The sequence below is a fragment of the Pecten maximus genome, chromosome 12 (genome assembly GCF_902652985.1).
Source record: "Pecten maximus chromosome 12, xPecMax1.1, whole genome shotgun sequence".
Lineage (NCBI taxonomy): Eukaryota > Metazoa > Mollusca > Bivalvia > Pectinida > Pectinidae > Pecten > Pecten maximus.
Genome location: NC_047026.1, coordinates 35,594,940 through 35,647,586, shown reverse-complemented (window position 1 = coordinate 35,647,586; position 52,647 = coordinate 35,594,940). Strand labels below are relative to the sequence as shown.

Sequence of the window (52,647 nt, the reverse complement as noted above, 5' to 3'; positions counted from 1 at the left end):
ATGATATCTTATACAATAGATGATATATCTTAGGGCCTATATACTTTTCTTTATAGTATAGTCTTTCATGAGATATCTTATATATATTATATAAGATATCTTATATAAGCTATATTATAAAGAAAATTAAATAAGGGTAGTATGAAAGATGGCCTGAGTGTGTAGCAGCGACCGTGTGTGTAGAGAAGAATTTTTTCTAAATATGTGTTTTCTAATGAACTAAGGTGGAACATTTTTGGTTGGTGAGTGCACATCACATATACCTTTCAAATTGTGTGAAATTTAAACAACGGAACTCGCTATATTTTAGTATATTTGGACACAATATATCTGCGTTACATGTACTCAGGTATACATGTGTAAGACATTGTGCTATATAGAGATTGACACCTGATAAACTTGTATGGCCACTGTGCAAACCCCTCGCTCCACAGCTCAGAGTGACATTATAACTGCTGAACAAGCAGTCATTTATTCCTCGCCAGTTAGTGTTGAAAACATTCTAAAACGTAAGACGCTCTGCAGTCCCGTCTCACCTCTTGATCTGTACGACAGAAAGCGTCCCGCCATGAATTCGCCAACGTCATCTGATCTTTCACAGTACTTGAGTGCCCCACCTTTTACCTCAACAACTGAGATTTCTAGTACTCCCCCATTTAGTACTATTACATCCAATATATCTGGTGAGAACGACGAGTCTATCGCCACTAAGATTGAAAGTAAACTTAGTTCGGACACTTTCCTTAAAAATCTTGCTGACAAAATGGCGCCAATTATTGCTTCCACGGTTTCAGATATGATTGACAATATGCTTACTGAAAAACTGGTACCATTAGTGAAACGCACTGTTGACAGTACTCTCCGAGACTCTAATTTAATCAAGGAAACAGTTGATCAGCATGTCAAAATGGCCGTACATCCACTTGTTGGTGTTATAAAACAACAGGAAACTGATATAAAGACCCTGCATATTCGTCTACAGGAAGCTGAAGCCTCCCTTGAGGAGCAGCAACAGTACTCCAGACGTACAGCCCTGAAATTCCATAATGTCCCTGTTCCTGATGGAAACGTGTCAAACCTAGATACTCACCAAATAGTTACTCAGATTGCCAGTGAAATCGGGGTGGATCTGCCGCGGGACGCCCTATCTCGCACCCACGTCCTCGGTGGGGTTAAACAGGGTAAAACCACCGTCATTGCTCGATTTGTTCGATACACGGATCGTCAACGCGTTTACAGCAACAAAAAGTCACTGAAAAATCACAGAGACAAAATATTCGTGACGGAAAGCCTGACAAAATTCCGTCAAAGTCTTGTCAGTCGCCTAAATAAATTGAGAAAAGACCGCCATATTTTTTCATTGTGGACAGCAGATGGACGTATTTTTTATAAACAGCAAAAGGACTCCCCAAAAGTCCTGGTACACTCTGCCGAAATGGTCCTTGAATTAGAAAAAAAATACTACCCGTCATGAACACAAAACAGACTTTTCCGACAAGTACATCTTATTGTCTATCAACCTCATAATCTGTGTTTAAGTTTTGCTTTATTTTTGCTATATTTCTATGTTATATTGCCAAAAAAAAAAAAAAAAAAAATAATAATAATAATAATAATTCTCAGTACACACACGTGTACATAGACCAGTTTGCTTGAAATTCGTTGAAAACACGAAAATTTACGCACGTACACGTATATCTGTGTATTTCCCACATCAAAGGTTGCTTGGTTTAATGTTCTATGCTGTTGTGTACCTCAAGTTTTCTTTATTTGGATGTACACAAATTGTGCAATATTATTTTTTGTTAGACTGATTGTCAATATCTTCAGCAAAATCAGTTTAATATAAGACACGTATATGTACGTGTACGACCGCCTGTTTAACGGTTGTTGTATACTTATAGGTATATGCTTAAATTACGGTACTAAAAAAAAAAAAAAAAAAAATGTCGTGTTGGAAATAGAAATGGGTTAATTTTCTACTTGTTTATGATTGAAAGACTAAATACTCGGACGTCATTGAAAGTTTGTATACCATGTTTCTTTTTATTGTCTATATTTCATACGCGTGTTTTCATTCTCTGAATTAGAGAAAAAATATTACCCGTCATAAGTTAGCTCGAACGTCGTTGAAGACACACAAATGTACACAAATGCACGTATGCGTGTTGTTTTCCTCTGTCAATGACGAATACACCATAGCTGTGCCTCAAATATATTTTTGTTTATGCACAAATTCAAAATAAGCTAGGTCTATTGACTAGCACTATGCTTGGACTACTTTTAGTTCGCATTAAGTTATAACACAAACCTGGTATATGTCTATTAATTACAGTACCACTTCTGATGATTATTATAACAAACCTGATATGTCTGATGCTAAACTGCTTATATTACCAGTTTGTTGGGTATAGTAACATACCTGTTGTCAAACTATTTATAGTACCAGTTTCTGATGAGTATAAAACAAACCTGATATATGTATGATGTTATACTTTTTACAGTACTATGCTGATGGCTATAAAAACAAACCTGAGATGTCATACTATTTATAGTATCATTTTGATGAGTATAAAAAGTAACCTGATAGATGTATGCTGTTATACTTTTATAGTACTATGCTGATGAGTATAAAACAAACCTGATATATGTATGCTGTTATACTTTTTATAGTACTATGCTGATGGGTATAAAACCAAACCTGATATATGTGATGTTATACTATTTATAGTACTATGCTGATGGATATAAAAACAAACCTGATATATGTATGCTGTTATACTTTTTATAGTACTATGCTGATGGCTATAAAAACAAACCTGAGATATGTGATGTTATAGTATTTATATTACCAGTTTGATGAGTATAATCTGGTACATACCTGGTGCTGATGCTATAATATTAGATAATTTATGATTAGTATAAAAACAAATCTGGTATATATCTAACGTTTTATGTATAGTATCTGCATGTCTGATGGTTGTAACACAATTTTCGAATACTTTTTGATGTTATTCGAATGCATTCACTTTTTAGTATACATATGTTTAACTTCCATTACAACTTGTAACATATGCCTTCTGTTATATATTTATATATCTTTTCTACACCACACAAACCCATTACCTCCTATGAAATCTATGTGCTTTCTTTACATTTTCCTTTTGTACCTTCATTTATGTCTTTTTTCAAGTCTTTCCTTTCCTCCTTTTCCCTATGTTACTCTTATGGTTGGGTATGTTGGCTATAGTCTCTCGCAGTATAAAACGTTGGTGGGTGCAACTGATGACTACTCCTGTCGATACTTAATTTTCGATGATTATGGGTAATGATTTAGTACAATATAGAGTAGCTATTGGTTGTTTCTACCAGCGTACACATGGTATATTAACTACACTACATTTTGTCATATTTAATTCTATAGGTAAAATTCTAAAAAGATGCAGGTCTAGGTTGATGCATAGCATTACTACATTATTATTAGCCATTCAAACTACTTTGTCTGCCATTACTAATAATTCCTGTTTTCTACTTTTATTACAACTCCTCATCCTATCCTGTAACGACGTTCATCCTAACCCTGGTCCGAATAAAATAAATGACATTTCTGTATTTCATTTAAACATTCGTAGTCTGAAAAACAAAATATCGTTTCTGGAAAATGTAGCGTCAGATTACGATGTAGTTTGTGTCACTGAGACTCACCTTGATACTTCAACTGTAGATGCTGATATACTCCTGAGTGGCTATGATTTATACCGAAAAGACCGTGAAACACCGGGAGGGGGCGTAGCTGTTTACACGTCCAGTCTCTTGTGCACTCGTCGTAGAGTTGATCTAGAATTCCAGGACGGGGAGTTGATTTGGACAGAACTCCAGTTTCCAGAGCAAAAATACCTTCTATGTACAGTGTATAGACCTCCACAATGTGCTCTTACTTTTTGGAATTATTTCCGACACTCTATTGAAATTGCTCTTAATGAAACTTCACGGGTAGTAATTGTTGGTGACATAAACGTAGATCTTTTAACTGTTAGTAGAAATCATGCAATTGTTGATATTCTCGACTCCTTTCACCTTTCGAATATTATAGATAGACCGACACGTGTAGGTCGCACTAGCTCGACCTTACTTGACCCCATTATACTGTCCGACACGTGTAACTTTACTTATGCAGATATTATTGACGTTGAAAGTGACATTTCGGACCATAAGGCGACAACTGCTGAATTGACTGTTAGAACGAATTTCAGAAGGACGTTTGACAGGGAGATTAGATGCTATAATAATGCAAATTATGATTTATTCAATAGTATATTAGACGAGACGGACTGGGTTGACTTTTTTGCGAATGCTAATTCACCAGATGATATGTGTAATCTTTTTACGACTAGATACCTCGACATAGCCAGAGAATGTATACCGACCCGGACTGTGACGATCAGATCAAATGACAAACCTTGGTTTGACTCAACTTTACGTAAGGAAATTAGGAAAAGAAATAGACTGTTGAAATTATATAAATCAGACCGTTCAGACAGAAACTTATCTAACTTCCGGAAGCAACGTAATCATGTAAATAACCTGAAGAAACGAACAAAAGAACTTTTTTATGCTGATATAAATGGTATCTTAGATAGATATTCAAGTTCAAATCCTAGAAAGTTTTGGAAAATTATTCGTAAATTAATAAAAACACCTCATGATTCGAACATTATCCCACCTATTAGAGATATATACGGTAACATTGAAATGTCTGATGATAATAAAGCTAATATTTTAAATGATTACTTTGTTTCAATTTCTACTATTGACGACAATAATTTTGATGTACCGACAGTTGAATTACGGACTGGCTCCACTATTTCTGACATACAATTTGAAACGAGTGACATAACTGACATACTGAAATCATTAAATATAAATAAAGCTGTTGGGAATGATACAATCAGTCACAATATGTTAAAAAATACAGCAAATTCAGTAGCTTTACCATTGAGTATTATTTTTAGAGCTTCTCTGGAAACTGGAGTTTTTCCTAAATTGTGGAAACATGCATTAGTTACACCTTTATTTAAATCTGGGGACAAACATATTTTTTCGAATTACAGGCCAATTTCACTACTCAGTACGGTTGGGAAGGTTTTTGAAAGGTTAATTGTTAAATATTTAAATAATTACTTGCTAGATCATTCATTAATATATAAGTTTCAGTCTGGTTTTCAACCTGGCCATTCGACAGTTCATCAACTTATTGAAATTTATCACACTTTGTGTGAAAATCTAGAAAAAAGACATCCTACATGTTTAGTTTTCTGTGATATATCGAAAGCTTTTGATCGTGTGTGGCACAAGGGACTGGGGGTGAAACTAGCAAACTATGGTATTAGCGGCAAACTTTTAAATTGGCTTTTAAATTATATAAGTGAAAGGAAACAACAAGTTTGTGTGGGTGACTCTAAATCACTTGTTAAAACTACTAACGCTGGCGTTCCACAAGGTTCTGTACTTGGTCCCTTGTTATTTATTTTATACATTAATGACATTTCCGATAATCTACAAAGTCTTTCAAAGTTGTTTGCAGACGATACGTCATTATTATATTCAAATCCATCCCCTCAAAATGTTGAATCTGTAATCAACAACGATTTAGAGCACATTCAAAATTGGGCAAATAAATGGTGAGTAAAGTTTAATCCTTCCAAAACAGAGGCACTGCTTATCCATAATTCTGAGCTAGATTATGTAATTGATATTAAATTTGATAATGTTAGTGTGAACTTCGTAGAAAATCATAGGCACTTGGGAGTTATATTGGACGGAAATTGTAAATGGACCAGTCATATTGATGGTATTTGTAAAAAGGTATCGAAACAGATAAGTGTTTTGCGTAAACTTAAATATATATTAAATCGCCACACTTTATATAGAATATATACTTCGTATATTATACCATTATTAGAATATTGTTGTGAGGTATGGGATGGGTGTAGTCTCGGTGACTCAGATAAACTAGAAAAACTTCAACTAGAAGCTGCACGTGTGATTACGGGATTACCATCTTACACTAGTATACAGTCATTATATTCTGAAAGTGGTTTAGAACCTCTTGCTATTAGACGCTCTAGGCGAAAATTGCAGCTTTTTTATAAAATTAAACATAAATTATCTCCAAATTACCTAACATCACTTCTTCCACCATTAGTATCAGAAAATTCTCAATATAACCTTAGAAATGCCAATAATTACTCGTTACCAAATTACCGTTTACATCTTACTAATTCATCTTTCTTTCCCTCTACTATCCAACTATGGAATCATTTAGATAACGAAATCCGACAAAGTGTTACGTACTCGGCCTTTAAACATTCTCTTCAAAATTTTACAGACACAAAAGTTCCCTTCTACTATCAAATTGGTGACAGAAAACATAACATTATGCATGCAAGATTAAGAAACAGATCTAGTACTCTTAACAACGATTTATTTCATGCAAATTTGATTAATTTTAAACACTGCCAATGTGGACACCCTGTTGAAGATGCATATCATTTCTTTTTTGAATGTAATAATTACTCTGTTCAGCGTTTGCAACTGTTTCGTGATCTAAATTATTTCATCCCACTAGACCTGCAACTTCTGCTATTCGGAAAAAATGAACTTTCTCATCAAGAAAATGTAACTATATGCCAATCAACCCAACTATTTATTAAAAATACAAATAGATTTTAAAAATATCTTAATTAGAAATTAATGTACATTGTATTTTTGTCTTTGCGGACTCGGGTGACATTCGGGTGTGTGTGAAATGTTATAAATGAAGGACCAGAAAAGAAAAGGAGGAAGACACCACTGGCATGGATTATCATAGACATTAGACAAGTTTGAACGAAAGGAAAGTCGAATTGTGTACCAAAGTGATTGTTGCCCGAGTCCGCTTAGGTCTACCACAAAACTATTTGTCTTTTTGAAGTATTTAGATATACATGTATATCCCATATATATAAGATTATTTGTATCAATATCTTATAAAATCTCTTTCTGTCTCTCTCTTCCTTCCCCCCTCCAACTCCCCCTCTCTTCCCCTTTCTCTCCGTCTCCCTCCCCTTCTGTCTCTCTCTCTCTTTCTCTCTATTTCTTATAAAATTAGATTGTAAATATGTAAATAAAACTACCATCATGTGAATTTTTTCTCAATGTAAAATTGTATCGGGAGAGGGCTTAATATAAGTTGGAAAACTTGTGCCCAATCCCTTTGTAACACATTGTAAATGACAAATAAAATATGTTTAAATCAAAAATATATTTTATAAGATATCTTACATAATATAAGATATCTTATATATTATTGTTGATCCAGTATTTTACCAAATTATATAAGATATTTTATATATTAGACGTCGTGGCCCTGTGGCTTATCTGAAGGATGAACAGTTATTTCAGAAGTTGAGACACATGCAATAGCAAGTTCCATATATTTTGTTTTAAAGTTTTCTACATGACAGTTAATAGAAGGTACGTAGTTAATAAAGTGTTGCCAGGTAACTGTCGTTATTAAATCGTTTAATGTTAAATTGTCGGCCTTATTGTAATTCCAAACGAATCTTTCATCGTATGTCTTGCAACTACAGTATATGAAACGATGAATTCATCAAGTGTAGCTTCGTGATGGCTGATTGTAGTATCTACCTCAAACGGGGTCTTCCCCGAACACCAACTCTAGTTAGGGTGGGGTGTTTACATAGGGGTTAAGGTGTGTTGATAGGGAGTTATAGTCTGTTACAGAAATGTTCTCTGTGTTAGAACACGGGTAAATCAGAACAAAGGTAAATCAACTCACCTGTTAGGTGATCAGAAAATCATTTTGCTATTAGCTGCTAATCAAATATTTTTATTTTTTTTTGTATAGAGGATCCAAACTGTTTCAGAAATAGTGTATAAAACTGAAGCACGCATGGGAAAATCATCATATTTTGCTTTGATATTTGAATTATCAACATCTTGGCATACATATGTACTTACTGAATCTTGAATTGTAAAACAATTGTATCTTTGGATACTTTTGAATCATATATTCTGTAAAAATGTGCCATATTGATTTAATTTGTGCTTGTTTTCATATTTAGTGTAAATATTTAAAAAATACTATAATGCGATTATTTAATTTACATTCTTTTAAATCATTTCAGCCCAGTATCATTTTTCATTGATGGTGTAAATATATATCTGATTATCAACATTTAACCCACTTAAAGAATCTTAAATTAATACTTTTTCACCGTATAGCTGTATAAGTGGTTATATCTTTTCAAATTACAAATTGATAAAATTATATTCCTGATTCAAATGCAGTCTTATTATCACCAAAAATGATTCAAACTGATATAATTTTGTTATCCGTGCTGAAATGCATAAGTTCATTTTTTTTTCACCAGCAGTTTTACATTATAACAACCAGCATAAAACTATGCCGTTTATCTTTTTTAAAGATATTTCTTGTTTATATTTGTTAATATATAGAGAATACATGGTCAGTGTCTTCAAATATAAGCCGTATTTTGGCGAGGGTAAAGAAAGACAAAAGTGGCGAGCCTTGGCGAGCCACTTTTGTCTTTCTGTCCCGAGCCAAAAAATTTTCTATTTATCCTGCAACAGTCATAAAAATAATCATCAAAAAATCAAACACTCCCCTATCCAAACACTAAATATTGACAGTAATACATATACTGGAGTTTCAAATCCACATTAAAGTTGCCAAGAATAACACCAGAATAACAATCACATACATGATCCAAATTGATCATTCAAAATTTTGGTAAAAATAATTGCTAGAGTTTGGAGACCTGTAAGAAATTCTTATCACCATTCGTCTGTTGTGACATATTACTTTCATACATAAATTTATACATTCGAGTGTATAGTTGGTTCAAACTCTCATTGAGTAGGGCTAGTGTCGGAGAAGTAAACCCATGTGCATTGCTATCTTACGCATCAATAAAAAATAACCGGGAATAATTTAATTAAAGAAACACATCTTTAATCCAGTTATCGAGGTGTATCTCAGTTAAACACATGTTATCAAACTCACTTATAACCGTATCAAGAAAGGTAAATTTATTCTTTACGCTTAAAAGGCTTAAATCAAAGGCTTACATCAAAGTATGTATAACATTGTTAGGGCCGGTGTTTATTTCAATGTCTCTACATTCTTTATTTATTTGAAAAAAAAATATAGTGAAACCAATTCTTTTATATGGATGTGAAATATTGGATTTTACAAACAATCAAATCATAGAGAGTGTTTACTTAACATTTTATAAACTACTATCAGGTTTGTAAACAAAATACACCCAACTACATGGTTTATGGTGAACTGGGAACAAATCCACTTCTAATTGAGATCAAAACAAAGATGGTTATTTATTTTATCAAATATTATTCTGTCAAAAGAATGTGAACTTAATGTTGTAATGTATCATATGTTTTATCATGTATTCATAAGTCCCATACTTTAGCTGTATACAAACTATTTTCAACGAATGTGATTTAATGTATATATATGGAATTTTCAGTTTCAAGGTCATTTGAAGCCAAAATAGGTAACAGTTGAAGCACGCATTGTACGGTCACTTTTTACAACAATAGGAAGTTTTTAACTCTTCGATGTCAGTTTGTTATAGAATATACAAAAAATATTTGGATATACTTAATGACAACGAAAGAATGTTGCTCTGTAAATTTAGAGTAAGTAACCATAACTTCATTGTAGAAAAATCAAAATAGAATTTGTCCACACTGTGATACCAACGACATCGGTGATGAATTTGTACAAAGAGGAGGAATAAATCAATTTGAAAGTTTACTGAAAAGATAATGAACAGGAGCGAAAAGTCGGTACTATATAAACCTGATTCAAGTACCAAATAAAGGAGACATTGAAACATGTCAAATAAAACTAGTCAACACAGAAATGACAACTTGTAAATGAGCGGGTAGATACTGCCGTGGAACCTACCGATGGATGTCATATACTTCCAAGAAATTGCCCATTGTCGCATATACATGTAAATTACAAGAGACACATTAAATTAAGTAATGGCCATCAATCTGAGTATTATCGGCACCGAGAAAATTACGGATAGATGATATAGGTGTTATAAATATGTAACCTAAATAGAGGAGTCAGGGATAGAATTGATGTAGATGTGAGAGAGGAGAGATAGAAGTCAGAGAAAATAATACAGTGTACCAACAAATCATATAGCGTATAAGTAGTCTACATACACCACTGTCATGTCAAATGTATTTGTATCCCTCCTCATGTTACACATATCTTATGTGTCTGAGTGTTGAATAAAATCTTGAAATCTTGAATAACCAAATAACCGACCGAAAACAAATAACAATAGATATTTCCAAGAGTATGACATTAAATGAGAAAGACAAAAATATTTTTCCTCATAACATTTAACAAACTTGAAAGATGTTTTCATTCATAACTACATGGTACTATAACACACTATTCAAACCAAGAGATATATATTTGACAGACGCCATATTTTATTTTATCTAAGCACATACTTGATCAACAGACACTATCATTCATATCTGAGTGGTTAAGGTGTCCCGACACTTTAACACTAGCCCTCCACCTCTGGGTTGCGAGTTCGAAACCTACGTGGGGCAGTTGCCAGGTACTGACCGTAGGCCGGTGGTTTTTCTCCGGGTACCCCGCTTTCCTCCACCTCCAAAACCTGGTCCTTAAATGACACTGGCTGTGAGGACATTTAAACAGTAACAAACCAAACCAAATCATTCATATCTTCCTGATTCGAGTGAGCGATAAATAAATAAATAATAAATTAATTAACAAACAAATAATTAATTATTAAATAAATAAATAAATAAGCGAATTGATCCAAGAGTGATCTTGGCACCCACCATTAAATCATCTGTATTGATTCGATGTGAGAATGATGCCTCTCTGCTAATGATTTGGATAACAAGGAAAACCTTCATATAAAAAATCTAAGAGAGATTTACGAAGAACTGTGGATATTAGAAACAGCAATACTAAATTTTACCTTTCATCCATTTTGTTTAACACAACTAGGGACCGTGAGAAATCTTCATATGAAGTTTGAAAAATCTTCCCGACACTGATATCTTCCCAATATATATTGTTTTCAAAGAGTTTTATTAAAACGTTCGTTAAGGTTATGCATTTATTCTGTGAAATTCAGTAAGTCCAATGGAATTCAGAAACATTGTGTCTTTTTAAGTGGAGGACATTAAGCATTTAGGTGACTACATATTTTAACCCACATTTTTACAGACATAATAAGAGATATCCGGATTCGACGATTAGATGCAGCATCATGAACTCAGGCGTCCACAGCATGATACAAGTAGTCCTGGATTGTCTGATGTCCGACGCTTGTTGATATACCTAGTGGTTCCATTGTCACCACACTAGTTCTGTGGTTGTTGATATACCTAGTGGTTCCGTTGTCACCACACTAGTTCTGTGGTTGTTGATATACCTAGTGGTTCCGTTGTCACCACACTAGTTCTCGTTTTGAGAATGTGAATTAACCCAGATTTGACCTGGATCGGTATAATGGCGGATGTCGTCAATGAAGCAGAAGACGCTTACCCTTCCGATACACTGGGTCTCATTCTTCTACATCTTTTTCAATGATCTCCACGCTTATTTTGTTCATACCACGTGTTATCGATTTCGAGTAAGAATTAATACTGCTTTTATTTATTCATCTATTTATTTGTGATAGTTCTGACTACAGTACGACATTTGTGGTCACCTCTTAAACAAACCACATTATAAAAGTGTATATATATACGAAACTCTACAATCATTTATTTCTTCCTCGACTTTTAAGAGTAACATTGCAGCCCGTACCTTAAGGTTTTATTCAATATTGTAAGTTCTATCAGTGTTGAGTACAGACTAGCCCGAGTTTTCTCTGGCCCTGTCACCATGTCTGGTGTAGCCCGAGTTTTCTCTGGCCCTGTCACCATGTCTGGTGTATCCCGAGTTTTCTCTGGCCCTGTCACCATGTTTGGTGTAGCCCGAGTTTTCTCTGGCCCTGTCGCCATGTCTGGTGTATCCCGAGTTTTCTCTGGCCCTGTCACCATGTCTGGTGTAGCCCGAGTTTTCTCTGGCCCTGTCACCATGTCTGGTGTAGCCCGAGTTTCATCTGGCCCTGTCACCATGTCTGGTGTAGCCCGAGTTTTCTCTGGCCCTGTCACCATGTCTGGTGTATCCCGAGTTTTCTCTGGCCCTGTCACCATGTCTGGTGTAGCCCGAGTTTTCTCTGGCCCTGTCACCATGTCTGGTGTAGCCCGAGTTTTCTCTGGCCCTGTCACCATGTCTGGTGTAGCCCGAGTTTTCTCTGGCCCTGTCACCATGTCTGGTGTAAGGACCAGAGGAAACTCGGGCTAAGTACAGACCTGTCCTAGAGTATGTTACGGCCACGTAAGGCGATCAGTAAACATTCTGTCTCAAGTCTCAGACCATCATGTCATGAGATAAGATGGTATGTGCTCAGTTTCTTTACTTCAGCATGACAATGTCCTTACATTATACGGTACACAGATATCAAAACAAACAACACAGAATGTACTTAGTAAGATTTTATTACAATGAAATCGCACACAAACTGCAATCGACTTGTTATAAAATACAAAATATTAACACGCATGTTCAGTTTAGAACAAAACAACGAGATAACAAACCATAAATGATTAAATGTCCCGACGTCCATCAATACTTTACATGTTGTTTTCTGATACCAGGGAAGTTCCAAATCCAGAATACCTAAAAAGGAAAAAAAAAAAAAAACTTGAAGGAAGAACTTACAAACTTTCGTTAATCGTCATCATATTGATATCTCTACAAACACGTGGTTATGTCCTTACCGGTATTAATGTATAATGAACGTCTCCTCGGAATCAACACTTCAAGCGCTTTACACTGACCAGTCCATTAAAGACTAAACAGCTGTATGATGTCCCTAACACTACTGACCAGTCCAAGAAAGACTAAACAGCTGTATGATGTCTCTAACATCACTGACGAGTATTAGAAAGACTAAACAACTGTATGATGTCCCTAAAGCCCCAGTCACACCGGACCTACGACCAGGTTACGACCTAGTTGCGACCGAAGAAAATCGGAATCGCAGGGAAATCGTAGCATGAGCGTACGACTAGTCGCAGTGGTCGTGGGTGATCGCACGCGCAAAATCAGTCGCAGCAAGGTCGATGGTCATGTTCAAAACTTCTGACCTGCGATTCTAAATCGCAAGTGGTCGCAGAACGGTCGTACCACCAGTCGCACATGAACGTAGGACCAGTCGTGCATGATCGCGGGCCAAGTAGTCGCAAATTGGTCGTGCTACTGGTCGTGCCACTCTACGATTGGTGGTACCACCGATCGTACGACCTCACAATTGGTCGTACAATCAGTCACGACCTGTCCCGAGTGTTTGCACGACCTTACGATCGGTCGCACCACCAGTCTTTACCTCGCAAACCACTTTCCTGGGTACAGGTAACAAAATGGCGGATATACAAGCAATTTTGTTACTGCAGCATCAGGAACAACAACTGAAGGCATATTATTGATTATTATATTATTATATTATATTATTGATGTATTCGTCTGTACTGCGAGGTCACAACTGATGCTAAAATGGTACAAGCCTGATCGACTGTCTGCGATTTGCTACGACTGATCGTGTGAGCAGTCGCAGGTTGCCACGACTGATCGTGCGATTGGTCACTGATCGCACCACTCATCGCACGATTGCCTACGATTGCCTTCGATTGCCTACGATTGATCTTGCGATCAATCTTCTCCAATCGTAAGTCATTGCGCGACCAAGCGCACCACCAATCGTACGATGATCTACCACCAGTCGTAGGACCAATCGCAGTATGCGATCGCGAATAGACATCGCAACAAACATTGCCGATCGGTCGTAACTCGGCCAAATCGCCCCCAATCGCACGATTCAGAAATCGTACGATCTGGTGTGACTATAGCTTAACATCACTGACCAGTCCAAAAATGACTAAACAGTTGTATGATGTCTCTAACATCACTGACCAGTCCAAGAAAGACTAAACAGCTGTATGATGTCCCTAACATCATTGACCAGTCCAAGAAAGACTAAACAGCTGTACGATGTCCCTAAACTCCCTCACCAGTCCAAGAAAGACTAAATAGCTGTATGATGTCCCTAACATCACTGACGAGTGCTAGAAAGACGAAACAGCTGTAAGATGTCATAACATCACTGACAGTACTAGAAGGCCGAAACAGCCGTTTGATGTCTCTAAAATCACTGACGAGTATTAGAAAGACTAAACAACTGTATGAGGTCCCTAACGTCACTGACGAGTACTAGAAGGTCGAAACAGCTGTATTAGGTCCCTAACATCACTGACGAGTACTAGAAGGCCGAAAAAGCTGTATGAGGTCCCTAACATCAATGATGAGTACTAGAAGGCCGAAACAGCTGTATGATGTCATAACATCACTGACGAGTACTAGAAGGCCGAAACAGCTGTATGATGTCCCTAACATCAATGATGAGTACTAGAAGGCCGAAACAGCTGTATGATGTCCATAACATCAATGATGAGTCCTAGAAGGCCGAAACAGCTGTATGATGTCCCTAACATCAATGATGAGTACTAGAAGGCCGAAACAGCTGTATGATGTCCATAACATCAATGATGAGTCCTAGAAGGACGAAACAGCAGTATGATGTCCTTAACATCAATGATGAGTACTAGAAGGCCGAAACAGCTGTATGATGTTCTTAACATCACTGACGGCAGAGACGTATATATGTCTCTGCTGACGAGTACTAGAAGGCCGAAACAGCTGTATGATGGCCCTAACATTAGTCATTACTGACCAGTCCTAGAAGAACAAAACAACTGCATGGTGTCCCCAACATCACTGACAAATGTTGAGAATACACATATATAATTTATTTTCATACCGATTGGTTTGCTTTGTAGCTTGTTCTTTACCTACAGTCTATTTAGGTGAGACGGTAGTGTAATGAAGCGCCATACCTGCCACGAGAGACTGGAATCCGGCGTTGTAGTCACACGCAACCTCATTTTGAATGTAGTCGCTGCGCTTGTCTATGAATTCTCCATTCTGATCTGGACCACCCACAAGAGCTCCGTACAGGATTTGAGGACTGGGACCGACTCGGTACTGGTTACTGTCATTGCATACAGCTGGCAGGTCATCGCAGGAACTATCGATATGAATTACACAAGCAAGACATTTTGATATTGGTCCTCAACGTCGAATAAGATTCGCCTAATAAACTTATTTATACACGTTTTCATTTCAGTTTTCCTAAATGATTGCATACTCCTTTCAACAGTTCAACTTACCTGGACCTGTGGTGTGGCTGCGTTGGAAAGTTATCCCCCAAACCGATAACATAACTGCGGTTGATCTCGTTCTCTCCGAACATGTAATGAAGCTGGCTCCGTGCGTAGTCCCTGTATGACGTCACTAGAGCGGGGCTGTCGGCTATCCCAGTCTGGGCTGCCATTAACGCGATGAAACCCGAGTTGGCTGTAATATAATGAGACATAAAATCAAGTATATATTTGTATAAGTGGTGTTATTTTTCTTCTTTTATATAATTTGTCTTCATAACGTTGACATTTGGTTTTATTTTCAAGTAATAACATACCCTATCCTGGCTTGCAATATTGCATGAACATACCTGAGTATCTTAGGGTGCCCCACACATCTCGCCATGCCAGGCCCTTCGGAGTTCGGGTGACGTCACCACCGGGCATGTAGGATTGTAGGAACGATGCTACAAGATCCTGGTAACTAGTTTTTCCCTGTAGCCTCAAACAGCAGCACCTGTAGAGAAACGGTATTTCGGTATGAGCTAAAACTTCCTAGGTATCGAATGCATCTATATTGTCATCAATATTTCGCTCTAAGTGAATACTTGTTTTCAGACACACTATTTTCATAACACATTACTTTGATTGGTTGGACACACACCTGACATCCCACAGTCTTATCGTCCCAGGAGAATGCCCAAGGTTTCTCGTTCTGTGACTGAGTAAAGATAGCCTCTGCCTGGTTAAGGTACTCCGGTTTTCCCGTGACTTTATACAACATGGCGGCGGAATAGCAGAGTTCGTCGTCATATCCACTGTAGGAACTGAAACACAACCGCGAACGTAATTATATAGCAGCGTGTCTAATCTCCAACTTAACACGGGCAAATATCATTGTGGATTTGTTTCAGAAATATAGAATCGAAAATATAGGCCTATTCAAAATGTGACGAAAAGTTGTTGTATTAAATATAGTATTGTCATATCGTGATATAAAACACATTGACGAAATGTTGGCGAAATCATACAAACTCTGAGCCGTGACAGCAACTTGCAGGCGTATTCTGTATCTGTAAGTAGAAATATAAATATGGGTGCCATGTCATATAAAATCAACTCCAGATTGGTAATGCATATGGTTCTGTGATCTATACGTCATACACTTACTTCCTTCACGCTTGAAAACGAAAGAACCAATAGCTGAAGCTGCAGCAGTTTCTGCAGCTACGTCACTTCCGGGGTTGGAGGTGGTAACTATATAAGATGGTCTTTCCATGGTCATTTCCTCCGGACGGCCCTAGAAAGAATGGTCCAGACCGCCGTTCCCTACCTGGAAATATAACATTAATGAAAGTGATGAATGATAAGACTACAAAAAGTTCATAAAACGCTCAATACGTTTTTAACATTCTTACCTGTTTTTGTCTCTCTACAATAAATAGGTGCCCCCCAAACAAAATGTAAATAATGAATAACCGAGACATATGGTAATCCAAGCTGTAATTACTTCGATCTAGTATCAAACATACTACTATACATTTTTTTTTGTATTTAGGATTAGGATATCATTAATAGAGGTTACTCGTTCGAGTTGTCGTTGTATAGTATTTCTTTCACTCGAGTTAGTTATTTCTATAAAGGTACAAAAACAAGAGCTTTAGCGAGTGTTTTTGTAACTATTAAAAATGACTAACGAGAGGTTATGTAACTTGTTTCTGCAACAACAGAAAAGCTATTTGAGGATAAAATGATCTGTTTTTGTTAATGTGTCTTCTTTTCATTAATATTAGTTGGGGTGTGAAGTAAAATGCCGCTAATTAATTTCCAAAGCAATCAATTGATAGAAACCTATATAATTATATTTAAAAAAAAACAAAACAAAAAAAAAACAAAAAACAGCTGCGAACTACTATTGTACGTTACCTTTTCCGGGACTTCGCGAAGCGGCATTTTAGCGTTAGCCAATCAAAACGTATTGAACCACGTGATCGAAAAATAGTCCCGGTCAAAGATAACATAAGAAGACATACAAACTGAGTGTACACTGTAAAATGCATCAATTACAACTCGCCAATCAATAAAATGATATGAAAGTGGTTAGATTTAGGTCCAATTTACTAATTCATTACGTAATGATTCATCAATGTACCTGAGCGTAGTATTCCTGTGACAAAGCCCTCCAACACTTAAGGAAGTAGTCTAAAGGCCATTTGATGGAGTCCAGCACATGTCCTAGCTGACCGGACACCATGCCAGTATGGTGGTAGAGGCCGCCATTGGGAAGTTAAACTTGACGTGATCACCAGCTAAATTAAAATGAACGTAACCATAACCAAATCAATCTTTGCTAGCAACGAAGTTCTGAATACAAATAAAACTTCCAATCTCATATCAAAAGTTACTCGAATGATTCACTTTATTTGTTACCACTTCACAAAGCCAAATTTTGAACCCACCCTCGTACCATCCTCCTGTCAAATCCAAGCCTACGTCACTTCCGTCATTTGTAGCGGAATCGTTTCGGTAATGTATGCGGTTATTAGCCGGAAGGACACCAGATCGTTGAGCCTCATAGAACAAAATTGAGTAATCTAGTACTTTGGTGTAGTTATACTTGGTATTCAGATCTGGAAACCCAATAACGCACATTGAAATATTCGAAATACAAGATAAAAGATTAATCAAGGTTATACATGTATTCTAAAATGAATCAGAATATCAGTAACAGGTAATTATTTTGTCAAATATCTAACTGAAGTTCCAATCTATCTATACACCCACCTGGAGTTGTGGAGGTTAGTCCGTTCTCTGTAGTAGTTGGACTCTGTTCTGTCGTTTGGGATGACGATGGCGACTGAGTAGTGGGCCGAGTCGGCGAGGATGACGTGTAGACTTTTTTTTCTTTTTCTTTTTTTTTTTTTCCTTTTTTTTTTTTTTTTTTTTTTACATTTGCATGATGTATTGTAATCAAAAATGATTTTGTTAAATATCCTACCTTGAACAAATATACTACTCTTTACAAAATACAGCAATGACTGGCGATGCTGGAACTGTTAATGTGCTATCGGACATGTATTTTGTCAGTATTTCAAAAGTTTACAGAATACAACAGATATATAAGCATTGAATCGTTAACAGATGGAAGTATACAGTCGATATGAATACAATGGTACCTATAAATAGAATGTCACCTGTTAGGGCGACATGGAATATGTATCTGTCACCCAATTTGTATTTATAGCGACTGTATACTATCATTTGGTAACAGTTCAATGCTTATATTTACATTTATAAAGATTTTTTATTTACTACTAGGTTATGACGCGTTTTTGCCGCTTACCATATCACTGACGTCATCACGTTCATATACTGAAACAGCCAAAATTTCAAGAAGGAATTATATAGTGCCCCATGTTGTTATTAATAGCAAACACATAAAATGGTTTTTACACAAATGTGGCTTCATTTTATATTTCATATACGTTTGTAGATATTGTCATTTTGTTCACAATTGCATAATTTCTGATTGTTAAAATCAAAGCCGGTTTTTTTGCGCAATGATATACGATTCACATTTAGAAGTGATGCGGCGTTGAACGGGTATTGCATAGGACAGACTCGATTCCTCGGAAATACTTATGTTTCTAGCGACTGGATTTACTTTATTTTCATAAGAATACTAACTCTTAAATTCTTAATGAAAGTCGTCTTGACCGTAGGTGAAAACGATTCCAAGGATATTTCGTTCGAAACAGATTATAGTCTAACCGTTCACATTAGTGTCGCTAACTTAGCAGACGATTTTCAACTTCACGGGGGTTCGATTTTGTAAGATAGGCATTTGACATCAGTGAATAACCACAAAACTAAAATCCAATATATATACACAACCGGAAACCATATATCCCCGATTTTTTTTACAAGATTTTGTTTTGTTTATAAATACCGAACTTTCAATGTTGTCGTGTCGTGCATTTCTGAAAATTCGGAAACGAGACTCTGTGAGTGTGACGACATTGACAATTTGATCATTTCGTAAAGATCAAGAATGACACTTATAGAGTAATTTTGTGTTGACTAAATTTTTTTAAACTGTGAAATATTACTCTCATAACTTGTGAAGTTGTTTTACTTTTTGTTGTGTCTTATGCTAGCATTCAAAAGCTCTCTAGGCCGAAAGTAACTGTCGGTCATTGTTTAACCTACAAGTACTACAACACCTGGAGCTGTATTCCTACACTGACCGAATCACTGTAAATTGTAGTATTCAGTCTCATGAATACAATTTAGTTAACTAACGACATATAGGCAAATGCAACACAGGATGTAAATATTATAAAATGAACTCTCCAACAAATCTGATGAGGGTTCATTTAGATTGATATCAATGTTGAACTTCTTAAGTGAATCGCTTAATGGAAATGTGCAGCTAAGCTTCGTATAGTTCTTTCCGTTGGTGACCCAGTTACCGGAAGACGACTCATCTGGACAGAAGCACTTGTCTTTACACATGTTGTTGTTGATGATGTCTGCGTAGTTGTTAAGGTTGATTGGGTAATTTTCGTATCTAACGTCGTTGTGGGGGATTGCGTCGTTGAAGTCGCAGTGGTGGGATATGGCGTGGTTGAAGACACGCTGGATTGTGGGGCAGTAGTTAGACTGGGAAGGTTGAAGACACGCTGGATTGTGGGGCAGTAGCTAGACTTGGAACATTCCCTTAGGTGGTTGTTTTGATTTAAATGTTATCTGGAACTGCATTTTGACTGTTTGAGGTCCAGTTTGGTGTATATTTTCACCGTAGTACCATTTCCCTTTTTTATGTTGTGACGTGACCACTGTAAAACGTATTATAAATTGTTTGTGAGAGAATTCATGATGACACTGATATATTTTAAACAGATGCTAAATTAGCGATGTGATGTTTTCGAACAGCCATCAACTAAGTGCCAAATTTTCACAAACATCATTGTTGAGATATGAGTTTTATTGTCTAATACATAGGCTTAGTTTTATTACCGTTATGGACTCGGTGGCCTTGTTCAGTGTGATGTTCACATGCCAATCACCCTTTCGCTGGAATTCTCCTATGTTGAAGGTACATTCACCCTGCATAGTTTGTTCGGGAACCACTCCCCATACTCATCTTTGAGTTTTTGTTACAATACTTTATTTTGAAAAAAAAAGTTTATTGTTAAACTAATTTATCTATATGTAGATTGTTGTGCAATTCGTTCGTAATAATTTCTGAATATGTATATTTCCTTTGTCTATGTGGACATATACAAATATTTACCTCGCCTGTAATACATACCACATATAGGCATTAATCTCAATATTTACACTCTAAACATAGGCACACGTTCCGATATATAGAAGGGCAACTTGGGTTTATAGTTATATGTCACGCGCGCACTATTTGCTGTAAAACGTTTTCTTCAATGAAACAAAGCACACTCAGCATTCGTAAACATATTTATTTTGTATAAAGTTTGACATAAGTATTCTGACCTTGGTCAAGAATTATGTACACCACGTGTATGAGTAGTGGTTGTAGACAGACTAACCTGTCTATTATTAGTGTATTTAAAGAGTACAACACTGCCTACAATATACGTAGGTACGATAATCCGATTATTCAGGTTACGTTGGACCAAATGTAGTACTATTCATACGTCATTTAATGTTTTGAAGGACCTTCGATATTTGAGAGAGGGAGTTTATTATTCTTATGGAACTATTCAAGTAATTTTTCCCGCCATACTTTTTTTCTTTACAATATTTAGTTTTTGGCGGTTGCTTTTTCCATTAAAATTTTACTTTATTTTAATTTTGAAAGTTTGTAAACAAAATATGTCATATTTTCACACTACCTCAGTGTCAGCGTGAAGCATACCAGTGAAATATCACATATCATATATAGGTTTTCTTTATTTTTAGTAATGAAATGTAACATAATACTCAATAACTATTTGAAATACAGAAAAAGAACACACCTTATAATTTCTATGTTTATGTTAAGCATGTACTATTTATGAAAAGGACAAAATAGACAGAAGATTAACTGCAGAAAATTACCAGAAAATTAAAATCCGAATAACTTGTTTGTAAAAATATCATCTAAAATGTCAATGATTAAATTACAAAAGCTGATACATGAAATAAGAGAGAAAAATCATACGACAAAATCATGACTGACGACTTGCTTTTTCGGAGAAACCATGACAATGATGGGATCATAAGGCGATACCCAATTACAGCTTCGCAGTGAATCAAAAAGGACATAGGCCGGACCAGAAAGGTCTTTTAAAAACAAATTATATGACCCATAAACATACTTTATATTTTGGAAATAATATAATTCGGTTTCGCTGTTGGTACGCAGATACGCGCATTCAGGTTGCAATTCGGTTTTTCTTTCATACTTGATTACCAACGTTAACATGAAAAAGTTTCCGGTCAAAGATTAAATGATGTTAAAGAAAATTTCTTCCTTATTTAATGAAAGGAAATATGTACTAAAGTAAAAAAATAATGTTATGCTATGAACGCATGTATTTCATCGTGATTCACTGTTATGTCTCCCATGATGTGATGATTTAATGAACAACAGATATTTCATCGTGATTCACTATTATGTCTCCCATGACGTGTACTTCAATGAACGATAAATATTTCATCACAACTTTTAAGTTCTCATCTCTATACGCATTCTAACCTCAAACAAAACTGAAGGCAAGCCTTCATCCTTGATAAACTTCTTTTTCATCTCTATTCTAGGGAAATGGAGAACACCACAGCTGTTCTATATTCCAGGATAATGCAGTAGAACTCTTTTTATTACATTTTTACCAGTGAAATATCGAGTGGCTTCGTTAAATATTCTTGCATGCAAAAATTATTACAAAGAAATCTATACAAGCTACCTTTTGGCGAAGAATTTATTTTTTCAAAACACTCTTGACGAAAGATGTCAATTATCCTTTCTTTATAAACAGGATATATATTTTTGTCCACATGGTATAACTCCCATATATACCCTAATCCCAATCTATATAACTCATTATTAATACCAATTATCCAGATATCGTTATTTTTTACCATTTCTCTGTAACATGCTTGTAAAATACAATTTTTTTTTAAATTTTAGCCAGTACTTTATTATTTTAAATTTACGTGTAATATATAAAGGATATCTACATGTACCAAGTTCGAAATACACCATACAATTAGGAGTACTTTTACGAACATTTAGTATTCTTTTGCAAAAACATAGATGAATTTTTTCTACTTCGGGTGCTTTATGCAGCCCCCATATTTCAGATCCGTAAGTAAGTATACTATTTACATATGTATCGAAAACCGAAGCTTGAGTTTCAGGATTAAAAAAGTTATTACGACATACTTTCATTACTGCAAATAATGCTTTCTTTCCTTGTTCGGCAATTTTTCGTTGAGTTTTACTTAATTTACCATTATAATTAAGCAATACTCCAAGGTAGTTAAATTCATTGACAATTTCCAGCACACATCCATTATAAACCCAAGATTCGTTCTCTCTTATAATTCCTACCTACATACCTCCAGCATCAACACTTCTTCTCTCAAATTCCATCTAAATTATGTTTCAAATAGGCTTTGTTTGGTGTATATATAGAGGATATCTAACAGTGCCTTCACTAATACCAAATATATTTCACGAGTGGGGCTAATACTTTGCTATTATGTGTGTAGCACCAAATATATTTCAAAATATTAGCCACACTTGTGAAATATATTTGTTATTGCTGAAGAAAATGTTAAATATTCTGTTTATTACATTTTATAGAAAACTATACCGAGGCAGCTCAGTCTCGCCAAGAATTCATTGCGGTCCCATGTCAACGGCTCATTAATGTACCCCAAATCGTGACATTATGTATTCTATCTTGCATTATTACGTCCTATAACATGACAGAGAGCTATATGCAAATCTTAATTTTCCACATTGTCGTTTGTAAGCAGTGTTCTGATTGGACAAATCATAAAAAAGTGATATTTGCACTAGTGAAAACTATCACTTTTATACAATGAATCATTTTGGATACTTTGAGCTTAAAAGAAATTAGTTGAATTCGTTTGTCTTCTCATGAGTTACGTATTGAAACTGGGAGATATCATAATATAGAAAGAAACCGTAGGTTGTGCTCACTTTGTATGTTGCAAGATATTGAAGATGAATTCCATTTCATCTTAAAGTGTCCTTATTTTGGTTTATTACGAAAGAAATACATTAAACCTCATTATATTAGAAATCCTAGCATGTTCAAATTAATAGAGCTGTTAACAACAGATAATAGAAAGGATATCTCAAATCTTGCTAAATATCTTAAGTTTGCAAGGAAGAGAAGATTAGAAGGGCTTAATAACCATTAATTGTGTGTAGTGATATCATGTTTCTCACACATATGTTTTATTACTTATTAGTAGTCGATCTGTCTCTATGGGCGATTCCAGTACAAATCTATGATATGATATTGTTTATGATGTCAGTAGTAAATTAATTGTTATATACATGTATATAATACATATGGATATGTGGGAGGGTATATATGTATACAAGTGTTATATACGTATATATGAGTGAACAGGCATACATGTGTGTGTATTGGATGAAGATATAATTAATATGCCTACATGATGTCTACTTTGTATTTACAATCTGTGAATTTTACAATATGCCAGCAATTGTTAATGGATGTGTATTTCAATTTACTATAATAATAATGTTATGGTCATTCTCAACACTAAACGTTATATATCACGTTCATTTGTCGGTGTGGGTGTGGTGCGAAAGTGATCAATGCTTTTGTTATACATGTAATATGTATATTCACATGTCTACGGATAAGCCAAAAGGCTTAAAGTAATAAAGAACTTGAATTCCAGGTACATACAAGTAATTTCACTCCCTATAAACGGATGGCATGCGTAATTATATCGACACTAACTGACGTCTGTTGTGTTTTGAAAGTTGTAAAAACAAACGAAAACCCAATCATTAATACCGAGAATGTCTCTACGTCACGGCAAGGTCGCAGTGACGAGGAGTTGACCAGTGACGAGGGGTTGACCATTGTCCGGAGATTAAAGCTCAATCTTCATGTGTATATTTAGAGTTAACGCTCCAATGCAGACGCCGTATAAAGGGTATATTTACTATAGGACCTGTGTCCATTTCTATTTGTGTACGTGTACTACGAGAGTAGTATTTTGATGAAATCGTTAGATAACTGTGACGTCCAGTCACGATACAAATATATCCTGGTTATGTTTGTACCATCACAAAATGCTTATTATAAAATGTCGGTTAAGACTTGTTTTGCGATACCCATTTACCTACGTCAGCAATCCATTCCTCCGTTTCACCTGTTTGTCAACATCCATGAAAAAAGGTATAAATACGACCAGAATTGCAAAATGAATTCAAATCACCAAAGAATTGTGTTTGTCACATGTTGCACAGCAAAGCGTTTGAAGATTGTTATATTGAATTATCACGTCGCAAAAAAATGTTCGCAGGTGAGTTTTAATGTTAGGATTGTAGTAGTTTTGAAAATTATAATTGGTTATTTGAATTTATTTTGTATAATCCACTATCTAGAAGTAAAAGTTTAAATTAGGGAAATTGAGCTCATTGAGCTTGTCATAAAACTTAGATAAAATGTGATTTTAGTTACGTTAAAATAGAATAAAAGGAAAGCAACTAATATGGAAGTCTCTACAATACTTATAAAAACCAAGTAATTGAGAACTTAATGAATGAAATACCTGTTTTCAATTTAGTGACGGATTAAATCTCAATTCATTGGTAATTCAATATTTGGACGTGTGTACGACATCTCGTTTCATACCATTAGAAAATCAAATCAAAGTTTTTGCACGACCAGGCGAACTGCTCATTCTCGCCACGTGCATGACGGCAATTGCGGCCTATTCTGTACCGGTGGAAGTGAAGGCGGTATGGGGAGTGGTTCCCGAACAAACTATGCAGGGTGAATGTACCTTCAACATAGGAGAATTCCAGAGAAAGGGCGATTGGCATGTGAACATCACACTGACTAAGGCCACTAAGTCTATAACGGTAAGAATACTAAGAATGCATACAAGACAATAAAACTAATGTTCCGAGGGACACTTCTTCATAAATACGCCGTTAAGTTGTCATCAGGTTTAATGGTTTAAAATGTGACAGTGCCAAAACCATGTATTTCAATCTACATGTCATTTTTGTTTGCTTGTTAAAATTTGTCATTATTTTGTTGTAGTGGTATATCATGAATGTCACTTCGCAACATAAACGCGGCAAATGGTACTACGGTGAAAATTTTAATGAGTATGGACCCCAGATAATCAAGATGCAGTTCCAAGTTACATTCAAGGCCAAGCGACCACCTAAGGGAACCTGTAATACAAATATTCCCTTTCCAACCACTGCGCCAAGAACGACCGCGCCTTTAACGACGCCATCTACCACCACTGAGGCTTCAACAACGCCATCTCCCTCGACAACGGTAGATACGACATTAACCCAGCCTCCGTCAGCAACGACACAAATATCAACAACAATACCAACAACGAAACAGGAATCAACAACGATACCAACAACAGCTGAAATGTCAACACAAACAACAATAGTTGAGACAACTACAGCACAACAATCCTCAATGACTACCAATGGTTTATCAACTCAACTGCCTACAACTACAGCACAGCAATCCTCAATGACTACCAATGGTTTATCAACTCAACTGCCTACAACTACAGCAGCGATAACTCGCCTCTCTTCAACAACGATAAAGACATCAACAACACAACAACAATCATCAACAACAGCTGTTGTGACGAGTCCTACTGTCCAGATGACACGTCTTCCGGAAAACTGGGTAACGAATGGAAAGAACTATACGAAACTTAGCTGTGCCTTTCCAGTAAGCAGTTCACTGAAGAAATTCAACATTGATATCAATCTTAACGCACCATCAACAGATTTGTGGGTGAGTGTAAATTGTGGTGTCTTCGCTAAACTAGTTTACTCTTAATTGGTCATTGTTACCAAAACTTCCAGAATAATTCGTGTGAACTTTTCCACTCACGTGAGTAAAATCGTAAATTGACCAGTATAGTAAAGCTACCATACTGATCTATTACAAATAAGGAATGCCAATTCTAAACCTTCATGTTTTACCCTCCTCAGATTTGGATTGGGGCCATTAATTACAAGGATGTCAATGGCCGACTGTACAGGGTCGGCAACTTCGCCGAGGAACATCCGCCAACCTTATCCTTTGTTTTTGTCGTGGAGTACTCCTCACTACAATTTCCGTCTGGTACCTGTTCATTAGACACCTTGGGTCAGACGATGGCTACACCTCCGGTCACCTCATTCACGACGTCATCTATTCCAACATCCACTCAGTCATCAGTCTCTACGTCGTCGTCATCGACTGTATCAACAACTAAGTCACCATCATCAGTACTAACGACAGAACAGAGTTCCAGTACTACCGAGAGTGGGAACGGACCAACTTCCACAACCCCAGGTAGGTGTACAGATCCAATGCAATGTTTAGTTACATATCAGAATTTATATTCACTTGTTATTTATATTTTTTTTCCTGAAATACATTCACAGGTAATATATTTATGTTTATTTTATTGTTCAATATTAAATCTTAAACATACAAACTCGGGTTTACAGATCTGAATACCAAGTATGACTACGCCAAGGTATTGGAGTACTCCATTTTGTTTTACGAGGCTCAACGATCTGGTGTCCTTCCGGCTAATAACCGCATACCTTATCGAAACGTAATTCCGCTACAAGTGACGGAAATGACGTAGGCTTGGACTTGACAGGAGGATGGTACGATGGTAAGAGTTTGATAAGATAATTCCAGTATATTGAATCGTTGTGTGATTTTAATAATATTTCCAAATGATATATCCATGTGATAATTATTTGAAGTGATAACGGTTCTGTTTTCATTTCTCAAAAAAAACACGTCCTGTCAGTTAATGGTTTTATTTTTCTGATCAAAAACCTACTCTGATTTTATTTGATCGTTCTTTTTTTCGTTAAAAAGCTGGTGATCACGTCAAGTTTAGCTTCCCGATGGCTGCCTCTACCACCATTCTGGCCTGGGGATTGGCCGAGTGGAGAGACGCTTACGTGGTGTCAGATCAGCTAGGGCACGTGCTGGACTCCATCAAGTGGCCTTTAGACTACTTCCTTAAGTGTTGGAGGGCTTCGTCACAGGAATACTACGCTCAGGTACATTGATGAATCATTACGTAATGAATTAGTAAATTGGATCTAAATTGAACCACGTTCATATCATTTTATTGATTGGCGAGTTGTAATTGATGCATTTGACAGTGTAGATTCCATTTTTATGTCATAATATATAAACTATTGTACTTAAATTTGATGAGAATACTTACATCATATTTAATTGAATTATTCATCATATCAACATTGTTCAATTGGCTTGTCATACCATTATTCATTTAAGAATCATTTTAAAACATATCGATTTTCAAAATGCAATAGAAGAAGATATCTATTGTAAATAAGCAATCTTATAAAAACATATGTCTCTATAAATGTGTTATTCATCACGTTGATTAATATTTTGCTTCCAGGTGGGAATTGGTGGTGTTGACCATTCTTTCTGGGGTCGTCCCGAGGAAATGACCATGCAAAGACCAGCTTACAAAGTTACCAGATCGAGTCCCGGAAGTGACGTAGCTGCAGAAACTGCTGCAGCTTTAGCTATTGGATCTTTCGTTTTCAAGCGTGAAGGAAGTAAGTGTATGACGTAGAAAGTAGAGTTTTCATCACACGTTAGATTTGTTATGCGACTCTACCGGTGACGTGTATAGACTTAGCACTTATTCTAACAACATATATATATTAATGTCTACTTACAGACGCCACTTACGCCAACGAGCTGTTGTCAGCAGCTGAGAGTTTGTATGACTTCGCCAACACCTACAGGGGCAAATACAGTGACGCTATCCCAGATGCTCGAAACTTCTACAAGTGAGTATCTATACATGTTACAAAAAGCTTGTAATATCCGACAAAGATTCATTCTGATATCCTGTGGTGAGTTTAGTGACTTCGCTGTTAACAATAATCAGGTAACACCACATTTTACGCATTTATCTTTTCAGTTCTAGATATTTGACCTTGTCAAGTTAGACGAAATATGCTATATTTTTGTATACCAAATAACATAAGTATGTACATGGTTGTGTTTCAGTTCCCACAGTGGATATGACGACGAACTCTGCTATTCCGCCGCCATGTTGTATAAAGTCACGGGGAAAACCGGAGTACCTTAACCAGGCAGAGGCTATCTTTCCTCAGTCACAGAACAAGAAACCTTGGGCATTCTCCTGGGACGATAAGACTGTGGGATGTCAGGTGTGTGTCCAACCAATCAATGTGTTATGAAAATAGTGTGTCTGAAAACAAATATTCACTTAGAGAGAAATATTAATGATAGTTCGATACCTAGGAAGTTTTAGCTCATACCGAAATACCGTTTCTCTACAGGCACTGCTGTTTGAGGCTACAGGAAAAACTATTTACCGGGATCTTGTAGCATCGTTCCTGCAATCCTATATGCCCGGTGGTGACGTCCCCCGAACTCCGAAGGGCCTGGCATGGCGAGATGTGTGGGGCACCCTAAGATACTCAGGTATGTTCATGCAATATTGCAAGCCAGGATAGGGTATGTTATTACTGGAAAATAAAACCAAATGTCAACGTTATGAAGACAAATTATATGAAAGAAGAAAAATAACACCACTTATAAAAATATATACTTGATTTTATATCTCATTATGTTACAGCCAACTCGGGTTTCATCGCGTTAATGGCAGCCCAGACTGGGATAGCCGACAGCCCCGCTCTAGTGACGTCATACAGGGACTACGCACGGAGCCAGCTTCATTACATGTTCGGAGAGAACGAGATCAACCGCAGTTATGTTATCGGTTTCGGGGATAGCTTCCCAACGCAGCCACACCACAGGTCCAGGTGAGTTGAACAACTGAAACAAAGTCGACATTTGCTGAATAATTTGAAATGAAGCATATATAAAGAAGGTTTAAGGTCTTATCCTGGCACAACGATTTGTTATTTGAATCTACAGACATTGTCGGTTTTGGAGACCAATAGTAATGAAAAATTCTTACCCGATCAATTAATGTTGACAGTTCCTGCGATGACCTGCCGGCTGTATGCAATGACAGTAACCAGTACCGAGTCGGTCCCAGTCCTCAAATCCTGTACGGAGCTCTTGTGGGTGGTCCAGATCAGAATGGAGAATTCATAGACAAGCGCAGCGACTACATCCAAAATGAGGTTGCGTGTGACTATAACGCCGGATTCCAGTCTCTCGTGGCAGGTATGTGTGGCTTGTCTCTTTACCGTCCTTTAAGAGTACTTGAAATGGAGTAAAGAATGCAAAATACTGGTATTTGATATTTTTGTATTATCAATGTTTGAAATAAATGACATTTCATCTGCCCTTTTGCGAGTCTACCTGCATTTAATCATTATACCGACAGGTACAATGTAAGTAAACACAGTGATTACACTAAGCTATAAATATGACGATTGACAGACTGGACTTGTCCCTTATTACAGGTTTTCTTTTGTCTTTCAGGTATTCTGGATCTCGCACTCCATTGAAATCCAAGATGAATTAAAATGTGAAGACACTATACATTCAATGTTGGACAGTTTGTGCCATATGTGTGTGAGCAGCTCTTTTTGTCCCTCTCTTAACTTAACATGATTATTACTGTTTTGTATCAAGTCGAGTATGCGAATAAATATAACTTTTATACATGTATTTATTTATTTATTTTTGTTTTGATATTAAGACATTGGTGTTAACAGGCGACTTAAACAAGCCTTCCAGTCTCACCAGGCAAAAATATTGATCTAGGATGGTGACAGTATACATTTACAGTGTATATATGCGTGTACATCGGGTCTTCAAATATCATATATTACCAGAAGTAAAAACAGTATGAAAAATGGGACGTGTATTTCCCGACGCTGGCATTGCAGGAAAAACCTGCTGGTGATAAATAGGCCCTACCAGTTTGATAGAACTTCAAAAATAATCAAAAGTACCTCAGAGCTCGATACAACTGTTACAGGCCCTGTGATCCAGCTTAACCCCATGATCGTTGATATATTTCTTTAAGTTGATAATCTTACACTGATTTGAATTAGTAGAAATAGGTGTAGATTGTATATAGCGAATGATACAGAGAAACAAAATAATATGTCCACATATAGTCAACAATCCTGGGATGACGAAAGCAAACAAAGAAACGTTTGATTGCGAAATAAAACAAATTCTTCCACTATATCATTTTTTTTCATTGCGCATAAATTGATACGTTACATACAGATAACTATCGACAAAGGAACAAAAGGCCCAACTAACGTGTCTTTAACTGTAGCAAAAGACATTTCACTCTCACTGTAAAATTTCAAACTTCATATATCTACATGTATGTGATACAGAGAGAGAAACATGACAGCAAAGCTACCTAGCCATATCAAATGATGAAATATGCCAAGCCATTATTAGATATCGTCTGAAACAGTATGATTGGCCAACAAAAAGAAGCAGGTCTGTGAGAGCAGTAAAAACCCCACCAGTATAATGAACTAATCTGATTTCCCATATCGCAAAATCAAAACGGCACACTACTATACCAGGCAGTAGAAAAGACAGACATTTGATATATACGAGCATGGCGTGTTAATAGTATTTCAGTATTCGACGTATTTGTTCTTAATGCGTTGGTATTTAGTAAAACGTATCTACATTTGTATGCACACAAAATAGTCACCTTCGACGTATATAATGACTAGTGACGGTAGGATGATTCCGCCGAGATAGTGACCGGGTGCTTCTCCCGATAAATTTCTGTTCAGGACGTCACTGTTAGAGTCGTGGTCCATGTATCATACCTTCACAGGACCATTGCCAGCTGAAAATATTTCCATAACATACAAAGGATTTGTTAAAGTGATGTTAGAATTTCACGATGAGTTTTTTTACGTCATCTATGTGTTCCAATAAGCCACCATTCGTAAAGTCTTCCGTAACATGTCTAACAGTATTGTAAACTAAACTTGTTAATTTGCACTAGAGTATGTACATAAACACAGAGATATGCCGTTAGTTGTTTGTCTCAGAGATATACATTTGCGTATAGGTTCCAAGGCTACATGACTATCTGTAAGCACTTTTTCATTGATTGAGAAATAAATACCAGAAAAATAAAATTGTTCTTATTCTTCTTATTGTATGTCCGTCCTTCTTACAATGTGGTATTTCGTTCCTGGTTTTGTGTTACATTCAGATCTGTATGCTGGTGTTGTGGGTACTTTCCAGTACGTATTCGATGTAGGATGTCCCTGTTATAGCTATAGATAACACGACGTTGCGAGGGTTTTGTAACCTGCTCTAATAAGCTCAATATAATTAGCCCCGTATGAACACAAAATCAAATCAACTATTGATACCACCCAGTATTCGACAATGGATACGATGATTTTTTTTATAAAGAATACAGATGCTCTTCCACAGAATTATGTTAATTGTACAATAAGAGGTCTTCTTGGTCTAGTTGTCTGTCAACGGCTTTGTGGATGGCTGTTGTGAATGAAAACAATTAACGTCAAAATCAGTTCGACGTAGATCACACAAGGTGAATATATGTATAAAACTTAGATTTGCGTTTAGTTTATGGGATCATTAATTAAAAAGGAGCAGTCGGTAAATTGCTTTGCGTTTGCGCAATTTACCCCGTGTACACTGTTTCCTACAATCCTATTGGTCCAGGTGGGCAGTGCCGGTATCATGCATACAGTGCTTCTTGAGATCTGTACTATGTTTCACGTTATGTCTGCCAAAGTCAATCTGAATGCATTTACATGTAATGTTCCAATAAATATGATATAAACTATGGAGTCAATGATTGTAGTTTACATGTACAGTGCTCTTCAATGACATAATTCAACTTTTTAACTCGTTCGAACAACTTCTTGTCTCGATCGTACGGCTTTTTAGCTCGCACGTTAAACTTATTCCATAGGTTTCTCTTTAGGGAAAGTGTCATGAATAAGCTTTCCTATTATTCCCAATGACAACCAACGGATTTTCCCCCTTTTCATTTTGAAACAATGGTCTTTATAGAAGAGGCTACTGGGCCTAAGGGGTCACCCAAGTGTCTGGTATTTCGTCTATATGATTTAATCAAACATTGGTCTAGGACTGCAAATCGTAAAGCCCATCTGACTATTAGGTCCCGCCACTCATGCAGAGCCTTGGGGTTGGTTACAGTAATATTCATAGTTTCTAACAACCTCTTTAGGCATATACAATGTAATTTCATTCCATAAGTTACTAGAGTAAACAAAGGTTGATTAACACCCTTCAAAACCCTTTATTAAAAGTATATGGATCTTATGCTTATGAAAGCATAATTTCCCTGCACAAACTTGTTCCGGTTATAAGCGATCCTGGGACACTATACGCTGGAGAGCTGCGATCCCATTATAAAGACACCGTCAGTCAATCAGAGCAGCATTGCATTGTGTTGCATCAAGCAAATACGTGGGTACTGATATAGGTGGGATGTTGTTCTCAGAAGGGACAATGGACTAGCTACTTCCTGTCACAATAAGATGCAGGCATACTTGACTTGACTAATTTTACTGCAGTCCCCTGCGGTCAAAACATAATCGGACATCGCGACTCCCTATACATGTTCACGTGAACGGAAATGATGAGGAAGCTTTCATTTTGCAACGAGGCAGCTTTTTTAATCATCAGTTGAGTCGTTTTCTGTAGTCAGTGATCATACTGACAAAGAACAAGGAATCGTTTATGTTGTGTAGAAAAATTAATGTTTGAAATGTTTTTTGTTTATCAAATTCAGTATTACCATTCATACATTACACTGACAATATTTGATCCTTTATGCCATTTTGGCGTTAATAGCTCCCACAGTCAACCCCCAATCGACGCCATCTGGAAACCCAAGAAAGACAGAAAATCACACAAACCAATCATGAACCATTAAGTTTGTAACGTTTATATACAATATATGATTATTCCATATCATTTTATACAATATTGACCAAACTATGATCATATTTGATCTCGTCTGGCATTGCAATGTAAACAGTTAACACATTTTATTTCTCATATCCATGTACATGTACATATGTAATAAAAATATATCTATATAAGAAATGACAAATTTACATAGAAATGATATGTTAATTAATCAATGAAATGCCATCAGCGATGCCTGATGCCTAGCTAATGAAATTCCTTTAATAGAGTGAGATAAGTGGACCAATTATACAGTATCACTAGCCATTACGGTATCAATCTATCCAAGAGGGGGAATAAGATAGGGATCCGAGTCGCTACTTTAGAATACATCTGAATACATATAAGTGTGAAAATGAGGCAGGGATCCATACTGGGACCTTATAGTACAAATAAACAAAAGTGAGAATAAGGCTGGGATCCGTACTGGGACTTAATGGCACACAAAACAAGTGTGAGAATAAGGCAGGGATCCGTACTGGGACTTTATCGTACACATAAACAAAAGTGAGAATAAGGCAGGGATCCGTACTGGGACTTAATAGCACACAAAACAAGTCTGAGAATAAGGCAGAGTTCGGAACTTGGACGATTTGGTACACATAAACAAGTGTGAGAATAAGGCAAGGATCCGTACTGGGACTTTATCGTACACATAAACAAGTATGAGAATAAGGCAAGGATCCGTACTGGGACTTTATCGTACAAATAAACAAGTGTGAGAATAAGGCAGGGATCCGTATTGGGACTTTATCGTACACATAAACAAGTGTGAGAATAAGGCAGGAATCCGTACTGGGACTTTATCGTACACATAAACAAGTGTGAGAATAAGGCAGAGTTCTGTACTGGGACTTTATCGTACACATAAACAAGTGTGAGAATAAGGCAGGGATCCGTATTGGGACTTTATCGTACACATAAACAAGTGTGAGAATAAGGCAGGGATCCGTACTGGGACTTTATCGTACACATAAACAAGTGTCAGAATAAGGCAGAGTTCTGTACTGGGACTTTATCGTACACATAAACAAATGTGGGAATAAGGCAGGGATCCGTATTGGGACTTTATCGTACACATAAACAAGTGTGAGAATAAGGCAGGGATCCGTACTGGGACTTTATCGTACACATAAACAAGTGTGGGAATAAGGCAGAGTTCTGTACTGGGACTTTATCGTACACATAAACAAGTGTGGGAATAAGGCAGAGTTCTGTACTGGGACTTTATCGTACACATAAACAAGTGTGAGAATAAGGCAGGGATCCGTACTGGGACTTTATCGTACACATAAACAAGTGTGGGAATAAGGCAGAGTTCTGTACTGGGACTTTATCGTACACATAAACAAGTGTGGGAATAAGGCAGGGATCCGTACTGGGACTTTATCGTACACATAAACAAGTGTGAGAATAAGGCAGAGTTCTGTACTGGGACTTTATCATACACATAAACAAGTGTGAGAATAAGGCAGGGATCCGTATTGGGACTTTATCGTACACATAAACAAGTGTGAGAATAAGGCAGAGTTCTGTACTGGGACTTTATCATACACATAAACAAGTGTGAGAATAAGGCAGGGATCCGTATTGGGACTTTATCGTACACATAAACAAGTGTGAGAATATGGCAGGGATCCGTACTGGGACTTTATCGTACACATAAACAAGTGTGAGAATAAGGCAGAGTTCTGTACTGGGACTTTATCATACACATAAACAAGTGTGAGAATAAGGCAGAGTTCTGTACTGGGACTTTATCATACACATAAACAAGTGTGAGAATAAGGCAGGGATCCGTATTGGGACTTTATCGTACACATAAACAAGTGTGAGAATAAGACAGAGTTCTGTACTGGGACTTTATCGTACACATAAACAAGTGTGAGAATAAGGCAGGGATCCGTACTGGGACTTTATCGTACACATAAACAAGTGTGAGAATAAGGCAGGGATCCGTACTGGGGCTTTATCGTACACATAAACAAGTGTGGGAATAAGGCAGGGATCCGTACTGGGACTTAATCGTACACATAAACAAGTGTGAGAATAAGGCAGGGATCCGTACTGGGACTTTATCGTACACATAAACAAGTGTGGGAATAAGGCAGGGATCCGTACTGGGACTTTATCGTACACAAAAACAAGTGTGAGAATAAGGCAGGGATCCGTACTGGGACTTTATCGTACACATAAACAAGTGTGAGAATAAGGCAGGGATCCGTACTGGGACTTTATAGCACACATAAACAAGTGTGAGAATAAGGCAGGGATCCGTACTGGGACTTTATCGTACACATAAACAAGTGTGAGAATAAGGCAGGGATCCGTACTGGGACTTTATCGTACACATAAACAAGTGTGGGAATAAGGCAGGGATCCGTACTGGGACTTTATCGTACACAAAAACAAGTGTGAGAATAAGGCAGAGTTCTGAACTTGGATGATTTGGTACAAATAAACAAGTGTGAGAATAAGGCAGGGATCCGTACTGGGACTTTAAAATAAACAAGTGTGAGAATAAGGCAGGGATCCGTACTGGGACTTTATCGTACACATAAACAAGTGTGGGAATAAGGCAGGGATCCGTACTGGGACTTTATCGTACACAAAAACAAGTGTGAGAATAAGGCAGGGATCCGTACTTGGACTTTATCGTACACATAAACAAGTGTGAGAATAAGGCAGGGATCCGTACTGGGACTTTATAGCACACATAAACAAGTGTGAGAATAAGGCAGGGATCCGTACTGGGACTTTATCGTACACATAAACAAGTGTGAGAATAAGGCAGGGATCCGTACTGGGACTTTATCGTACACATAAACAAGTGTGGGAATAAGGCAGGGATCCGTACTGGGACTTTATCGTACACAAAAACAAGTGTGAGAATAAGGCAGGGATCCGTACTGGGACTTTATCGTACACATAAACAAGTGTGGGAATAAGGCAGGGATCCGTACTGGGACTTTATCGTACACAAAAACAAGTGTGAGAATAAGGCAGGGATCCGTACTTGGACTTTATCGTACACATAAACAAGTGTGAGAATAAGGCAGGGATCCGTACTGGGACTTTATCGTACACATAAACAAGTGTGAGAATAAGGCAGGGATCCGTACTGGGACTTTATCGTACACATAAACAAGTGTGGGAATAAGGCAGGGATCCGTACTGGGACTTTATCGTACACAAAAACAAGTGTGAGAATAAGGCAGAGTTCTGAACTTGGATGATTTGGTACAAATAAACAAGTGTGAGAATAAGGCAGGGATCCGTACTGGGACTTTAAAATAAACAAGTGTGAGAATAAGGCAGGGATCCGTACTGGGACTTTATCGTACACATAAACAAGTGTGAGAATAAGGCAGAGTTCTGTACTGTGACCGTATAGTACACATGAACATGTCGGGGAATGATATAGGAATCCGTACTATTAACAACCATGGTCATTTGCCAGGTTTTTGATGCGGAGTACCTGAAGAAAAGCCACCGGCCTACGGTGGAGGTTGAGGGCTAGTGATAAAGTGTCGGGACATCTTAACCACTCGGCTACCGCGGCCCCACCCTATACAGTGTAACACATCTAAACACGTAGAAGATTAAGACAGGAATATAATCAGCATTGAGACATCACATCACATCTAGATAAGTGTGAGAATAAGGCTGGAATCTCATACAGGAACTACATGTCCAACTCTGTCTGGACTTCGCCGCGTCAGTCTATGTCAGTTTAAATTATACCCGTATTAACTACAATTAATCATCCTACCGATAAGATGAGCTCCTCGTGGTAACCGATTGTCTAAATGAAAAAACAAATCTTTGCGAAGTTTGTCTCAGATACCATATTCTTGGTATTTTGCATACATACACTATATAAGTATGTAGAATTACACTGTCAACTTTGAAAACAAACCACTGTACGGTATTAGTTTGTTTTATGAGACGTATTACCATCGGAATAATTCCTACTATTCCAAACCACAGAAACCACCCAATATCAGGTTTTCTTTCCGGAAATATTACGTGATAACTCACTATAGGAGAATGACAAGTGTAATGAGACATAGGGGTTAGGTTATACTTGTAAATGTAGATGTTGTGCCTTATTAAATCTGAAGTTTTGTTCACCTTTTCCTTATAGATAGAAAAAAATGTTTCCCTTTGTATCATATTATTTTGGCCTGATACCAATCCATGTCCAATAATGGCAGTATTGGTACAAATTTGGTAGTCTATATAGTAGCTGTAAAGAGACATTTTATACGAAAGTGTCATTTTCCATCATCTTCGTCTTCTGCGCCGTCCTTTGCCTCCACACAAAATAGTTCGCTTTGTTTATACAGTAAAGTATACAGGTAATCAACCAGTCCACTGATCTGATAGTATTCCGCTTCTGTAAGTAATTCCCGCCATAAATTGTCGTTGCTAGGCAACGTTCCGTCTTTTATTCCACCGTCTCTCAGATAATTCAGAATGTACCGGAAGTGTGCACCGTCTCTATCAATAAGTAACTTCCGTCAGCCTCGGTCCGAAGCTGATGACGTCCGCTAAACATTGCTGCCAACATCGAGTTAGAGTCCTTCTTCAATGTAGCCAATGAGGTTGTGTACTGGACTCCGCCAATGTCAAGTTTTATCCGACCGTCCTGTATCTCATTCAGCTCCGTCATTCTCTGTAAAACAACCAAATACAAAGTATTATTTCACAAGATTACAGGGACACACAAATACATTGTTGGAATCTGAATTACATTGCTCGCAGTGAATACACCTACTGAATGGACTCGATAAACGAAATTTAACATGCAAGAATATAAACAAAATAATCATAATTATTGTCATATCAAACCCGAAGATTATGTTTAAACAAGAGGCCTATCAGGTCTGTGAATTAGTTCCTGTTGTGCTTTTAATATCAGAACTGCACTTCTGCTAATTTGAATTAACTTTGTCTCCCTTAGATTGATGAAAGGGCCACTATAATAGAAGTTTACGATCAGTATAACAAATACCTCAGATGTCAGTTATAGAATAGAATGTATGTCCTGCATTCCAAAAGCAGTAGAGAACGCAACAAATTCTGAATACGGTATGCTTGTTTTATATATATAATCAGATGATTGTCAATCAGAGATGGTCGTTATAGACAGTTGTTTGTCGAACAGAGGGCGCTATATATACAGATGTATCTGTCGCACAGATAGGGTTGCTACAGACAGCTGTATGTCAAACAATTACATAATGCTTGTTCAGATTTCAAAAGCATTAGAAAACACAACACATTCTTAAAGATATAGTTGTTTTAGACAGGAAAGGGTCGTTATAGACAGTTATTTGTTACACAGAGAGGGTCGTTATAGACAGATACTTGTCACAAAGAGAGGGTCGTTATAGACAGTTGTTTGTTGCACAGAGAGGGTCGTTATAGACAATTGTTTGTCACAAAGAGAGAGTCGTTATAGACAGATACTTGTCACAAAGAGAGGGTCGTTATAGACAGATGCTTGTCACAAAGAGAGGGTTGTTATAGACATGTGTTTATCACAGAGAGGGTCGTTATAGACAGGTGTTTGTCACAAAGAGAGAGTCGTTATAGACAGATACTTGTCACACAGAGAGGGTCGTTATAGACAGATGCTTGTCACAAAGAGAGGGTTGTTATAGACACGTGTTTATCACAGAGAGGGTCGTTATAGACAGGTGTTTGTCACAAAGAGAGAGTCGTTATAGACAGATACTTGTCACACAGAGAGGGTCGTTATAGACAGATGCTTGTCACAAAGAGAGGGTCGTTATAGACAGATACTTGTCACAAAGAGAGGGTCGTTATAGACAGATGCTTGTCACAAAGAGAGGGTTGTTATAGACAGGTGTTTGTCACAAAGAGAGGGTCGTTATAGACAGGTGTTTGGCACAAAGAGAGGGTCGTTATAAACAGGTGTTTGTCACAAAGAGAGGGTCGTTATAGACAGATACTTGTCACAAAGAGAGGGTCGTTATAGACAGGTGTTTGTCACAAAGAGAGGGTCGTTACAGACAGATGTTTGTCACAAAGAGATGGTCGTTATAGACAGGTGTTTGTCACATACAGTGGTTCCTTATGGACAGATATATAGTCGTTATATATACTGATAGATGATGCTCTGCTGATCAATTATGATTTTAAACATCTCAACTACGGTGACCTGGAAGGTAATTCAATTTTTGTTTCCTGAATATCTCAGCATGTTTATTGACTAATATCATAACCCTGGACCTCTTGGTTATTAGGAAGAAGTCGTTTATATCTTTTAACACACTTGATCCCTAAGGCATTGGATGAACTGTTACTGATCCAATATCCTGATCCGGGGCCTCCTGCTTATTGAGATTCGTTGAAAGATTTTGACACATTTGACCCCTGTGAAATTGATAATATATCAAGGTCATTCAATTGAACAAACATGGTAGCCCTCGAGCATAGCATGCACACTACTGAGCCAATATCATGGGCCTGGGACACATGGTTATTGAGAAAAAGCAAAACAAAAACATGTAAATTGAATACGAACGGAAAACGACGGGCAGATAAAAGGCGATGAAATTACGTCATCATGAGTTTCATCTCAGGTGAATAAAACCTCACTATAGATGGGTATCTTTGCTACTCAGATAATCCAATTATGTAATGCCTTGTTACACAGAGGTCATTGTCATATTAGACAGGTGAGTGTGGTGTGATACGAAACCGCTACATATATGTGTGTGTAGTGCATACGTGGTCGTTATATAAAAAAGAGTGCTTTGGAACCCAGATGGTTATTAGAGGCGCGTGTGTATGATTGAGATATTGTTAAATGTCTACGATCAGGTTTGCTGTAGACATGGTCCTGATGCAGAAGTAATCGGTTTTTAGACTTGGTGTGTGAAGTGTGAATGCCTACCAAAGATTGAAGAGGACTGTTATATAGTTATACTTACCTCTAACTCCTCTGTAAATCGCTTCCTTTCGATTTCAAATTTCTCTCTTTCCTTTTCATTGTCAACTTTCCGTCTCTGTTCGAGTTCTTCAAGTTCTTGTAGTTTTTGTTCATGTTCAGAAGCTAACTCTGCTTTTTTCGTCTCGTAATCTTTGGCCAATGCTTGGCACGATGCCAATTCTAAATCCAAGGTGCGTTCTTTTTCCTCAAGTCTTCGCCTGGTGTCGTCCGCGAAGTTTTCACACGATGATATATCTCTTTCCCTCTGTCGAAGTTGTGCATCTCTTTGGTCAATGAATTCTTTCGCTTTTTGTACGAAGGCACTGAAGTTCATATGTAATCCATCTATAACACTTTTGCCGATATGATCGATTTGATCATGGATGTCGATTTCCCATGTGCTTGTGACGTCATCAAATATATCGTGTTCGTAAAGTGGGCCTATAGCCGGGTCCTGACTGGGTTCAACTCCCTCGGGGGCCTGTTCCCAAATGTCATCACATCCACAGACCTCCATCGCAATTATCGGACGAATGAAATCAGAATCAATCTCCAGACATTTACCGATGGCTTTATCCCGACATGTGAGAGCTCTCCATTCACCGTCCGTATCCGGTTTGCCCCACAAGCGTGTCTTTTTCTCTGTTCCTACTCCGTACAAGGCACGTGCTTTCCATTCCACATGACCGACTTTCTCCATTTTACTGAATTTCTCGTTATGGAAATCCTCCGGAGGAGAATTTGACAACATCAGTTTAAAAGCGTTGATGTTGTGTTCGATATCTGGTGATCTATTATAGCCATAAACAACCAGTTTGATTGGCTTGTGTCCGTCTGCTAGTCCGTACCATTGTATGAGCATGCGCCAAGCGTCTTCGTGTACTACGTCAACTGTATGTGCGTAATCCCGTCTGGTGATAATTGGTCCAGGATATGACCTCTGATGATAGTACTTCCGGTTACTGGGCATACCAAGATACCGCTTTAACTGTTCCAGCCATTCGGCTACGATAACATACCAGAAATCTCCTTCCTCTGCTCGTTTAAGAAATATCTGTTCCAATATAGCCTTTTGTGTCATTAAATCTGTACTACTTGAAACTGGAGGTGGCTGCGAGGTGGCCATTTTAGATTTCTTTTCTCCAGTGATATTTCTGTAAACCGCTGTACCGCCCTGTGCGGAAGACCCCGTACTATGACTACCACCAAACCCGTTAGATGCACAGCTAATGACGCTAGAACTAGCGCTCAGCTGAAGTGAAGATTCAGGCATTCCAAAATTCTGAAAATAAAGGTAATGTGATATACTAACTACAAAACCATGTATACGTATACAAGCTTCTACTCTCAGTTAATGACTCATCCTAACGGTTCGGCTTTACGTTTTAACTATCTCTTTTATTTCTTGGCAAATCTACAATATCGTATACATATGTTTGGTGGTTTGATACATGCAACAGACCTGTTAGTTCCATTAATGATACGCTTTAAGATCTAAGTAAAACAGAAAAGTTATTTTAAACATGAACACACTTGAAACATTGAAACTCGCGTGCAGACAGAGTTCGTTAGCTTAAGAACTTATGTTTATTTATATGGATGCATGTCCGTAGCCTTATCACGCACAGCGTGCTAAACGAAGATAAGAGATACTTGGGTCGTTAGATGAGCTATAGCACGTGGAAGATGATGCTACATGTATGCATGTCTCCTTCGTATGTGTTATTAACTGCGATTGTTTCTGATTATAAAAAAATAGCTTAATGATATAATACAGATGATGCTGGTAAAGTTATTCCGGTAATCAATATTTCTTATCTTATTTGTAAGTATGGGTGATGTAAACATCGTTTGCGACTGCTACCGAAAATTGGCCTGATGCCACGTGCGTTTGTTTACAAAACAAAGAAGGATAGTGAAGAGTTCACCAAAGTGTATATTAGATGTAGTACACAAAGTATCGTCAGCTTTATCACTCTTTTTACTTTTATGGATTTCATCATAAATGAGTTGGAAATGTAAACAGAAACGATATAAACTAATCAAAACGAGCTCCACGAGATAGATAAATATGTCCTGTCTCAGAGTGTCAAAATGATACCAACATATATACTTGTACATGGCATACGTGTACATGTACATACGGTACAGTTACATACGTGTACAGTTACATAATGTTTATGTTAAGATGAGGATGCATTTCTATCTTCTAGAGATAATGCGCAATTGTACTATGATTAAACTAGGCATATCAAGATATGCTACATGAACATTGATTCAGGTTTATACATGTATATATAGATACAGTATACTACTCTCTACCTTTGTATATGATTGGATAAACATATCTCAGACTGAGTCTGTGTGACAATATTTTAATCACTGCTCTAGGCACATGAGCAAGTCAGGCTTTATTTTATAGGTTGTTATAAGGGGAAAACAATGACCAGTGTCTGTGACAGGTATTTCTGTATTTATGAATAGAAAAAAGTCAGTTATGCCAAATGTAATTCTAAGTAATTGTAAAGTAGATTTTCACAGTTAGAAATGTGCTTCATGAAGTTTGTGTGCGTCATATAATTAGTCGCCAAGAAAATAAGGTACTGTGCCCAAAATCATTGGGCGGAATTTCCGCTCATATCCGCCAGGAAATGATGTGGTTTCAGTGGGCACTGCTTCAAAACACCCCACCTTCAATGTTATACTCGATTAAACAACGAAAAAATCATCAAAATGGAAAAAAAAAGAATTTTGTACAGCAAAAAGGTTGATTAATTGAGCCTTCAGGGCAGTTTAAAGTATACTGTTATTGTATTGACCCATTTCTTAATTTGTAAATATATCGGTTCACATTAATTTGTACCTTATATTGAATTGTCTATTTCGGATAATGTTTGCGTAAAGCGGAGGCCTGAATGTCTAGAACGCAACCCTTAGTGTAATGTATGTGCAGTAAAACCGCTGCTTGCACACCTTACTATAATGGAGTTTGTTTGCACTATAAAATTGTATCAAGTGGCCAGTATGGACAGTTTTCAATGTTCACCGGAACTTGAATAAAACGGACAGTTTTGAATGTACACTGGAACCTGAATAGACCGGACAGTTTTGAACGTACATTGGAACCTGAATAGACCGGATAGTTTTGAATGTACACTGGAACCTGAATAGACCGGACAGTTTTGAATGTACACCGGAACCTGAATAGACCAGACAGTTTTGAATGTACACCGGAACCTGAATAGACCGGACAGTTTTGAATGTACACTGGAACCTGAATAGACCGGACAGTTTTGAATGTACACTGGAACCTGAATAGACCGGACAGTTTTGAATGTACACTGGAACCTGAATAGACCGGACAGTTTTGAATGTACACTGGAACCTGAATAGACCGGGCAGTTTTGTACAGTGTACGTACAGCTTTACATTGAATGTATAAAATGGACTACCTAAATATACTGTACAATATGAATGGACTTCTTCTTTATGAATTTTCAAAATGAAATTACGAATGTTAGAAAATTGCATTACAAAATCCTAAAAGTCATACATTTTTCAGCTTTGTCAGTTTGATGAGAATAGAAAATAACATACATGGATATTGTCGATTTTTTTTCTACGATTAAGCTAACGAGTTTCTCAACAAATACATACTTCCTAAATGTGTATACTGCTGATAATATGCGGATATAGATTCTTGTTTGTTGATAAACAAACCCTTTGCTATCATTATGTTAACTCGATTTCAATAATGCGTTACATAGAAACTTTTACCAATAACATATGTGAAGCTTATCTAGACATTATCCATCCCCACCAGTTCCGATCTTATACATACATGTACAAAGGATTCTAATTATACCAGAAAATTTGATGCCATATTTCTGTATTATGATGCGTATGTTGTTTTATTGAACGTTTTTTATGGCCTTATTATATACACTTTGTACCATAACCCGTTTACATGGACTATAGTATTCCATTCTATTTGAATATTTGTTTCAAAGCTTTGGAATTTAGGTTACACTTTTTTCTGTAAGATTATAGTGAAAATGATTTTACCATTGTGTTCCCCCTTTCCACTGCTGATATCATAATATATGTATGACGGAATCTGTTTTGTCATTTTGCACATTACTTTCAGATAGAAAGAGAGACAGATATCTGGCTTGAAATGTTTATATCAATTGAATTATTTAAATCATTAGTACTGCAACATGATGATGTGCAATTGATCTATTTACATTATTTCATACTTATAAAGACACGTGCTAATCAGATTATATTCCGGCGGAAAGTCAGAAGAAAAATACAAAGCTATAGATGCGCAGATCGGGAATGATTTTAGTAGGAACGAAATAATGGAGATTCTTAGCATGTGTTATAATGTACGTAATAACTATCAAATGTAACGAATATTTAAACAGACAAAAATGGAATATGGACACAGGTAATGGAATTACTATACATTAATATCAAAGTTACTACACATACTATACAACTTACCTTATTTCAGAAGTAAACAAAGAACCAGCTGATTCACAGGTCTATAAAATATCTGAGGTTTCAGTCTTAAAATAGCATTATATATACCTGTACTATCTTTTGTTGATTGCACGTGATGTAAACACGCGCGCAAACCGAGTCACATGGTCGATGGTATAGCTAAATTTTATCCCGAAGGCTCCAATCCACGCATCGGTTATTATATAGTGCGTAGTTTGAACAAGTATCCAAAGTCTAGATTTCTTGGCATGGCGCCCTCGTAAGAGCGCAGTTCGGCCACATAACGTTACAGTTCACTTTAAATGGTGGCTCCTATAACTTGGACTGGCGAAAGACTGAAGGAAGGCCTTAATTATGGGCGTGGACTTTAATGTTATGGTACCAACAGGGGTCTCAAGAATATATTACAGGGACATTGTAGGGAGAAGGGGCCGATAATCGTGGGTGGTAGGGACCTTTTACTGGGAATGGCTGGATAACCGTGAATGGTAGGGACATTTTACTGGGAAGTGGCCGAAAATCTTGGGTGGTAGGGACCTTTCACTTGGAAGGGGTCGATAATCGTGGGTGGAAGGAACGTTTTACTGGGAAGGGGCCGATAATCGTGGGGTGTAGGAACGTTTTACTAGGAAGGGGCCGATAATCGTGGATGGTAGGAACGTTTTACTAGGAAGGGGCCGATAACTGTGGATGGTAGGAACGTTTTACTGGGAAGGGGCCGATAATCGTGGATGGTAGGAACGTTTTACTAGGGAAGGGGTCGATAATCGAGGATAGGAGGAACGTTTTACTAGGAAGGACCGATAACTGTGGATGGTAGTGAAGTTTTACTCTGGGAAGGGCCGATAATCTTGGATGGTAGGAACGTTTTATCTAGAAGGGGCCGATAACGAGGAAGGAGGGACGTTTTACTGGAAGGGCCGATATGTGGGTGGTAGGAACGTTTTACTGGGAAGGGCCGAATAAACTGTGAATGTAGGACGTTTTACTGGGAAGGGGCCGATAACTGTGAATGGTAGGAACGTTTACAGGAGAGGGCCGAAACCGGGATGGTAGGACGTTTTACTGGAAGGGGCGATAACTGGATGGTAGGAACGTTTTACTAGGAAGGGGCCGTTAACCGAGGATAGGAGGATTGTTTTACTAGGAAGGGGTCGATAACTGAGGATAGGAGGGACGTTTTAATGGGAAGGGACCGATAACTGTGGATGGTAGAAGTTATTGAAGGGTCGATACCGGATGGTATTACGTTTACTGGGAAGGGGGCCGATAATCGTGGATAAGAAGGGCGTTTTACTGGGAAGGGGCAGATAACCGTGGATGGTAGGGACACTGTACTGGGAAAGGGCAGATAACATTGGATGGTATGGACACTGTACTGAGAAGGGGCAGATAACCGTGGATGGTAGGGACACTGTACTGGGAAAGGGCAGATAACCGTGACTGGTAGGGATCGATACTGTACTGGAAAATGGCAGATAACCGTGGATGGTAGGGACACTGTACTGGGAAAGGGCCGATAACCGTAACTGATAGGGACACAGGACACTATACCAGATAATTGTGGATGGTAGGAACGTTTTATTGAGAAGTGGTAGATAACCTTGGGTTCCAGGGACGTTGTGTTTGGAAGGGTAGATAACCTTGGATGGTAGGGACACTGTACTGAGAAGGGGCAGATAACTTTGATTGATAGGGACACTCTGTACCAGATAAGCATGCATTGCTAATTTATATCGTGAGAGAGCAGAGAAACGAAGGGTATTGTTTTCATTGGTGGAAATAAAGGTGATGTGACATTGCCCTAGGGAGTGACAGCCCGTGTGCCAGCTAAGAAAGGAAATGTAGCAGACAGAAGAAAATGAGAAAGGGGTAATGTACGTATAGCATGGAGAAATGGATGAGGGTTGATATTCGGGGAACGGAAAGATAACACGGAAGTGGTATAATAAGTGAATTAAGATATTTGGGGAGTGTGAGTGATTTCCTACATAAATCTACCAGATTATATTAACGATGTGTATATCTGACCGGTTATCAGCTCTCCTAACGCATTAAGACAGGCAAACAACCGTCTGACATTAATGGGCGGCGGACGGGGAGGGACTGTGGAGCGATGACCTACCTATCTAACAAAGGATACATACCACTTAGATAAGCTTCCAAAATAATTATGATAACTGATTCGTTTTTTTAAAAGTTTTTAAAAGTTTTGGCCAAGCGAAGATGTTTTGCATTTATTTTGTAATCATACATGTTTTGTATTCCTTTGAAATTTAGTTTCATATTTTTTATAAGATTTTTTACACAAACAGGCAGGACGATTCTTATTAGGCCTACTTCGAGCGTCTACTGTATTGACTATGATCTAACTGTAGAAGCGAGAACCCACTTTGGTTAAATATAATGCGCATGTGTAGAGAAACAAGAATTTAAGATGCGCATGTCTAGTCGACTTTTTCTCACCAGCCGATTTCCTTTGGCCCGACTACAAACTAGACTTCGTTTGCGCATGCGTCACCATTTGGTGGCTGTTGTTTATAAATACGCACATACTGACTATAGTAAATAGTTGACGCTCGAAGTTGGCCTATAGTTTGTTATTTATACTCAGATTAAAGGGATGTAACTCCCAAACCTAGTCCAAATACGGATGGGCTGGGTTTGGGAGTTACATCCCTTTAATCTGAGTATTTAACAAAATAAGCGTCAACTACATGTATTACTATATAGTCAGTATGTTGCGTCTCATGTGATTACACTAATGCGTATTAACAACAACAAATCACTGCCGTGCTATACACAAATATGAGGATTACTCGGCGAAAAAATCAAATAGGTGCCGAAATATTATTCAAATCTGGGAGAAACTTTTGTTTAAAAGATAGTACGAGGGCTGATTGGTATGTTGTGAGCCTCCTAATTAAGGATTTGAATTTTGCCGGACATGTTGTATTGTTTTTCAACATAATCTCCTTCAGTATCTATACACTTTTGCCAGCGGTGTTAAAGGCCTCAATGCCACTTTTATAGAATTCCTTTTCTTGACTGTTCAGAAAGTCATCCACTGCATGTATGACGTCAACATCGGACTGAAAGTGGGTGCCTGAAATAGCTGTTTTCAGTTTTGGAAAATAGATGAAAGTCTGATGGTGCCTTAATTACAGCCATGACAATGACAGACTTGGGAACAGGAGCATTGTCCTGACGGAATAACACACCTTTAGTGAGCTTTTCGCGGCGCTTAAGTTTAATATTTTCCCGTAATTGCCTCGGAAATGAAGCATAGTATGTGCCATTGGTTGTCCCCTTTGGAGATGATCTATCAAGAATACCATCTGCATCCCAGGAAACCGGGGCCATAACCTTCCCAGCTGATGGAACAGATAACTGCTCTTTCACCGATTTTGTCAAATTTGCATAAGCCGCTTGACTTGTTTACTTTAGAGTGCTACCTCTTCGATATAAACAAACCAAATAAGACCAGCCCTTGGGTACACAGCCCTGTATAGTCTGAGAATAGCAGGTTGTAAAAATAACATCCTTGAGTATCTCCTTCAATACGGGGCTCACAACATATCAATCATCCCTCGTATTTCGTCCATATATTTTTAATTTGGTCGTTCGGTATTAGATATTCCCCATATAACTGAGAATCCTTTACCATATGTAAATATAATCATGTTGCTGACAAAGGACACACAATGTAAATCAATCACACACAAAATCCAAAACTAAGCATATCCTTACCATAATAAATAAAAATAGGTGTACGTATATACAGATATGTACAACTTTATTAATTGGGTACAAATTACAATCAGGTACTTACAACTTGTACGCAAACCTTGTCTTGTTTCTGTAAAACTACCAATCGGTACGTACATTTTCTTTTCCTCTTTTGACAGAGAAAGGTGTATCATTTGACACATTATGCACGTTTTTTTTTTAATTTGTTCAGGTTCTAAATCATATGGGTTCAACTTTTTGGTGTTGTGTGATATTTATTGTTTCGAGGATGTAAAATTTCTTTCAAAATGAGGCAGTATTTTAAAAGATGTTTTTATTCGCAAACTTCTATATAATGAATGCATCGAACGGCATTTAAAAAAGCTGAATTTATCGCACAATTCATGAAATATCAGCCACCTTGACAAGATTTAGGAGTTATCTTCCTTTAAACACTGCAAATCTGTGGAATAGAACACGAGTAAGATCAACAAAACAACCGCCATAATGTGATGGTGTTTTGCTTTCGTATTATTTAACGTCATATTAACAGCTATAGCCATTTAAGGACCCCCCTCCCCCGTTATTGTGATAGTGCTACCTCTCTCAAGAAATCAACAACCATTCCCATAATACTGCAAACCGGCAAAAAGAAATAAGGTTTGATTTTAAGGTAAATCAACGCTATTTTGATATTGTTCCTCACTATGGTATCCCTATGGAAACGAAATATACTGCAAGGAAAATGAAACGTAATAAGAAAGTGTCCGGTTTACGGGAGATAAACAGATGTTATAGAATGTACAATGTAATAATGGAGAAATTGAAAGATAGGTTACAATTCTGTAGTATTTGAACATGTCATCGTTGTACGTTCAGTACCCTCGTCAAATTTCAGGTTGATCTGACCCGTCTCCGTTATTTAGGGGAGGAGTTAGACTGAAGGACAAGACGTAGGCCAAACTCTCAATTCAACGTCGCTCAGTGGATGCGAGATGGGAGGCTATACCAATGTCAATACCCTGATCCATTAAATGCACAAAAGAGTCTGTGAAACCACTGGGGACATACACGGTTTGATGGGCCAGAACGCTATTCATTTTGAGAAAGGTACCCTTGGATCAACCTGAAGTTTGTCCAGGTTGTTCTCTATCTTTCCATTACACCATTAATATATCTTAAATGTATAGCATCGTCTTATTTCCCGCTGTAAACCGGACATTTTCTAGTTGTTTCTGTTTCCTTTCAGTATATTAATAGTCCATCATCCTAGCTGTGCATTCCCACACAGGATGTTTTCCCCAGCAGATGACATTTGGGGTTTTATATCCATAATTCGACATATACTGTACAATATCTTAATTCGTATTTAAATGTATGATCCATTCCCATGGGTGTCTGTTGTACAAATCTTTGTACATTGACAGGTTTGGCATGAATCTCCATAATACGGATCACCGCCTTAGTATACATATATACAAAACAGGTAATCGGATTTCACTTTTTGGAAAGTCAATACGTTTAATGAGTGCTGCTGCATCGACATTTCAAATAATGTATTGATCTTAAGGAAATTTTGTATTTGCGGCGCCTGAAAACAGACTTTGTTGGTGAAAATGGAGCCGCTACCATCTCAAGGTCTGAAGAATGTTCATCGTCAAGCGGCTCCTTATGTCGGTGTATTGTGAGATTTAGGTGTTCCGCACGATGGCTAGTTAACTGACGAACAGCTTCCATTGGTGGATGTATAGGGTTTGTTTAGTATTGTTTTACGTCCTATCGGCAGTTTGGTTATGGACGGGGATGTAAAAGGATTGATTGTTTAAAGCCAAAATCAAACAAATGTTTCATTATCTGGGCTCGTTACACGCCACGTGGAACTCTATGAATATAAAATGGAGATATGTATCCTTGATAGTTCATGGGTTGCAATCACATACACTCCATGGACTACGATCACATACACTCCATGGACTACGATCACATACACTCCATGGACTACGATCACATACACTACATGGACTACGATCACATACACTACATGGACTACGATAACATACACTCCATGGACTACGATCACATACACTACATGGACTACGATCACATACACTCCATGGACTACGATCACATACACTCCATGGACTACGATCACATACACTCCATGGACTACGATCACATACACTCCATGGACTACGATGACATACACTCCATGGACTACGATCACATACACTAGATGGACTACGATCACATACACTCCATGGACTACGATAACATACACTACATGGACTACGATAACATACACTCCATGGACTATGATCACATACATTCCATGGACTACGGTCACATACACTCCATGGACTACGGTCACATACACTCCATGGACTATGATCACGTACACTCCATGGACTACGATCACGTACACTCCATGGACTACGATCACATACACTCCATGGACTACGATCACATACACTCCATGGACTACGATCACATACACTCCATGGACTACGATCACATACACTCCATGGACTACGATCACATACACTCCATGGACTACGATCACATACACTCCATGGACTACGATCACATACACTCCATGGACTACGATCACATACACTCCATGGACTACGATCACATACACTCCATGGACTACGATAACATACACTCCATGGACTACGATCACATATACTACATGTACTACGATCACATACACTCCATGTACTACGATCACATACACTCCATGGACTACGATTACATACACTCCATGGACTACGATAACATACACTACATGGACTACGATAACATACACTCCATGGACTACGATAACATACACTACATGGACTACGATCACATACACTCCATGGACTACGATCACATACACTCCATGGACTACAATCACATACACTCCATGGACTACGATCACATACACTCCATGGACTACGATCACATACACTCCATGGACTACGATCACATACACTCCATGGACTACGATCACATACACTCCATGGACTACGATAACATACACTCCATGGACTACGATCACATACACTCCATGGACTACGATCACATACACTCCATGGACTACGATCACATACACTACATGGACTACGATCACATACACTCCATGGACTACGATCACATACACTCCATGGACTACGATCACATACACTCCGGGGGCTACGATCACATACACTCCGGGGACTACGATCACATACACTCCATGGACTACGATCACATACACTCCATGGACTACGATCACATACACTCCATGGACTACGATCACATACACTCCATGGACTACGATCACATACACTCCATGGACTACGATCACATACACTTCATGGACTACGATCACATACACTCCGGGGGCTACGATCACATACACTCCATGGACTACGATCACATACACTCCATGGACTACGATCACGTACACTCCATGGACTACGATCACATACACTCCATGGACTACGATAACACACACTCCAGGGACTACGATAACACACACTCCAGGGACTACGATCACATACACTCCATGGACTACGATCACATACACTCCATGGATTACGATCACATACACTCCAGGGGCTACGATCACATACACTACATGGACTACGATCACATACACTCCATGGACTACGATCACATACACTACAGGGACTACGGTCACATACACTACATGGGGTACGATCACATACACTACATGGACTACGATCACATACACTCCATGGACTATGATCACGTACACTCCGGGGGCTACGATCACATACACTCCATGGACTACGATCACATACACTACATGGACTACGATCACATACACTCCATGGACTACGA

The 52,647-nt window shown here is 37.7% G+C and overlaps 2 protein-coding genes and 1 pseudogene across 2 annotated transcripts; 1 reads left to right on the top strand and 2 right to left on the bottom strand.

Moving 5' to 3' along the window:
• Positions 1–12,639: 12,639 nt before the first annotated feature.
• LOC117339021 lies at positions 12,640–18,081 on the bottom strand (annotated as a pseudogene).
• Positions 18,082–24,843: 6,762 nt separating this feature from the next.
• LOC117339130 lies at positions 24,844–30,323 on the top strand. Its single transcript, XM_033900544.1, is given in 15 exon segments — positions 24,844–24,975; positions 25,314–25,537; positions 25,722–26,450; positions 26,651–26,996; positions 27,155–27,285; positions 27,288–27,327; positions 27,540–27,727; positions 28,099–28,261; positions 28,387–28,498; positions 28,722–28,727; positions 28,729–28,888; positions 29,021–29,162; positions 29,317–29,503; positions 29,683–29,873; positions 30,135–30,323. Coding segments are annotated over 15 exon segments (2,655 nt in total). The 5' UTR covers positions 24,844–24,965; the 3' UTR covers positions 30,161–30,323.
• A 7,220-nt stretch (positions 30,324–37,543) lies between these two features.
• LOC117339120 lies at positions 37,544–45,147 on the bottom strand. Its single transcript, XM_033900530.1, is given in 4 exon segments — positions 37,544–38,130; positions 38,133–38,295; positions 40,583–41,863; positions 45,091–45,147. Coding segments are annotated over 3 exon segments (1,671 nt in total). The 5' UTR covers positions 41,855–41,863; positions 45,091–45,147; the 3' UTR covers positions 37,544–37,894.
• Positions 45,148–52,647: the final 7,500 nt, after the last annotated feature.